The 72,089-nt window shown below is 40.3% G+C and overlaps 1 protein-coding gene across 1 annotated transcript; it reads right to left on the bottom strand.

Moving 5' to 3' along the window:
• Positions 1-17,296: 17,296 nt before the first annotated feature.
• On the bottom strand, positions 17,297-41,223 carry GDA (guanine deaminase). The gene is made up of 13 exons (XM_082337424.1): positions 41,041-41,223; positions 35,695-35,783; positions 34,201-34,372; positions 31,541-31,628; positions 30,153-30,258; positions 27,296-27,323; positions 25,765-25,872; positions 24,603-24,710; positions 22,346-22,443; positions 21,686-21,753; positions 21,076-21,222; positions 18,515-18,633; positions 17,297-17,402 (listed from the first exon to the last, which is right to left on the bottom strand). Exons 1-13 carry the CDS (start codon positions 41,161-41,163, stop codon positions 17,364-17,366), a joined length of 1,293 nt encoding a protein of 430 aa, XP_082193550.1. The 5' UTR covers positions 41,164-41,223; the 3' UTR covers positions 17,297-17,363.
• Positions 41,224-72,089: the final 30,866 nt, after the last annotated feature.

A 72,089-nucleotide genomic window follows, 5' to 3' on the forward strand; every position in this document is an offset into this window, starting at 1 on the left:
TCGACCGTATCCTGCTGAGCACCAGAGCTCAGAGGGACCACAAGCAGTCCAAAAGGCTATCCAAAGGGCAGGGTTATTCCCAGTGCCCCAGGGGCTGTCTACGCCACACCATCACTGTGATGCTGGATGCAGAGTTTCACTGTGATGCTGGATGCAGAGTTTCAGCAGTGTGTGGATGCAGTCAGCTGCCAGGCCCTGCCTAGGCCAACCCAACCCCTGCCAGGTGCACCACGTAGGGGGCAAGTATTTATGCCCATCACACTGCCTCTGCTGATCCCCAGGATGCTGGGCCAAGCGACTAAAAGATGGGGAAAATGCTTGAAGTTGGCCAGTCGGAGCTGAGCCTGCACAGGGGCAGGACAGCATCCCCTCCACCAGCATTGCTTCAGCACAAGCAGTCTCATACTCACCACACTCACTGAAAGTGTGACGGAAGATTGAATTTCCCCAGGGATGCTGACCTCGCTTTTACCTGTGCTCAGAGGCAAGGCACAAATGTGCCACCAAAGCCCACACAAAGCCTTGCAAGCTGCCATGTGGATCGGTCCATGGAGGGAGTGTTGTGCCTTAGGTCCCTTTTTTGATTTCAAAGTGATGTTTTTCCTTTAAAAGCGATGAAGATGATAGAGTTTCTGCAATACGCTATTGTCCTTTATAGGGCCTCTGCATGAATTTTGCCCATATCTGACCTGACTTGTGAGATTTTACACCGAAGGTTTTCCTGGCTTCCCATGCAAAGTGCAAGGGGAACACCACAAAAAAAAAAATAAGGGAAAATGCAAAGGAAATTACTTCTTGGAAGGGAAAGGGGGGAGTACTTTTTTTCCTGTCTGTTTTATGATTTTATAGAGGTTTGCAACCAGGAATTTTATGTCCTGTTTAGGTGATCTGACATGCAAACAGCAATAAATAAGAACATGTGTTCTACTTTTATGATGATATGATAAAATTTTAAAATAGGAGTCTCAAAGTCCAGTGTACAAATATTTTAACGCCTGGTGTCAAGTTGAACTGTTATTTTAGAATTGAAAAGGCCATGGTTCCCTAAAGGTGATCACCCTCTGCACAGTAAGTGGACCAAAGAAAATGCAGAGGGGAGTGTAGGAGCTATTTATGCCAGTGAGAGACACCACACAAATCATGCTCTTACTTAATTTTGTCTGATTATTAGTATGCATTTGTGTGGGCAGTGGAGGAATCTGCTTATTAGATACCTCTGTGAAATCCATTAGCTCAGCCCCCGTATTTTGGAGTTAAACATGTACAGATTTAGTGAACTCAGTGAATCACCATCTCAGCAAATGCAAAAGACAGTTCAGTGCATTTAGCATTAGTATCACATACACAATTAACACTTCAGAAGCCTGGCTAAATAACAGAACTACCCAAAGCAATTATTTAGGCGATATTAGTAACGAGGGTGTAGCGTTCTTTGCTGAACAGGCAAGAGTCCCCTTTATAAGCATCTTCCCAGACTGGAAGTAGTTGGTAAAATTATGCCTGCAGAAAGGTTTAACTCTCCCAATGCAGCGCAAACATTACAGAGTAGAGCAATATGATGCAGTCTTTCACTGCCTGTCAGGGCAGTTTGCTTAGACCTTTGCAAGCAGTCAGCGATGGCTTTCTTTTCTCCAGATAGGGGCAGAGCTGGCAGGTGAATCCTCAAGGCCAAGGGAGATGCACATCATTATATCCCCTCTCTTGGCAAAGAAGCAGCAGTGTCCAGCTGGTCTTTCCTGGGCTCTCCCAAAGACAGAAAAAGCAATGGGGCCTTGCTGATTTTCTTGCCCTCTGGTGTAAAAGGCTGAGTGAGTCTTATTAAAGAGCTGTTGTGGTTATTACAAAGTAATTCTTGGTAATGTCTAGGACCTTGGTTTTGTAACCTTCTTCCACAGGAGAAGGCCAGCTGAAATTTTCATGATCTTTGTGTCTATGAGAATGTTGGGGTTGCATGGTAATTTTGCTTTTAGAAAACAAGTTACAAATACTTATCTTTGCTACATACTAATATCATGCAGTTCATCCATCCATCCCACATTTGTCACCACAGTATCTGAATGTTTACCTAATTGTACCAGGATGACAATTTAGAAAACAAAATTTAATTGTTCCAAGTGCTCATGGGAATAACAGGAGTATGAATAATGAGCCAAAGGGATATTTTGCACTTCATGTATCTATTTATGTGCATCATTTATGGCTGAACTCGGTGATCTTAAAGATCTTTTCCAACCTAAATAATTCTATGATTCTATGATTCTATTTGCAGTCAAGCTATTTTAACTGAATTTGCTGGGGTTGGAGTTCAAGTATGTCAGTAGTTTGATGCAGATTTTTAAACTTGCCCCAGAACATAAAGTTTTGGTAGTGCTCACAGACTGCACATCAGCAGGAACTCGCAAAACATCTCTGGAAGGAGCTGTGAAGGGTAACACCACTGCCAGCTATGGTGCCTGTTCCTCTTGTGTCCTTATTAGGAGGGTAAAATAACCATGCTCTTATTGTACTCCCTTTCTGTCGGAAAGGATCTCTTTTAAGAATTAGGGTTTACATAAATAAGGGCCAGTGGAGAGGAAGGAAATATTGTCCTCTTGCCTCTCTCCCCTCTTTCTATGCCCTGGCATACGGTTACTGTGCTCTTCTTCATAGCAGCTCTCATCCCACACACCACATTTGCACAGGCAGGAAGAAACTGTGGACACTTGACACTGTTAATCAGTCTTGGATCAAGATAAGGACGTTAGCTGCACAATATTTTTTCTAGTCTGGCCAACCCTGAATCTGATGCCATCCTTCAGCAATGCCCAACTCAACATGTTTATCAGCCTTGGCATGGAGACATCAGACATTTCCGTGGCAGCAGGAAAATCCCAAGCTGTTTGGCCCTTGCTCAACATGTACAAAATGTTCTGCTGCTTCCAGGTCTATGAAATGGTCTGTTTTGTTTGGGGGATAGGTAGGACTGCCTGTTACTCCATGCTTTCTGTGAAACCAGCCCAGCCTACTTCACGTGTAATTTGCTGTCCAGCCCTAAGCTTTCTCTGTTGAACCAAATTGCAAAATAAATACATGAAAACACCCTTTTGATAAATCCGAGCCAAAATGATAAGAAGCACAAAACATTCCTACTTTTCCTTCAAACCAATTTTAAGGACAGCAATGCTAATGGAAAAAAAGTGACACCGTATTATTCACTATAGGTTTCAGTCTGGGAAGCAGGGATGTGTTTAGGCAGCCAGTTTAAAACAAACAGAAGAAATGATTGTGCCACCCAACACATAATGAACAGGTATGACTCACAGTCACTGGGTGTTAGAAAGAGCAAAAATGTAAATGTTTCAGAAAGGCATTAGACAAACTAAGGAGCTAAACCAAACTTCCCTGCTGCAATGTTGGCTTTAAACGTCTTTGACTTGCTGGCTGAAAGCAGGGGAGGCTACGAGGGAAGGCTCGTGCTGTGTCCTGCTATCCTCCTGAATATCCATGTATATCAACCTTACTAGAAATAGGACAGTTGTGCTAGATAAACCTTTGGTCTGACCCAGCTCAGTCCCTTTTACATCCTTGTGTAAGGAAGAGCGCAGTTATTCCTGCAGGATGATGGATGCGGTGAGCAGTGGCTGGTGTGCCATTGAGGACATACATACCCGCTCTCCACATGAAGAACGTAACACTGTCAACAGTTCTGGGGTTCCTGAGCCCACTCCCTTTTGCTGTAGTTTTTTCCAAATCGATTATTTTAAACAAATGAGAAAGGGGTGGGGTTTTTTTGGTCTGAAGATGGAAGGGCCAGGCTCATCAGTGTGACAGCTGAAGTCCTCTGTGGATTCACAGAAGAGGTATTGTGTTGTTGTTCAAGCCACCTTGATGCCTAGTTAGTCCCACAACAGCCTAATATGCCCAGCAGGATTTACAGATAAGATTTGCCAGGAGAAAATCAATTCTATTTACAATGGGTGAAATTTTACTTTCTTTCTTTTTTTTTCTATATTTTTTCTTTTCATTCAGTTGCATTTCGGTTAGCAGAGGCCACTAAACAACCATTAGCTTGCAGCAACTTTCTGCTGCTGACAGCCTAAGCTGGATTTAGTGGATACCCTAGAAGTGACACTTCATGAACTAATTATAGGAGCAGCTGTTTTTCAGCACCCCAGAAAAATTATTCCAGACTAACACAGGGATACAGAAAACCACTGCTCCTGTGATCTCTCAGCTAAGCACTTACCTCACTTGGTTGCTCAGAGGTATGAACTATTTCACTTGAAGCCCATGCTGGACACATCTTGCCAGTTCCAAAAATTCCTATTGAACATTTTACCTAAATGATGGTTAAATTCCACTGGAATTGATGAAATATTGGAAATAACACTTTGTCAAAAGACATTTTTCCACCAGAAAATATTTCACATTGAATTTTACAAGCAGCTCGATGCTGAATGTTGCAAGCAGGACAATCGCTTGGCTCTTTTTGCAGTGAAAAGCTGAGCTGATATTGCTGACTGTGAGGAAGAATCATTTTGCATCATCGCTGTTTATATTTAGAGTAACTAGTGGTAGGTGGCCACATGTTTGGTGGGGAACTGATCAATTTCTGCAGTGCCATCTCCCCAGAGGGTGCACCCTCTGCAAATCCCCACCATCATTTCAGGTGACCCCACGCCCAGCATGTGCCCAGGCGAGGAGAGGGAAGGGTGCCCTAGACCCCACTGTCCCAGTGGTTTACATGCTGCCTTCATGGCCTCCATACCTGAAATCACCCATCAGTTTAACGAGGTGATGTGATAATGAGGTGATGCCATTTACTTTCCTGTGTTTCACAAAGTTTTGGTTTTTACTGTATCAATAGCGTGTCTCGCTCTTTCTGCACAGTCAGTTGTGCCTGAATACTTGCATCTCTTATTACAGTTTACCATCCTGCCTAGAAACAAAAGCCACCCCTGCCAGCATTAACAACAGATGTTTTTTACTCAAGCGGGGATTAAAAATGCTCCTAAAAGCATATATAAAATAAGTTCTATTGCAATCCATTCTTCCTGTTTGACTTTGTCTTTCTTGTTTGGGGATAAAATGGAGCAAAAAAGCCAGAACATTGCTATAAAAATAGCCCTTCTTGGACACCACAGTTGCACTGAATAAAAGGACTAGAAGAGCTGGCTGACCTTTCCTCCAATGAGGAAAACTAGCGTTTGTACTGGCTTTGGTTTTCTTCCTTTAACTTCCCCTTTACAGAGGGAGAAAGCAGTGCATTCCTCGCAGAGGGCACACCGTTGTCCCCTGGGCAGTGACTGGCCCCGCCGAGGCTCTCCTGCCAGCCTCAGAGAGGCAGACACAGCAGGAGGGCTGCCGGCGCGTGGGACTGGGCAGGCACCGGCCCACCAGGGATGTCTCGTCAAAAGAGGTTTTTCTACCTGGTCGTGTTTCCACACTCTTAGCAGCTTTCACTGAAGCTGACTCTTGGTTTTCCTCTTAGAAATCCACTACATATTAACTTTTCTGAAAGAGACTAATTTGGGAGGGAATTATCTCTATCAGCCTGGTGCTGCTGTGACCCTGTAACGGAGTTCTTGAGCTCACAGGCCATCATTAAGCAGTCTTTCAAGGGAAGAATAATCTAGAATAAGATTCCCTGAGGCTGCATTAAAGGTGAACTGCACTTATGATGTGTACAGGTGGGGAACAGGAGGAGGCAGAAAGGTAGAAGGGGGCTTTACCATTCCTTCTCCCATCCCGCAGCTCTTACTGCATGCTGCTTTTTTCATCACCTTAAGGTTGCATCTGCTTTGTTCTCACCAAGCAGCATCTCTCTTTCTGTGAAAAGGTTACCAAACCAATTCCAGCCACTTGAAATTAAATCACATTTTTGCAGGAAAGGCCTAGAAAATCATAAAAAGGGTCAGCTCCAAGCACAAGCACACCAGAGCCTACTGCTACATGTCCTATAGGGGAGCTCAACCACAACGCCTGGCACAGATCCTGAAGCCACACGCATATGATGGTGTTGGTGACTCTCACACTCATGGGTTCAGCACATGTTTTGTGCTTTCATAGGCTGTAGCCTTCAGCATTGCAGCCCATGTAGCATCTGCTCTTTGGACAATAACCGTCAGGTAACTCCACAGATCTTAGAGGGTCCACATTACTGGGTTTTTGTTGTTGCTGCAGTTGTTTTAATTTAAATGCAATTTTCATGGCCAAAACACCAAAAAACCGAGTGTTCCCTTGGGCAGGTTGTGTCCTCTTCTCCAGTGCAGATCTCAACACTGCAAGAAGACTGGAGGACTGTTCAAAGAAGTATGACACATCAGATGGTGCAGCACCTAAGACTCTCACACCTTTGTCTACCCTGGATTTCAGCTATTACTCCAACTATCTGTATGGGTCAGAGTTTTTTAATGGAAGGTTTATATATCACTGGAGTCAAAAGTATGAAATGACAGTAAGCATGTAGGGCAATGGCTCCATGTTGCTTGCAAGCAGTTTCTTCTCTAGATGATGCAGTGTACTTCGAAGGTGTGGAGATGCTCATGAAAGGTGATGGCACATGGTACTGTGAGAGGGCTGTGGCTTGTCAGGGGGTCTGGAAAATTGTAGATGCCCTGGCAGCCCAGCCTTCAGAAAACATGCTTCAGGAGAAGAGGCAGAGGGGCTGTGTGGGGATAGGGGGAGAGCAGCACAGGTAGGTACGACTTGTTTCTTCCATTTTTTCCCCTCCCGCTCTTCCTTTCATTATTTCTTTTGTTCTTGCTTTCCTTTTTCTCTCATTTTCTTCCTTTTCCCTTTCCCCTGCAACTCCTCAAAGGGTTTTACAAAGCAGGGGTAATATTACCAACCACTGTTCTTTTTAAAGAGAGAAAAAACCTGAAGTGGAGGGGTTTATGAAGGTTGCTCATGCCATGTCCCACCTCACAGTGCCTCACCTTGTCTCAGTCCCACATCAGCAACTACATCCAGCTGTGGCAGCTACTACGGGGCAGCAGCAGCTCCCAAACCAGGCAGAGGTGCGGCCGAGAGCTGTCTGAGCACATGAACTGCTTTGAGATGGCTTTTGTATCAAAAGAAGTGCAAGTATAACAATCTTAATTTAATTTTATTCTTGACAATTTGAGATGGAGTTGAGGTGAGGATGCCCTAGTGATGGGAGCACCAGCCCAGGAGTGCAGGAAACTGTGCTCAGCTCCCTGCTGTCCAACAGGCCTCCAGTGAGAGTTTGGGCTCCTTGCGTAGGCTGGCTCAGTGATGGGGTGTCCAAGCGACCTCCCAAACTGTTAGCACAGAGTTCAGCACAGCACCGTGCTTGAGGGAACAAGCCCCTGTAATAAGATGAGATGATAAGCGTTTATCATGTGCATGGTGTGATGCTACTCTTACCTACTGTGCCTGGTTACTGTGCTGCTCTACCCGTAGTCACTCCAACCTGCTCTGTGCGTGTACTGGCTTTCACTGAGACTTTCACATGATGAAGACATGGCCTCAGGGGATGCCTCAGCTACCCCTCTCTCAGGGCCTGGAGAGGTCAGAGCAGAGGATTGCAACAGTTCATTTCTTTATTGGTTTAGGCTTAAAAACCTGTGAATCTCTCATTCTGTAATAGCATATTCTGCACACAGTTCAAACTCTTTTCTTTTTCCCTCAATTACCCCCTTGGAGCATGTGAATCTTCCTACAACAACGCTGGAAATGCCCCGAACATATGCAGCCCCTCAGCTGGGGTAGGAGGATTGCTCAGCACTGGCTGGCATGTGCTGCAAGACATCACTGTTCTCATTTGGCACATATGTTTGCTGTTTCACAAGCCATAATAATACAATGATGGTGACTCCTCCTCAAAAATAAAAGCTCAGGGAAGAATTTTTACAGCACTGAGTTAATACAAGCGTTAGCACTGCCCACAGCTAGTTGGAATTGATATTCTGTATGCATTAACAGAGGAGTTGGGTTTCTTACAGCTATGAACCTTCACCACTGTGCTGGGAGGTTGAGATTTGTTTAAGGTAGGGGCTGAGATTAAACTTTAGCTACCATTTTAATACTTCCAGATTCTAAGAAGCAAAATACCTTTTATATTTTGAGATGGTATGTCTAGGACAAAATATGAAAGGAAGAGGTATCACTCATATTTCCTCTGGATTTCATGGCATTTCTGGCCATATTTTTAGGTTAATTCCTAAAGGACAGTTTTAATCAGAATTAACGCAAGAACGTAGTCACAAACTCATTACTTTGGAAGGAAGACAGCTAATTACAGAGCACAAGCATAGGGCAAGCAACCTTCGTTTTGCATTTTAACTATGCTCTTAGCTCATGAACTATAAACCTATAAGCTCAGTTATAAATGACTCAGTATTTGATCCCAAACTAAGAAGAATCTTTGTATTCTTCTTAATAGCCATGGGAGAAGACTGATGAAAATTACCCTGGTAATATGTTCATGATTATTCAATGGCTTTTTTTTTAAGCTTGGAAATTCTGCGTTCACTTGTGCAACACTGTGCTTGCACCAACTCATTGTAGTGAAAAAGGTAACTGTAGCCAGGGATTTACTGACAACATACCCAAAGGCTTTCAAATTTTCAAATGGGCTCACAAACCCTCTATACCATAACCACTGTGTTCACATCTGGGGTTTAGACTGCTTTAAATAGTTAAGTGTCAACATAGTACTCTAGCAAAATGTCACAAAAGCATTTCTTACTGCTATTTTTCAAAATAAAACATTAAGTAGCAGAATTCCTATGCTGAAACCCTAAATGGACCTTTCTACTAGAACAGTAATCTATAATGAAGTTTTCTTTCATTTCTTTTCTCAGTAGTTTGCACGACTTCTGCTGATAAGTTGGTTGATGAAAATACAGAACAGCTTTATTTTTTTGTGCACAGTTCTGCATAAGTTGATAACAACTTGCACATAATTCTGAAAATTTCAGCATACAGTTCCAGTGTGTAATTAGTCGTTCTCCTATGGTAGTTTTTGTTTTAAGAAAATCCACTTCTGGTGAGTTTCAGAGCTGCTTAGACTGGGTATATTTTAATGCCTAAGCTTTGAAAAGTAAGAAAGTGAAGAAAATCATATTAAAGGAGATGTGACTCTGTATGCTTGCTGCCAAGCACAAGAAGAAAGCATTTCAGGATAGTCTACTTAGACACAAAATAATAAAAATGTTAGTGAAGCACTGGCTTTGATTTATCAAGCCAACAAACCTGGTAATGAAGATACATCAAAAGCTGTAAGAGTTTTGAATCTGGAAAAAGATCCCCTAAAATAATGTTATGCATACTAAGCAGAGTTTGCAAACCCCTATGATGGGTGTGCCCGAGTTCCCCAGGTAACAGGTAAGTTCCGTGCGTCTCCAACACTTTGCTGCGTATTATGGTCTTCACTGCAAATTTTCATTAGTCAGCTTGCCACCTTTCTCTCTCTCCTTCGAAGTCATGTACAGAAAGAAATGAGGGTTGGTGTAAAGACAAGGCCTCTTTATTTTGTTTCAACAGTACATGACTTCCCATTGATCAAAACCAAGCAGAACAGTGGAAATCGCATATACCATTTTTCCCAATACATTGCTCATCCTTGAAGCTATGCAAGTACAACAGGAAGGATAAATTCAACAACATTAACTCCAGTTAGGCATTTTTCACAAATGAAAGAACCAGAGCCTAAGCATGACAGGCAATGAGCAAACAAAACCAAGAACCAGAATCAGAAAAGCTTACTCCAGTGAGATGTGAACTCTCCTTTAGGAAAAGAAGGTTTGTCTTGGAGCAAGGGCTGCAAACTTCCTCAGCTAAGGAGTTTGTGCAACTGCTTTTTAAAAGCTTCATCAGCAAAAGCTGTTAAAGAAACACACAACGCAGCTCTGAAGTCAGAAGGCCAGATAGGACACAGAGATCAAAGTCTTCAGTTGTCACTAACCCTGGTCCCTTCTACTGAAGGCTTATCTCCAGAGAGGTTTTGTACCTAAATGCACATAGGAGCACGTGGCTAAGTGAAGCCTTTGGTGACTTAAGTGCAGGTCAAGGTAAAACATTTTTATGTTTTTATATTTTTGTCAGCTGCTCACAGTTTACGTCCTGGTCTTGGCTGGGTTTAATTGTTACCAGCTGACTCCCAAATCACTGAGTCTAAGAGCTGTGCAAACATAGTAACATGTACCTGATGGGACAGATCTTTTGAGTTGAAGCATTAGGTGGGTGAGTGTAAGATTGCCTTTTAGCCTTATCCTTCTCCCAACTCCGCTCATTCAGCATTAGTTATTTTCAAACTAAAACCAAGTGTATGAGAAACCACAAACTAAAGCCAGAATAAAAGCAAATACACATTTCTGAGTCCTGACCGGGGGAGGAAGTGTGAGTCTAGGCATGACTATTGCCTTCACTTCTACAGAAGTGACTGCTTCTGCAGAAGCCACAGGGGACCTCACTGGTTGGAGCACACTCTGATTCAGGGCATTTTCCAAGAAAGAATTTCCACTGAAATTTCCAGGAAACTGCCCTCCAAAAACATTGTTCAGCCTTTCGAGAAAAACTAACAGTTCTATTAACTTTACACAACAGATTGTTGTTGATGTTGCCGATGTCCTTTTGGCTTCCCAAGAATTGGTTTTGTTGCTGTTCTCGTTGTTATTTGTACACAGTGCCTTGCAGATGTCATTTGCTGGCTTCTCTGTTGAGAGAAGCACGAGTTGTTGCACATATAGTATGAGGGCTTAAAAAAACCCCAACCTTAAACCAAAGTTCCTAGTACCTAGAAGTTCACTATTAGGTATATGCTCATGTAATTTAAAACGTGCTGTGCTCTCTGCAGTGCGCTTAACTTCAAAACAATCTGACTTTTAAAACAGCTTATTTTCAGTTACTCTAGTCACATCAGATGCTTGTCTTCCTGTGTTGGACTCAGTCATCACTGTGCCACCAGGCACATGACAGGGGATGACATCTGGGGTATGTAGGAGCAGAGATTCTTCCCCGGGACCAGACTAGTTCAGTCTCTGACCTGGCCAATGCCAAATGTTTCATAGGACACGTGGAGATAAAGCATAACGTGCCCTTGCATTACATTTCTTCTGGATTTGTTGCAGGTAATTTTGATTTAAATCTTGAGAGGTTGAAAAGTGTTATATAATTATGCTATGATTAGCTACAATTATTTGGGGTGTATTATTAAGCATGTAAGTAACTGCTTTGGAAATCTGCTCAGTTGTCGGGCCTCAATGACTCTCAGAAGGAATGAGGTCTGGGATTTAACAGAAAATTGCCTGAAAACGTATCTTCTTTTCTGAGCGTTTCCCACCTAAAACTTCGCTGACATGTCGTCTTGTTTTTATGAGTTCCTCTGATCTGGCTTCTTTCTACTTTGCATTATTTTGTATTCTGCTACTACCCTTTTCAAATCTCTTCTCAGATTCATTTTTTTCTCCCAGTCCTTTCTCAAATTTTCAAAATCTCTCGGCTTTTTTTTTTAAATACCTTCTATTTGTACACTATCATTTTAGAGATGTGTTGACCACTGCTACACACAGGGCTGCAGATAAGGCAGCACCATTAAAAGCTGTCCACCTTATCATCTGTTATGGATTGTTCCTGGAAATGCTTAAAACAATATTTTTAAACAGCTTGTCTGAGCAATGTTGTTAATATCTTTTCCTTTTAAAACTGGGATGTTCTTTGATAGAATTGCTTATTCTTTTTATGAAAGAAAGAATTTTTTTATTATGAAAGAGTTGCTTATTCTTTTTAAATGTATAGTCTAGAATAGTTAAATTCTCTTTTGCTCAGTAGAACAGCAGACATTTAGCAAGAATTATTACCTTTTGCTAATCTGCATTGCATAATCGTGATTAAAATAAAAAAATCTATTTCTCTGTAAATATTTTTAAATGAAAACATTACGATTCATGTCAGCTTTCATAAAACCATTATAATTTTTTCATTCATGAGTGTATAATCAGGCACAGACTTTTAAACAGGGTCATTTTAATGTTTCTTTCTTTAACAGGAAGTCCACTTACCATACTGAAAATGTTCGGTACAGTGAACAAGCACACTTTTTTTTTCTCCTACAAAGCTTTCTGATTGCACAAAAAACACAGAATAAATATAAACATTAGGCCAAGGCAACATTTTAAAGTGCAGAACTCCACTTGCCACACATGAATAATTCAAATAATGCTGCATAATGCATAGGCGATACTTAGTAGCATTTCATTAATAATCAAAACCTAAAGTGACACAATGAGATCAACATATATCAGTAATTCAAATACATTCCATTTATAATAAATAAGTGCTCATCTGAACATAGAACACATTAAGTATATTGTCCCAACAAGCAAGCTTTCCACAAACTACCTTTTTTTTTTTTCTTCTCTTTGTCTGAATGGTGTGCTAACATTGAACACAAAGACACATTAGGAAACAAAGATCCATCCACAATCTGGCAAGACAGCTATTGGGGAGTGACATCTGGAAACAGTTGCATATACATTTTTCCAGAGGTTTTATCTTAAGTCAGTAGCACTGTGTCAATTTATACTGACTGAAAATTATCCCTTTCTTTTCTTCCACTTACTCATCTCCCCGTAGTGTTTGGTTGCCTTTTTTTTTGTTGTTGTTGTTGTTTTTGTTTTGTTTTTTGTTTTGTTTTGTTTGTTTTTTGGAAGAGGGAAGGAAGTTGCTTTAATTTGTTTTCAGCTGCTAAGTTCTGTAACAATGAGGATGGAGGGGAAATAGTCCAAGTCCTAGCCTCCATTAGCATTTTGGTTTGAGACAGTAGTGCTGTTCTGAAGTAAATTTCCAACCATACTCCCCTATTGAACCTTGGTTCAGTTTGCAGTGTGGTTTTGGCACACGAGGATTAAGTGTATTTTTGAGGAAACTACACTGGAGGCTCAGCTGCATGCCAAATATACTCCAGCCTCTAAAAGAGACATTAAGAGTCTGAACCAATTATTTGGCCTGCCTCAAAGTGCATATGCAGTGGGGACATATATCCAAGGAAACAGACTATATGTAGTCTTAAGCTGCATATAGTGTAGACATACAAGTCTCTGCAGTAACTGCTTTCATCTACTGATCCTCCCCTACTGCACCAAGCATCTTGGCAACCTACATATAGCCAGAGAGTCCCAAAGACCAAGACTCGACAGTGGGATCCTCAGTGACTTTCCCAAAATTGCTTCAGAGAGTTCTGGCTACTACATCCTATGTATCTCCTAAAACCTTAAAATTTCTGTACGTAAGCTATCTTCCACTGAACAAGCATTTGGGACTACCTCAGAGGACCCCACTTCAACTTTTTTTCCCTGGCATTACAGTCTTTCTCCATTCAATTCTATTTAAGATGCTGCTGTTGAAAGTTCCTCCCTGTTTATTTGTTATATTAATTCCTCCACTGGCTTTGTCTCACTTCAGATTCAAGCTTCTCTCCTTTACCCTTAAGCACCTCAGCATTTAGTGTAATGCTATCCATCTTGGTCCTCCCTGCTCCTGCTCTTGGGCATTGCAGGGTGGTGCAAGGCAGCCCACGGCACCACCTGCAGGCAGAGCTCCTCCTCCAGCTGAGATTCTTAAAAACGTGATTCTCCCTTTCTAAGTCTGGGTACTAGACACTAGTAAAGCTATAATCAAAAGGCTGAGTTCCTGCCTTGTGCCTGAATTTGACAAGAATCAAACTGCTTATGATTCAGCCAATATTCAGATACAAAGCTCATTGACAGCCGTTATCCTAGGGAGTCCCTTTGAAACTGGGTCAGCAGTATAGTGTTGAACTTGTTGAAGTTTTTCTGTATTCCCAGTTTGCAAATAAGCAAGCCCTCCTCCCTTGCAAATCTTTTAAGAAGAAATGCTGAATAAATTCTTAACAACACTACAAAATAGAGGGAAAACAATGAAGTCAGAGACAGTTAAGACTACCACTAAAATAAAAGCCTTCATTTAATTCACAGCTCTGGAAGCAAAGAAGTAGGGCACAAACATACATTGTACACAAGGCTGTGTAATCTTTCTCCGCCCCAGAAAACATTTTTGCAGGAAAGCCAAAGCTGAAAACCATGCAACTTGCTAAAAATAGTTTCAAACAGTAACTGGGAGGATTAAAACATGTGTCTCAAAGATCTTTGGTTTTGGAACGTGAAATTTGGTCAATTAAATTCATGTCAAAATTCATGAGGAAAAATGCTCCCTGAATCAGGAAACCAAGTTAAAGAGCTGAAAATTGTATTTGCCAAGCAAGTGTGCTACTGCGTAGGTGACTGGGACACGTGAAAAACAAAATGGGTAAGAAAACACCCTGATGTAATGTGGAAATCTTAATCCTTAAGTCTTGACTCCTAAAGCGTTAGGAATCATTGAACATAATGAATACGAAGGCTGTACCTCCACAAGCACATGGCATAGTGCAGTGCCCTGTGAAGATACCTGAGCTAGCTCTCAGTGAGCAAGCCACATTGCTGCAGTCGGGTGGTGTCTGCAAGCCAATATCCCCTGCTGTTCAGTAAGGCTACTCGGCTTCAGCAAAAAAAACACACTGAAAAGACGGTACTGCTTTAAGAGACCAAGCTAGCTTTTACAGTTCCACTTGACACTATACTGTCTCATGTAGACACAACCATAACAGTACATAAGCTCTGAAAATGCTTGTAAAATCAGAAAGTTATCAGTGGCATTGGGCCAAGCACTCTCTCAGAAGTAGTCATGAGGTGAGACTTTGGTGCAGTGACCTCCCTTGTTTTGTGAACACAGGGAAGTCTTGTGCCTTTATATCACCAGGCCGTGAGATAAAAGTGTGAAACAAAGCTTAGTGAAATCAAAGAAGCTTGAAGCAGGCCTTAAAACCATATTCAACACATGTTTAGAGTAACTCAATACAATATTGTCTCTATTGACACTGAAATTAAAGCTTACCTCCTTTGTGTTGCAAAAACATAATAAAAGAACCAAGAAGCAGCCCCCTCCTCAAACTAATACCGCAAAAATAAAAAAGTCTCTGATAAAAAGTAGGGAAATATACTTTTCGAGAAAGGAAGTCACACAGATTGCCAAAATGAAATGGGCATATTTTTTACCTGGAATTGTACAGGGCTGGAATTATGGTTGCCACATTGAAAGACACAAAAGAGCACGTTAAAGCTGAGCTGCTTTTTCCAGTGACGATTTCCACCTCAAGCCAAAGGTGATAATGGCCAGAAATAGCCCATTTCTCTTGGATTTTTTTTAAACCCACTCCCTTCCCTTACAGAAAGGAGAAGGGACATTGTATCATCCTGTTTGAACAGCCAGGAGCAAATGAGCTCAGGAAGGCTCTGCAGAAGGCTGAACTAGATGAAGCACTCCCTCTAGTCCAGAAAAAACTCTTTATTTGTTTGCCGTCGAGTAGCCTGCTCAGATATCTTAGTGCCTGCTTCTAATTTAACAAGTTTCATTCAGCTGTCGCTCAGCTGAAGGTAATTCAGTGGAGTGGGTGGAAGACCAGGCTGACCACTTCTAGGTTTAGGAACAAAATCTGCGGAAATGCAGTTTCAGCTGACAGCATCACAGAACAATACAGCCCTTCCGCTCTCCCAGCCCCTCTCCCTGTGACTAATGCCCTGTTAATTATTTCTGGTTCTTACACCAGTTCTCTTCTGTCTGGCTACGAATGACAAATCTGAACTCTTTGATAATAAGGACCCTTATTTATTTATAAATACACACTTCTTATCTAATTTGTCTTAAAAAACTAATGTTTTAAATTAAATAGTTACTTAAAAAAAAATAAGCTCCAAAAGAAAACTGAAAAACGTTCTAAATGCCCCGAAATGTCACTGATTTTTCCATACTTGGTGATAATACTACGGAAATTGCATTTTTCCATGATATTCATTATCTGCAAAACCAATTTACTAGCACTGACCTTTTTTTTTAATTCAGATGCATTACAGACAATGAGAGCCTCACTGCTCTTCGTAATGCTTCCTACGCTATCATTAAAAGGAACAGCAGGTGTCCTCTTTAATTAAGGTATTTACCAAATCCCTTATCAATGCACACATGCTATTTTTACAGAGAAATTTAAATATCCATTTCCTCTAGAACTGTGACAATTTTGGTAAAGTAATTCTTGAAAGGTCTAACAAAATTTCTAATGTTTGCAAGTTTTAAAACATTAAACAAAAACGAGGTGTCATTCCTGATGATCAGGCACTGTGTTTAATCAATCTTTTCCAAATCAGGTGCAGAATGACCAGCAGAGTATTATGCAAAAGGAAAATGAATTTATACTGAACTTGAAAAAGGAACCACTTGCTTTCCAGCCACATACACTTCAGAAATATTCCGATCATCACCTGAAATAACATGGTCAAAACAGAGATTTACACATAAATCTATGCACTGATTTAATTAATGAAAATAATGCAATCCACAAAATCAGTTTTGGAATACATCATTTGCAGTGACCGTTTCCTAGGACTGAGAACGTTTATTTGGAGAGAAATAGTCAGGGCTACCACAAAGATCCATGGATGTTTAAACTACCCATGCTTTTTTCAAGAAATAAACATACCATTCAGCTGCTGCAGCGGTGTCATGGGTTTTCTATATATTTAGCAGGTTCAAACCCTGAATATATTGTATATCTGTACAGAAAATGCATTGGTGCACAGTATCTGAACTAACTCAGGTACCAGACAGCAGTAAAACTGGTTTGCCTCAGCCAGCTTCTCAAAAAGGCAAAAGCCTAATTAGAGAATGACAAAAACGTGGCCAGAGCTAACACCAGTTGCCTCTACATAACAACATAATGAGCAGTGCAGCTCTTGGTCCAGATGATCCCATATAAAGAATATCTGTTCTCTTAGGGGGGTGGGTGGGACTGTTTGGGTTGGGTTTTGTTTGTTTTAAAGGCCATCTTTTCTGTTTGGGAGTAAAAAAAACCATAATGGCAACTGGTCTACAGAAGTCCTTCTGAACTGAACTGGTTCTGAACTCGTGATTAGCATGTCAGTGTTACTTTACTGTGAAATATGATTTAGCTCATACTGTAGATAAAGATAGGTGTGGTAATAAATCAACAAACTTGGTGCATCTGATCATGTTACATTGACTATTTAACTATGTCCCAAAGAACAAAAGTTAAACCACTTAATTCTTACTCAGTATTTATAAATAGATATTAAGAAATGTAAGTAAATATATCTTTAATTGATATAAAAAATAGCAATATTACTAGTGACATATTAATGTTTATATGCAATGTAAATAAATATATTTAATTGCTGTAAATGAATGTATATTTAATTATGTCTAAATAAGTTTATTATTAACCTCCACATTAATTTAGGCAATTTTTGATGCATAAAACAACAACAGAATTTTATGTGGGCTGAGAATCAGAACATACCCAGATACAGGAACTTCTGGAGAGTGTCCTATAAAAAATGGGAGAAAACCAAATTCAGAAAGCAGTATCTGCTATCCCAGATCATAATTATTTGAAGCTTGAAAGAACTGTTAAAAATAGTTTTCCCAAGTATTCCTACTAACAGTAAAATCAAAACTTAATTTGCACTTTTTCCCATAAGTAACTAGTAAGAAGGCTGTATGTCTCAGGAAGAAAATACTGCACAAGTTTGACGGTATAAACAAATATATGCCTAAAACACAATACTTCCCCTTCCTCTTTTTTAGAGTTCTCAAATTCATTTACTTATTGAAAAATAAAACAAAATTGTAAGCACTTTTAAAGTCCTGAGAACTCCTAACTTAGCTAAGAAGGTTTAGACTTAAGCTGGAAAATATTTTTTTTTTTTTCCAGAGTTGTTTGAATTATGAAGAAGATTTAAAATTTAAAGAATTAATCTAATACAGGTTATTGTGAATGAAACAGATTAAGGAACAATTACCTCACCACTTATGCTTGCATGTCTAAGTAACTGGTGACATTCAGAATAGAGACAGTGATAGACAATCTGGCCACATCAGTAAATTCAAGTAACTGTTGTTCATTACCTTTTTTTTAATCATAAAATGGTTTTGTATGAGAAGGTGTGCCTATTGCATAATTGCTAATACTGCTTATATGTTTGCATAAAAACTGTGCTTTCAACTCAAATTAGCTGTCTTGAGTTCTTGCCTAAATTTACAATAGCAGTGCAGCCAAGGCAACCTAGCCTTTATCTGGGAACAGGCTGCCATTTTTGAGTTTGAACTCAAAGTGTTAACTACAACTGAATTGCTTTTTCTTGGCTGCCATTTGTCACTGCAAATAGCTAACTCTAATTGTCAGCTTGGGCTAATAAAACATGCATTAAAAAATGTTACATGCATTTTTGCTCATGGGCATATGGGACTGTCACTGAGGACAGCAAGGTTCTAAAAAAAACCCCAACCACTGAACCTCTTGGGCTGAAACACAGACAGCAGTGTCGTACCCAATTCCTGTTACTGGAATAACTCTCAAGAGACTTATTCTGGTTATATCATGGACCTTCCCTACATCATTTCCAGTAATTTTTTGGATCATTAATCCTGTTCTGATTACCTCAAAATTATCAGCAGAGAACAAGTCAAAAGGGCTGTCTGAAGGCTTCGTGTTGATTAGCAGTGCATCAAATTCTTTGCCGACCTCAAAGTTTCCAATCACGTCATCTAGTCCTAGGGCTGAGGAAGAAAATAAGCTCACAAACAGGTCTTTAACGCAACCCTCTTTCCACTATGTGGAAGCACCTGGCAACTTACTTGAGATGTTCATAAGGAAAACTACAAAAATTTAGATGATTACAAGGAAAAACATGAAAGCATATTCAACAAGGAGTATGTTAGCATTTGAGTTCTTAAGCAACTTCTCAGTAAAAACATGTATATTCTGATCAATTTCTAAAACCATCTGTTAAGGGTAAAAGAAATCTGAAAACAATTTGAACCCCTCTTTTGATTTTTGTTCTTTGAATGTTCTCCATTGATTTGGTGCCATTCCAGATCTGATGTATAGGCCACTAACTGTTTAAAGGGGAATAACAATTGTTTACATTGCAAAAACATTAAAGTTCCAAAACAGGCAACGAAATGAAGTCAGAGAAAGAGTAAAGTATATAATAATACTCACCTTGCTAAGGCAGTATTAGATTTAATTGTTTAAACAGTTTAAGCAACTTTGACAGGTTGTATAGACCTGTTACAATAGTAACATATAATAATATCATAATAAAAGAGGTGTGCAGAGAGGAAAACTAAGGGTAATTAGCAGGAACCAAGAACAATATAGTGTGGGAAAAAAAATTAGCTGGATCTAAATGTCTCATACCCACCTGTAAGGGTTGTCTTGTGGTCTATTATTTAGCTTTGTTATTTCAAGGCTTCACTACAACCTCTGGTTCTCAGGTCCACAAGCACTGAAAATCTACAGTTTCATCTTAGAATACCTAAAGAGAGACCTTTGTGTCTTCCTGGAAAAGGTTTAGGATAGTTTTAAGTTGTACAAAGTATCTGTGTATTAAATCAAATTTTCCAATACTCTGGATGTAAACTAAGTTGTCAAAGGGGATAATATCTGCAAATAATTTGTTAATTTGTCTTCAGGTTGCTCCTGTCCGATAAAGGAACTGGAGCCTTCAGTGAAGTTTATGTGTGGCAGGAACTTCGTAATAACCTTAAAGATGTTTAAACTCATCCAAATGGTGAAATATTTTGACTACCCACCAGTTTCAACTAAAATGATCTCATACTCCTTCAGGTTTGTGAGCAGAATGCAATTTTTAGATCAAACACAAGAGGGTGACAAGTGTTTAGGAGTCTCAGCAAAGCAAATTATTGCAACAAAGAATCACTATTTAAATTTCCACAAACTGTACTTGTCCAGGCTACTGGAAGGTTGTAAAAGTAATTTATATTCTACCCTTGAAAGTGATTCAGTAAGGATAAAACAGCTCAAAATCAATATATAAAATAAACACTTTACTAAGTAAACCTAAGAACCCAGATAGAACAAGCACAAGAGTAGCTGGGAAGGGAAACCATGTATGAGTTCGGAATTTTTATAATTTTTCCTTTTCGTATCTCAGCTAATTTTTTCTCTTTTATAAGAACAGTATATATTGTAGGAATATATAAATATATATTTACTTTTCTTTTATGAGAACAGTATATACTGTGGTAAAAAGATCTCTCCTTTTTTGTCCCCTACCCATTTTCTGTCTTCTCTATTTCCCCACTATACCCTCCAGAAATTCAAATATAGTCCTGGAAAACCTGTTTGATGACATTTTTCATTACATCTTTCAAACTTCCATTAATAGTTCCCAATGGTGTTTTCTGACAACTATAAAAATGTAACACTGAAAAGACTTGGGTCCAGTTCTTTAGCAGGTAGCAAGCTCGTTTCTGCTAACTGAAATAGTAATAAATTTTTACTTATGTGTGGATTTGCTCTCTGCTAAATCATACAAGTTCCGCTAAAACTTTGCTAATTGTATAAATCAGTATGTGCATACTGATCATGACAAAACATGTCAGCGAACCAGAATAACCAATATACTATATGACTATATTCTGCAGATGCAACCGTGTATTGAACAACCATGGTGCACATCCTGTTTAAACTTTGCGCTTTTCTCTGATTGAGGAGTGATTTGCATGATGTTTTGATTTGCTGGAAAGACAGTGACAAACTGCCTCACTGAGAGCTCAAAAAGCAGAAACAAAATTAGAAACTGATGACAAACAGGATGCATGATTTTATAGTAATTGCACAGCTCTTCCTCTAAGTGTTGGTTGCTGAGAAAAAGAAGTCTTTCCAATTGGTTTGATAAACACACAAGCACTAATGATTAAGAAGTCTGAGGATCTTTGCAAAGAAAATGTACAACCCCGAAAAATCATTAGGATTCTATTATTAAACTCTCAACGTCAATATAAATAATCTTCTGTAACGAGCCTAGTATGGGTATGAGAGACTGAAGGATATCTCTGCCCAGCAGATACCATTTTAGGCTTTACTCTGGCACCAGAAAACCTGTGAATTCAGCCACCTTTTAATGACAGGGCGACGTAATATCAAAAAGACCTGTAGTTCTCTGTGTACATCCTAAAGAAATTTCTTCTTACCTTGGCTTCCTCCTAGAGTGGCTAGTTGAAAAGCTTCTTCAAGGGTTAGTGCTGTTTCATTCACTTTATTGATCTGAAGGCTATTAGATGCCATCATTGTTTTCCTGATGGCATCAAGCATAGAAGCTGAATATCCACCGGCAACATCTAGAAGGGATCAGACTCTTAGAAACAAGCTTTGGGAATAATTCTATGGCTTAAATTTCTGTGAGCTTTAATTAAATTTTACAAAGTGGCAGATGTGGTAGACACAAAAAGTTTTACTGCTAAGCGCTGTCTCTGAATGTATAATTCCTAAGAAAGGTGCTCTCACGTATAAAGTCAAGTAAATAGAGCACAACACAAAATGACAGAAACCTGAAGAGTGGTTGTTCAAGCCCTGTTTACTCTCATGACAGGAACAAAACTTTTTTCATTCAGTTTTGGTTTTCTTTTTAAACATTTTTTGACCAGCTCTAGATTTCAGTACTCTAGACTTCATTACTCTAGAAGTACTGTGAAAAAAAAAGCAGGTCCATAAGTTGCTGACTTTTAAATATGAACAAGTAGACAAGTTTTTGTATCTCCCAATGGTTTCCAAAAGAAACTATTTTTACAGCAAACTACTAACCTGTGCCAAGGCCAAGCTTCACATTGTGTTTCAGGACCTTTTGCACATTTAAGACACCGCTGCGCAACCTGGATTGGAAGAAGAAATGTGTTCTGTGTGATAAATGGAGAGAAAGTTCAGGAAGAGTAGGGCTGCAGAGCTATTTCAAGACAAAGGCTCTCAGAAATTGTGCAATAGATTAGGTTTATTAAACTCGGATGGAGCATTTGCATTCATACATCTGAAAGATGGGGTTTAATCACAAAAAATAAAGGCAGTTTTTCTCAATTAAAAACTCCCACAGTTTTAAAGTTATCTGCTGAAAACGAGCTCTCAGTATACCTGTGAAAAATCCAAATATGATGTAAAGTATGTTCCAGGAGATGGGAGGTCATTTCATGAGCTCCAGTAAGTCATCACAAACAAGATATTGATTATGTTAAAGGCAAAATGACTGTTAACATGTAGTACAGTGCCCTGGCTGCATACCCTACAGTATCTCATTTCTGCTTAATAGAAAGAAGACTATATAGCGCATTCCCATTACCCCAAAACATATGCATGCTTTGGGGCGGAAGGGAGATGGCCTGAATCTGCCATTGATAGAAAAAACTACGAGAACAACAGCTTTGTTAATTGTATACCATGCTTTTTTTTCCTTTTTTTTTTTTTTTAACTTACGAAAAATTAGAATTGGGACAGTGTGAAATTGCAGCTCCACGAAGACTAAAAAGTTTCAGCTCTTCTTCAGAAAGATAACAGGCATGAGCCATCACTGTCTAAAGAAAAACAGAATCACAAGTTTACTCAATATTGCATTTACTTCAGTGTGTGTGATTTTTGCTGCACTGCTTTTGATAGCCAAAGGACACCTGTTACCATCAAGGGAAATTAATGCACTTCTTGAATGAAGCTCTTGAAATCAACAGGGGAGAAACTCTCATTAACTTCAGTATATCTGACATATCAGTCCCTCAGCTTTTTTTCATTTATTAATGTAAGAAGATAGGCTGCTGCTCTTGCAGTGACTGCTGTGACCTAAGAGCTTCAAGGAACAAAAGCAGGAATTCCCCAGTTGCCCTAGCACTGTAGTAACCTTATGATTTATATTTCATAGCTAACAGAGAGATTAAGTACTGGGGCTAGGAGTACATCAGATACAATGGAAGATGGTTGCGTACTCTTAGCATGTTTCTCATTGTCTCTCTAAAGGTTTGCACTAGGTAGATATATATATACCTGGAATATCCTTTAATTAAAATAATCTAATTTGTTATGCAACTGATTAATTAGTTTTCTTTCTTGGCCTACATAGCTGACTTTAAAAATAAGTTCACAAGCAGTATACAGAAAACATAGAAGTATAGCATAGTATCATTTAATATGACAAAAACCAATTATTCCCAGACAAACCTACTTGGAATTACCTCATATGCCAAATGCCCACTCAAAGAGAAGAGCAAGAGCTCTGTCAGGCCTTGCAATCTGCTGATAAAAATGAGAATGGCACAGGGACTGTTTCCACTGAGCATCTCTTAATAGCACTGTACCCTTGCCATCTCTATTCATCAAGCTCAAATGTAAGTGAAAATGCAATGAGAATAGCCACATCTTAAGTTAAGGACATACATGGTAGCTGCTGAACCATATCTCTGCTGATCTGTACTTCTTTTTAAAAAGAAGGAAATATTTCAGCCACACCTTGGAAAAATATACTTTTAAAACATTAGAAAAAAATTAATTTGGTGTCTTTGTTTTGGTGGTTAAGGAGGGGGCAATGTCTGCAGTTTTGTTATGCTTGTGTTCAACAGAATGCTTCCCCAAACAACGAGGAGCCTGGCACCAGAAAGCACCAGCAACCCTGATTTTCAGTGATCATTTTCAGTGCTGTGCCTATAAAAGCCTGGCAGAATTAAGACCTGTGTTTTTGCAGCACTAATATTCTCTTTAGTACACTGACACAACAAATCAGCGTGCATAGGGAAGAGAGAGAAACAGTTAATACTGTGTACATACTTAAGTAGTCCATATTGATTTCTCAGGTAAAAAGGACTGTTAATAATTAATTTACTGAGGTACATTTTCTACGACAGAAATGGGAGTTCAATAGCTAATTCCCAAGGAGTTCCCAGCTGCCCTTCGTGCCTCTGAAAATTCTTTCCTAAAATTTTAGATCAATTTACTAATGTTTAAGCACTCTGACTGGAGTTAGGTTGTTCATATTCACTCATGCATGGGCTCTCCACTATCTAATAAGGTGTGCCCTAGCACTCTAATCTGTACTTGGGGTGGGCTGCTATCAGACCTGCTTACATTTCTCTCGCCAGCATAAAGCTTTACTGAATTTCAACTCTTCAGGCCACTGTGCCTCTCAATAATTGGTAAAATCAGCTAATGAGATGAGAGTGCTTTTGGATAGTCAGAACAGTAAAGTGTACCTGTCTGTATGTCAGGTTCACACACAGAATACAAAAGGACAAGCTGCTTTTCTGGAGTAAACTACCAAAAAATGAAGTTGGTCCTACCATAACACCATAGAACAAATCTTCAGGCAAAACCACTGTGCAAGAGCATTGTAATATAAGGATAAGTGGGTACTGCCCAAGAATTACCAGCTCCTACAATTACCAGCTTTACCTAGTCTCCTTCTGATCCCCCTGCCTCAATTCTCTTTGGAGCCCTTGGAAAATGGATCAGGGAGCATAAGATACCTTTATTGTTCATCTCCACTAAAATGCTCTAGGAAAAGTGTGGGTTTGTCTAAAGTTTCAATACCTTGACCAACACCTGTGCAACGGAAAACATAAAACCAGTTTACTTCCCCCAGATGTCACTAACTTTGACAAAACAATAAAACTTTTCAAGTAACAACAGTTAATCATCATATTCTCTACATGGATAAATCTAAGCTATGCTGTGGAAGTTTTTATGCAGCTACCTTGCTGGTAAGCAGCTTGTTCTTATCATAAAGTTCAGTGTAATTCTGGTAGGTAGGAAACATGTTCTCCACAAGTTTGAGTTCTTCTTCATTCTCACTTATGTGACTCTGCAATAAGAAAATATACAGCAATGAGTGCTTTAAATAGCATTAAACCTGACATTACAACCTTCTGAGCAACCTACTAGTGCTAAACATATAATGACAGCAACTAGTATTTGTAAAGCCTATAGTTAGGTATAATTCTTGGGGTACTCTTTTCATCAGAGAGGTCCCTGGGACCCAAAAGAGTAGCTCCATTTGTTCCTTTAAAAGTGATATGAGATGGTATGCCTGGATAGTCCATCCCAGTAGTTTGGTGACATAACGGCCCACTTGGTATTTGGCAAATGTTAAAATAATAAATTAATATATATGACAGCAAGGTAACAGAGAGAACCAGCCTACCACAGAGTGGACCCTGGAATCAGGGCAACACATAGGTAGCTGCTCCATGTGTCTTCAAATGGGCTGATTAATTCCTGGTCTCAGATAAAGATCTGATCCTTCTGTACTCCCATTGGAGCATATATTTTTAAAATGCCCACTTCGTAATGACAAAAAATCCTAATGTAGGATAGCTTTAAAACAGTATATGCTTAGAGCTGTGTAACCAAAAAAGAAACATCCTGAAGTTTCAACAGATCTGTAAGCTTTAAAATATGCCTTTTTTAAACATGGAAACTCCATCATGCTGGAAATCCTACAGCTATGTTAACAATGTTAAATAAGACACAAAGACGAGTAATTCTTTTATCTACTGAAATCTGCTCTGTACAGAAACAGCAGAAGGCAGAGAGACAGACATAACAACTTTGGACTAGGGAGAGCAACCTTTAGCAACCCAAGGGCTGCTCTAACCTATGATACTGAGTGCCAGTCTCTTAGTGACCATGCGCTGGGGCTTGCTGAATTGTGCATCCTTCCAGCTATGAGCCTTCTCATTTCCTCTGCAGGTCACAGTGTTCTTGCAGAGTACCATCAATAATTTCAGAGGCATTTAAAAGACAGTCTCCAAGTTAAGAATGTGGTCTAAGCATTTTGCTGAAATTATGAAGACTCCCTGGTCTGTATGCTATCTATCCAAACTATGTAAATTGTATACAGAGCTCTCAGAACTTACCTGCACATGGAGATCACGAGCCTGTGCTAAATCGCCAAGCGCACACAGCAAATCCTCTGTGCAGGAAGGGCCAAAGCGGGGGGTTATTACAGGCTGTACCCTTGGATACTGAAAATATTAAAAAGACATGCTTGGGATTCTACATCTATATATCAGTAACCATAATTAAGACAAGCATTTACACTGCAATTACATTTTGTCTCCATCGCTTATTGCTTACTTAATCCTTGCCAGCACAAATTAAGCCATATAGTCATTTCCTTATTTTTATTAGAAATTTCACCACAGAAATAGAAAAACTAAGTTTTTTGTGAGAACAGTTTTAATGAACCTTAGTAAAGAAGTTATTTTTATTAGAACTCAGTCATCAAGTCACTGAGATTTTACCAGACTTCAGGAGAAGCACTGGATGCTTTTTCATATTTGCTGACAGTCCAGTATGCATTACCAGAAATAAGTCAGATGGATAACCAGACATTTTTCTGAGTACCACTTCCATGAATACCAAAGACGTCATGACGCAAAACTGCAGAGTTCTGTAAAACCAAAACCTTTTCCTTGTTCGATCTTCTCCACTCATGATAGCAACAAAGTGTCCCTATAGTCCCTGGACAGGAAGATTAGTGGTAGCACCTGATATGCTACGCAGTAGGAAAGAGTGCAGAAGACACCAACACTAGAGCTACAGATGTTTACTTTACACCTTGCACTTCTGGATTAAAATTTTCAGAAAAAATAGACAATGGCATTACAACTCTGCCTTCAGTCACAGGCAATAGTTGTGCATGTGGCCCCACTAGAAGACACTATATGATAACCTGGTTTGCAGTTTCTTAAACCATCTCCCAGATACAAGGAGCTCAGGGCTTCTGCAGATTAGCCGACTTACACTACTAATACATATGATTTAGGTATTAAACTCTGGGCATCTGTTCTTGAATATTTTGAGATACAAATGTCAACAAATTAAGCCATTGAAAACAAAAGGCTGATAAGAAGAGTATCCCTGCTTGTAATATTGGAGTGTAAACCTCTGTCTTTAACTCAGGAGTGTAAACCTGAATTTCTTTAGAAACACACTGGAAGACATGTGCTGACGCAAAACACTAATCTGGTAATGGATTTGTAACTGTAGTGTAAAAACACTGATTTCTGCTGGTGAGAACTTCTTTTACTTGTCTATTTATATACCGCAGAGTGATCAACTGACTTGCGCCTTTCTTTCTTTAACAGAAAATTGTCCTTTCTAGGAAGCCGAATATTTTAAAGTCAACAGAGAACACGCACAGAACATTACTCTGCTGTGCTCTGACCACACGAAACTGAATTTACACTGCTACAAGTCCATTTCCCAACAACAGGGCTAGCAAAACATTTCTCACACTGATGATATCTGTTGACTACACAGAAAGATGTATATTTATTGGTTTGTCACTAAGGCAGCAGAGTTTGTCAGTGGGATTAACTATTTCATACATTCACACAGCATCTTCTGAATAAAAATGTGAATACAAAGTAGAACTCTACTTACTTTCTTTTCCAGTAGTTCTTTAACAAACCTGAAAAAGGGTAGAAAAAAAACCTGATATAAATCTGTCATCTGTGTTATAAATTATGAAAAATATAGAAAATATTTACTTAGGTACCCTGTTAAACATTTAAGACATAGATCAATTTTTTACAGAAAGGTGGGCCAGATTCTTGGATGAAATAAAAAGAAGAAACACAATGAAGTCAGGATAGTTACACCAAATTATGCTAGTTGTGAATTTGACCCTGAATATGCAGAATTTTTTTCATTTGCAATAATTAGCATTAGACACATGGTAATTACTCTGAGTTCTCACTGAAAACCGAATCCATGTTACATTAAATTAATTGAAAACATAATTATAAGCTACAGCTGCAACATTAGATAAAAAAAAACACTTAAATTTGTCTGTCCATGAATTTAAATTACAGCATTAAATATATTCTATTATTTAAAATCCTATCTTTAAAAGATGCTGTAATATTTCATACCTCACTTACAGTAGTTGCATATGTCCTCATTCACTTAATGGACCCTTGATTTTCTGGAAGTGCTTATATTAATGTTATCGTATAGATTATCTACCTTATGGAAAATACATAGATTTACTTACTTTGTTAAATAAAAGAAGCTACCTCAGGGACGTCTATAAAAAACCCCAAGCAGTCAATATGGAAAATGCAGATGAGCAAATAAAACTTCCTCTGACTTTGCAGGGAAGAAATTCTTTGAAAACTCATATACATGTTGTATGAAAATAATTTTGAAAAGCCAGTTTGAGATGGGTTCTGGACAGGATCTCTGTGAATTTTTATGTGATAGTTTATATTCAGAAAAACCCATAATTTTGGTCACAACAAACAGTCAATCAAATTTGTCAAATATCTTCAGATGGAAAAGCAAATAATGCCAGAGGCTAGATTCACAACACTGAAGCTGGTGCTAGATCACCAGCTGGAAGTGAGAGACCTAAGCTAAACTTCTGCAATGACCAAAGGAGTTTGAGCCCACCATTGTCTAACTTTGAGAGCCAAAAGCATTGTGAATTAGGTATCATCTGTCTATCTCTCCTCTTACTGATTCATCTGATATAATAGTAAAATATTCACTGGAGCAGAAACTGTAACACAAGTATAACTCTCAGGTGATAATCCAAAACCTTCAGATGGCTGTTTTCATTCTTTTTCACATTCTTTGAATAGTGTCAGCATTGTTTCAAAACTGAAATGCCTTTCTCAAAACACCCTATACTTTGTTGGCTTACGTACTTCCCTATGAGGAAAGAAGCTCAGGTTCAAACCACTGTCTTCTGTAACAGAAGAACAGATTTGAACATGGCTCCTCCTCTTTCCAGATGACTACAAACATTAGTAGCATATAACATATTCTAGATTTCAGCTCCCTAACTTTTTATTCAATCCTTTGTGCAGGAGAGGGGTAGATTCAAATTCTTGACTTGAATTTAGATTTAATATATGAAGCACTTGGAATTGTATATTATTTCCATGCACACAATATAAATATTTCCAGAGGTTAACTGTAAAGAACTGAAATCAGTGTAATACATTTTCTGACAGTGTGACAGATCACATTTCTTAGGTTCTTTAAAAAAAACAAAAGTTGCCCTCTTAAAGAAGAGCTTTTTCATCCTTCTGCTATTGTATTGCTGCAATTCAGGCCTGATGAGGTAAGCACTCCTGATCCATGCCAACAAGAACACAGCTCTTGTCTCTGGACAGCTCCAGAGTACTTGTGGCACACTCTCATCCAAAGCTGAGAGACGTTTGTTATTAACACAATCACAAGAGAACAGAGTTGGGGGCACAAGATAGGTATTTAAAAGAAAGCTATTTAGATCATTCTGAAGCTTTAAAAAATATCAGAACTGGAAGTTCTGTCACTTTCAGGCCCATTCAGCAGGACTCACACTGTATTACAAAAACTGGTGATTTACGTGAAGGAAAACAAATGTTAGTAGAGTGCGAATGACTGTTACTACGTTTTAAAAATGTTTTTAAATATAAACACCATTAGAAATCCATGACAATTTCTAACTTTTACTGCCATTCTGCTAGCATGATCATGATTGCAAAAATAAAGTAGCAACTTCACACAAGTGCCATAACATGTTTATATTACTATTAGGTATTTTCTCTTTCAGCATGATATTTGAAACATTTATACAAGTAAATAAATAGTTCCATGAGAAAAGCTGTATGTCTGCTTAAGCATTTTCTGAGCATGGATGCGAAAGACAAGGGAAACCTAAGACAGCAGGCTGCCATACTCCAGTCTTGGGTGCTCTCCACTACATATGTTGCCTTGATTTGATTCTCCTTCATTCTCTCAGCTGCAGATTAGAGTAATTTCACTGGTGCTATGCTGGAAGAGAGGAGAACCACAGCATGTTTAAAACGGGGTATATGAAAGCTGGCTCCTACAACTTGAATAGAGCTGTATCCTAAATGGGAGTTGGAAATAGCTCAGAAGTTAATGGGGGCGAAGGAACTGATTGCCACCCGACCATCCCATGTCAGGTCACATCACCTCCACACACAGAGCTGTGAAGGGAAAAGAGGAGGCAGAAAACAAACAGCAACATACACATAATCTCTCCAAACCCTAGAGCTGTAGCTTCTCCCTTTCTTTGGAACAGCCGGAAAGAAACCACTTGGGCTGTGCAGCAACTGAGTATGCAGGAATTGCCAGAACTGTAGGAAACAATACTGTCAGAACAAAAAAAACCTGTTCCTAATAAATTTACACCTGTAAGTTCTCGGTCAGCTTCATATTCACTTTTCAGATGTATGAAAAAGTCTTATTTCTAAAGGTCCTGCCACCAATTTAACCACCTTACCTTTCTGTCTCTTGGACAGAGTCAGCAGTACTCTCTTTGTATTGTGGCACACTGTCATTCATATCCATGCAGACTTTTCCGACAAATGCTCGTTGACCAAATTTATCTGTTGAGATGCATAAGAATATAAAACTCAGAATCACTGGTTCTCAAAAACTGCTATCAGAGCCTGCACTGCAATCAAAATAGCAAATTCTACCCCAACCAGCTTCATTTAAGATGAACAGAATTTATGCTCTTTTCTTAAGTTGGGACCATCAATGTGACTTTTAAGGCTAAAAAGGAAAGAGAAAAAAACCCCCAAACATTTAAATAGGCGTTCTCCTCTTCCACATTAGTACCCAACTTTATAAATGTTGTAATTGAGGAATAGATTACTGTAGTTTAATCACAACCAGAATTCATAATGGTAGTATATGAAGAAGACCGCTGTGAAGTAGAGGACGAGAAACACAAGCATCAAAGTACAGTAGCTGTAGTAGATGATTACCCTGAGATGAGAAAAGGTACAAAGATCTCAGCAAACCATCTCTCCTTAAGAGAAAAGAATGACATTCCTAACACGCCTCCCATGTGCAGTTGGATGGAGAAAATTACCAGAGCTACTTCTAGCCTCTTTCTTGAGATTTATCCATGCTAGGACTCAGAACTCATGTGTAAGACTTAAAAGGAATGCATATAATATTAAATTCTAAGCTTTTAAACGTGTTTCTAAATTAGATCTCTTTTGTCCACTTTTACTATCTGAGTTGTTGAATACCACAGCTTCAAAGTTTTAGGTTTTCCTGCAAAATCAGAAAGAGTAGAGAATTTTTGATGGAAACTGAGGTTCTCATTAAATTGCTCTGCTTTGGGAGCTGGCTGAGCCTTGAGAAATCCTGCAAGAATCACAATACTTTCAAACAGCAGGCATTTGCAACGGTGAACAGGAGGGAGGGATAAGATCCTGATGCAACTGCCACTATTCTGGTTTCAGCGGGTGTGATGAGATTTTTTATGTTGATTCTCAACTAAAACTTCAGAGTATCAGGAAATTAGTGCGCTGACTGCACTTCTTGTCATTCAGCCCTTTAATCCTCAAATAGCAAAAGGCAGAGCAGAAAGAGCAGAGAACTGCAGCTGAAGAGCAACTCCAGCAGACCTAATTCAAGCTCAGCCAGCAGCTGATTTGGGAATGAAGAGACTAGCAGAAACAACAGTAGGGAAGAGGCGGTTAAGTGAACAAGGGTAACTAGGGTGGATTTTGGGGACACAGTATGACTGATACAATGAATAAAAAACAAATTAGTAGAAAGACAGTTCCCTAGCTAGTCTAAAACTCCTAAGCTCTGTTCCCGTCAACTAATGCAGTCTGTGCAACATCCTTCAAAACTCACTGTTAGTCTTACCTATAATTTCAGCAAGAAGAAGAGAAGTATCTGTGTAAATTGTTGCAAAGTAGCAAGCTGTAGTTGTGCCATTCTTTAGAGTTCGTCTCTATAAAAAGAAATCAGTTTCAACTGTCTCAAAAAAAAAAATAGTCAAGCTGCCAAAATGCAGAACAGGCAGTCTGATTTCAAACTGCGAGAACATTTAGTGATTGTGAAATTGTGCAGTGAAGTGGGAAGGTAAAATATAGATTTTTAATTTTATAATAACTTTTCTAAATCTGAGTGCTAATAAACACACAAATTCTTCTTCCAAATCCATACAGGATTTTAACAATGGCTGAACTCATAGAAACCAGTCTGTATTTCCTTCACTCAAACTGGAAATAAATTCTGACTTATATTTAGAAATACAAACAACCAGTCATTTATGTTATTTCCTAGTTTTGAAAGGCTCTCCAATTTTCACAGTGAAGCACTGTTTACCTAACGTTAGCAAAGCAAGGCTTTTGGGAAAAAGTAGTGGTTTCCATTTGGCCACCTGATGTGGCTGTGTAGCCAGGCTTTCATGTACAAAAACCCTTTGTTATCCCTGAATAGAAAGTAACAAACTTCAAGGTAAAAGTAAACTGAGAACAACTGTTCAGAATGTAATTTAATTATTTATTTAATTATACCATTTGAAAAGAGAAGGTGGTTGATACCTGTTCATATTACTCTTGGAGGTCATAACAGTAAATGAAGAGCCATTTAAAGTTACATTAAGTCACAATGAAATTTATAGCTTCATTTGATCTTGGGACTAGTGCATACTACCTTGACTACCCATCCAACATACAGGTTTAAATTATATTTTTGGATTCTGGCTATAATGTAATTTGAGAATTTTATTTTATTTTTTTAATGAGGTAGAAAGTGGGACACCCAGCGCAACTTTTGAGAATGGATAGAGCTAATTATTTGACAAACATGAAGCCAAGCTCTGTCTTTTCCATACAATATTCCAGTTAAAGCCAATAATTTAAAATAAGTCTTTAAGAGTTCCTAAAATGAGGCTCAAAAATAACAATGTCATGACTGAGAGAAATTACTTTTTTCTTTCTTAGCTTTTAAAACCCAGAATTCTCTACTTCTGGATTCCTAATATCATTGTTAAATGAAATCTAAAAACATTCTGTTTCCAAAATATCAGCATGAAGAACTGGCTTTCCTAACATTTGAGGGACCAGAGGAGGTTCCAGCTCAAATCTGGCAAATTTCACCTGATTTGTTTCTTTTAGCAATTATAGAAAGTGTTTATTGGAAACAGAAATTTGATTTGAAAAAATTCAGTATGTTTTTGTTACAACTCCAAAAGTACAAAGATACATGTGAAACAATATCTGCTTCCTGCAGGTTTAGTCCTGTTTCTAACAGTTGAAGGTTATTATCAGCCCCATCAAACATTGCAGAGCAACTAGTATTCTGCAGCTTTTGGGGATGAAGACATTTTCCTGATCTTGTCCTATTTGATATGCATGGACAGAGCCTAACCATTGTGTTGAAGCTGCTAAAACTAACTTCCATCTCTGGCTGGCAGTTCTTTTCCAGGTGATGTTATCCAACACCTTACACAATGAACTCTTTAGCTGTGCTGATGTCACCCAATCTGAACTGATGGAAAGAGTAACAGTACGTTGAGGCACACAGCTGGAAGCTGAGATCACCTCTATGTTTCAAGTAGCTGAAGGCATGTGTGCTTGTCACTAGAGTTTAAGACCAAGCTTCTCCTACATGTTTTTATTATGGCAGATGGCAGAAAGTAATTTTTTTAAAAATTTGTGTGGCAAGGACAGTATAACTATTTATTTCAGATTCACTGTGTTATTATTTTGACAACACATGTTGTCACAGTATTAGACAAATGCAAGGCAACTTATGCTGGCCAAATCATTTAATCTGTTGAAGATATTTCAGTCCACATATTAAAGGACACATTTAAGTTCTAGGATAGAATCAGTACTCTGCAATGTGACCTAGCTGCTTATTGTTCATTAAGTGGAATTTGACCTTAAAGCCTTTATATTTCTCAGAACCAGTCTAGCTCAAACACAGTCTCTCTCTTTGTGCGACAATAACATTGACAGGCTTCATCCATAGCCCTGCAGTGAAAGATATTCCTGCTACAAGGACTTCAGCTGTAGAAACTTCGTCATTAATTACTCCAAAACATCCCAGATTTGTTGTCTGTGAGAAGCACCTTCTCTTCAATGTAGTCTTTGCAGAAGATGATTTCATAATTGAGGCTTTTTGTGCAGAAAAGGAAATATCCTCTGAATTTTTTTTTTTTTACCATGCTTGGTTATTTCTGCATTGAGGTTGTCAGTACCTGCTGGCTATACTAGCTCTGAGAGTACTCATAAATGTTGGTCATTGTACTCAGTTATCAGAAAAGACGATAAACAAGCTCATTGTTAACCATGTGATCAAATGAACTGTCTTATCAGCAACTACAGAACAAGACTGAAACTAGCAGGGGACAACCTTGGCTGGCAATTAGAACAGTGGCTATACTGTTGGTTTTATCTGGTCTTCATGACATTAAAACATACTCTATTATTTCTGCTGACCTTCTGAAAACATACATATATTTCACAAATATGAATGTCATCAAGTAGGTAAATGACATTTGCAGTACTTACAACAACCCTGGTGTACACTTCTTCTGCAAAATCACTGTCTTTGTATTGGGCTTCTGTTGGGAATGTGTAGGTAGTCAACCACTGCAAAAGAGGTAGATCTACTCTTGTACCAGTAAATGAATACTGAGGGGCATGAATGTGTGTATCAACCATTCCTGGCATGAAGAATTCACTAGGGAAAGAAAAGAAAATTGTAATAATCTGAAATGTCACAAATTTTTCCACAGTAAGTGGTTTTGCTTGCTTCCTAGTATGGATATATTTGGAATGCCTCCAGCTACCAGACCATTACATTTACAAAACTGTAACTTTCTATATCCCAGTTTTCCTCTACATTATATATGTCTATAGATATATATCCAATCAATTAATTTCAAGGTTTAATGGAAGAACAGCCACTGTGTCTATAAATGCAAACACAGACACTGGTGAAAAAAAACTCTGCTCAATATCTTGACAGGAAAGGCATATTTACAATGGAACTGTAATATTGTTTGTTGTCATGTAGTGTTCATGCAATAACAGGGATGAATATACCAACATTACCAGGAAGTTGCTATAATTATTTTTTTTTGTGCTGGAACTCCATACAGCATGAAATTTCTCTCACTCCTCTTCCCTTCTCCCTGACTACTGAATGAACACTGATTTTGTCTCTTTGTAGTTCCCCTTCTTCCTGTTTTCCTGCACGCTAGAAATGCTGAAAGATCTTTCTCAATCTGATCCATATTCCCAGCACCTTCCATTTTCCGCAGGCTATTTCAAGTGATTCAAGTGACAGATTTTTTAACAACTGAACACTAAAACTATGCTGCAGGTCTAGATTCTAAGCCAGAAGTTGTTCACAGTTGTGCTACTACATGCAAAGCATAGTAGGTGCAATCCAAAACCATTTCACTTCATCAGAAAGGTGGGGAATTTCACTGGCTGAAGTAAAAAAAACTCTCTAGCTGCAATACAGTTAGAAATCCAAGGCTCTGTGTTTAGAAGATTTAAATCTTCTAATTTTATTAGCTTTTATTAGGAAGTGTGTCAAAGCCCAAGCAATTGAGTTTTATATCTGTAGTGTTAGTGTTACCTACATTTACCAAGTCTGGAGTTTCGAGCTAGTTAGGCACAGCCTGCTGCTAACAAAATGCATATAAAATGTAATCTCAAGAAAGAATGTCATTTACTTCTGTAAGCACAGAAGAGGTCATATATGAAAGCTAAATATGGCATTTTGTTCTGTGCGGTGTAAAAGCCAGCACAATTCAGCCATGGTTGCAGTCCCAAACCAAGGAATGCAAAAAGCACACGGACCGTCCACCCTCCAAGTCCCATCCAGGACGCAGGCACCTCTTGGGTTAAGAGCTCTCACAGAGCTGAAAGGGAGTTTTGCCCATGAGAATGGATTTAATGTGCTCCTTGCCAATATGTATTCACTGAGACTCGCATTACTTCACTCAGAGAATAAACCGTATTTGCTGAAACTAGTCTAAACAAAACACATACTGGTTACTCAGTTCTCTTATGTCAGATGTTTTGAAGCCCCACTTCTTAGCCAGCTGTTCTTGCTGATCAGTTCGTTCCAAAAACACAATCTAAAAGAAAGAAAACATGGTTAGGTACTTTAAAACTGTATTCCACAACAGCTTTACATGAAAGCAAAGAGAGTCATATCTTAAAACAGATTTTACACACTTACTACAAAGGTGATGAGAGGTTTGCACTGAAATACTTGTTCTTCCTGACTATCAAGCATGATTTTGAAATACCGACTCACAATCTAGTGAATAACCGCACCCGCTTTGTAACTTGTAAGAGAACAATTCATTCATTCTCAAGTAATACACGGGCAGAAGAGCACAGAGTTCAGTGTCCACTGGCATTCCTGCAACATACCACCATGCTAGCAGTATGGTCGTTCATTGTGGAGGTGTGCAGCAGTCTTACGGGAATGCAATTATGAATGAATATCGTATCTGGTATTCAAAACCAGAGGGGTGAAATTAACTGCTTTGTCTAGGACTGACTGGCACTGAGCTAAGTATTTTCTAATTTTCTGCTTGTGTCGTTAATTTGTGTTTTTTTATTATTATTTTTAAATGCCTAGGAAGAGAAAAGAAATCCAAGGGAAAAAATGCAGACAATCCTTTCATTTTCCAGAACAGACTAAAAGCATGCCTAAAATCTTTGTTTATTTAAAAAACCCTACAATCTGGAGCCTAACTCAGCCCCATTTGACTCCTAGAGGACATCGACTCTACTGATGCTGAGTTTTTGTTACCAAGTCAGAATTTTAGCACACTTTCTGTTTATTTCTAAATTCCATGGTATTTTAATCTACAACATGACTCTTGGCAGCTGAATTCTCAAGTCTTTAAATCTTTGGTCTGGCAATAATAGGCATGACAACTCTCCAAGAAACAAAGAGCGAAGAGTCTAGGAACTGCAATGCCCGGTACAGGCTCCAGGCAGGATCCCCGTTTCCACAACACTTGACAGAGTAGAGGACCCTGCCACCTACCCCAGCCAAAGACTGTCTATCCTGGGCTTTCAGGAATTCTTGCCTAACCACAGCTTCTGCCAGAAACCAATTCATGGTCTTCTAACTCCAATGGTATAAGAGCTTGTTCTTCTAAATTCAAGGGTGTAATCTTGCTGCTATAGGCATCCTTCTGCTGCTGTGAAGATTCCCACACTGAGGGCCTGCATCACCCTCATGACAGCAGTTTCTAAGGCAGCAATTAAAAAAACATGTAAAGGCAAGATCAAAGAGTTATAAAAAGGCAATAGGCAGGAACTTAGAAGGAAGATCAAGAGGACCAAAAGAGCACTGTTTAGCAGTTATTTGCGCACCCAGTTTTTATGTGTATGACATTACCTTTTTCATTTTCTATTTTTTGTATAGAGAAAAATAAGCAAAGGCTGCTAGACTGTAGATAGGAAGTTTTTGGCTGCCTAGTCTTTTAAATGCACGTAAGGCTTATATGATTTACACTGTCTAAAGAGCAGATGTTTTAAATTTTTAGTCAGAAAAAAACCCTACTAAAATCATAGCATATCAATAAATACCACACTAGCAAAAATTGCAATAATATTGTAGTCCATTAATACTTCACATGAAGCAGCATCTCTCACCTTCTAAAGAGGAATATAGTCAGCTTAATTAGCTATATATCTGCAGATATATACTTGCAGAGGGCTTAGAATACAGACCTACTGAAATTTCTGATGAGCAATAAAGAAAATGTCACTCAGGTGCTGAAGTCAAAATGGATGCAGAATGAGTAATGTTAGAGCTGCTAAAAAAAAGAAAAAAAAAAGGAAAAAAAAGGGGGGAAAAAAGGGAAAGAGAGAGAAACATGAAACACCAGATGGCAAATTCTGGAAACAGGCGTTGCCATGGAAAAGAAGTGACTATTATATACTCTAAGGGTGCAGATAAATAAAACACTTAAATAATGGAAGAATGAAGAAAATATGTTTCAAGGGAGCTGGACATATGAAATCAACCCCAAACCTGACACCTGGTCCATTATTGTCGAATGTGGCTATGGATTAATCAGCAAGACATCTATACTCTTTTCAAGCAAACTTCCCAGCAGAACTCCTTGGTCACCCAAAAGATGTTCCCCATTGCTTTAGGATACATATGCTCTGGCCACCTTTCTAACACTGAATGCTTTAAGGTCTTTGAGGTCCCAGGCTTGGACATTTGCTTGAGTATTTGCTTGTATATCAGCCTGGTCCACTAGTCCTTTAAATTTATTCTGGACCTTAACACTGTAAAAGCAAGAAAAACTCTATGGCAGAGTCACTACAGAGTCAAGAGGCACAGGCAAGACTAAGACCTTCAGCTTGTAAAGAAGGAAGTCAAGGAAAATAACCAGCACTTTGGGAAAGGTGTATCACAAAAAGCAGGATCAACAGCTGCGAACACCAGTGCCCAAACCCTTTCATCGGTTCTGATGTGTCATCCATGTGATGGGGCTAAAGGACCCCAAGATGAGGAGCTGAGACCTCCCTACCCTGGTGCCTAGCACAGGCCTTTTTTATTCCAAGAGATGCCCAAAGCTCCTCCATCAACGCATAGCTGGTCCACTAAACTATGCGTCAACCCTGATGCAGTAAACTCTGACTGCCGCCAAGCACCACAGTACAAATAACTTTGCTACCAAAAGAATGGAAAGTGAACGATATGGGCTGAAGGAACTCGGGGTTTTTTGATCCAACAGTGCCTGTGTTACTTTGTTTCTGGCTACAACATTCATAGATGAACACGAGTAAGGGGTCCATCCTTCTTTCCCCTCCCACATGCTCCCACAATGATTAGCTCACTTTTGCAATTAGAGACATGATGCCTATTGCTTGCCTAGTTCCCAAAACTGGAATGTGAGGCTGGATGAGAGACAGGAGCACGTATAAGACCCAGCACCTGAACGAACAGCCCAACCTGCTGAGAAAGGCTAAGCAACAAACTCCAGATGGATGTTGGTGCCTTGGTACCTTCCTCCTTGTACAGCTAACATATATCACTTGGTATCCCAGCTGGCTTAAATCAAACACCTATTTTTGGCAGTACTTAACAATATTAACTCTTATTCCACAACTCTTGCTCTTTTCATGCCTTCAATAGGAGCTTTTAGCTTAGCACTTGTTCCATTTACTTAGTAGTCTACTCAGCTAAGTTAGTTACACCAACATTTCAATGATAACTCACATTTTGCACCCGTCCCTGTTTTCTTTACCCTGAGGAATACTACTCTTTCTATTTGTCGTTCCTCAAGAGCAGCACCACACTGCTCTGCAAACTGGTCAGTTAAACACAGTCCTTATTTTGCTGACTTAACAATAACTTGTGCCTTCATACCTGACAGCAGTGTTTTCCTTCCCCTTTCATCTACAAGCAAAGCACAAAGAGCTGACATTTCACCTGTTGCCTTTACCAGCCAAGTATCCCCACGTGCTGTGGGGGTCTGGGCAGTGCTTCTGTGGCACTGGTTGTATGCTCCTCTCATTGGAAGACAGGCAGGGACTCACACTGGAGAACAGGACCTGGCTGTTCACAAAAGCTGATCTGTTCACCCTGTTGGAGACCATGAACGATTTTTCCATGATGGAGTCAGTAACATGAGGCAAAAGAACGATACCTATTTAGTTAAACTTAGTCTTTGGGAGTAATTCTGAAACAGTTTTGGTGTAAATTTGGGCAATAAAGGTAAGCAATTTTCTAACCATCATGTCCTTCTTGAAAAGCCAGCTCTTCCGTGATTCCAGTGGAAGTTCTGCATGAGGTTACATTATAGGCTAAAGGGTACCAAAACTCACTGTATCAGACCCTTGAATAGTAAAATGCCAAGAATTTATATTAAAAAGAAGAAAATGAAAGTCCTTGTTACTGTATGCAAGTGGGAATTTTATTTTTGGACAACAGTGTTTTACTGGATTTTTTTTTTTAAACAACTGCATGCAAATGTGCCAATTTATGCAAGCAAAACAATATCCAGTGAATCCTTGTTCACTAGGAGAAGGAAGAGAGTGACTGAGAGCACAGACCCCTCAGTACAGCTTACTAAGGTACCCGTTTTTCGAGAAAATCACTTAAAGGTCTTGATTTCCTAAGGATGCTGAGTAGGGACCCTTTTCCAGAAATTGCCATTAGACAGAGCAGGATGGGGTATGAGCTTCTGCCTCCTGCACCCGAGTTACACAAACCAACCCCTTTTTTCATTGAGCTCTACTGCTTTTAGTTGACACCAGCCAATACATAGTTATGTAAGTTTTTATTCCCCTCTCATTCATCAAAATACAGCTTCTCATAGACTTTGCTATGCCTTGCACCAGACTCCTCAAGAGCTATAAGAAGGCTGTCTTGAAACAGGCCCTCGTGGATGTGCATGAACAGAAAAAATAAACACTGTAAAGGGCTCAAAGTGTGCTTTGCACAGATTTCAAATGCTACTGAAGCCTGACATGCTGAAGCCTGTTACTGAGGCACAAGAAAAAAAATGACCTTTTTTTATTCTATATAGGGTACCTATATATGTTATTGACTCTGTAAATAATTACCAGTCTACCTACACAACGTGCACTGTGAAACTGAGTTTCACTTGTGACATTGTTGAGGGAATGATGCAGCTTCCCTGCCAAATCGATCCTGCATTATCAGTAAGTGCAATGCTTGTTTTAAACTTGGCTTTTACCACTAACATGCCCAATGTCATCATCTTCCTAACTCTTTATGGGTATATGCCATGGTTTTTCTTGTAACAAAAAAAAATATCCTTGCTCAGAAGGCTGTGCATGAGTACACGGGGTACACTGCAATTACTCACAATCATCATCTTGATACTTAGAGAATGTAAAACCTGCTTGTGAAACTGAAAGGAAACTGAGAGAATCTGAAAGAATGACGGGTCCAGGCGTGCTTCTGCTTTGGAAACATTTAGCACGCTTCAAACGCTGACTTAGACCACCTGCAGACTCGTGCCAAGGAGATAACGCACCATCCCAGTTATCTCCAGCCCCTGCGAGCACGAAATCCCTTCTCGGCGGCTCTTTTCTGCTGCCGACAGACTCCGAGTGCGAAAATTTTCCACTTTCTCCCTACAGACCGGCGGAGGCGGCCCTGCCCCTCACCACCCCCGGACCGGGACCCGGGACCGCAAAAAGGGTCATTTTCACCCCGAGCCAGGGGGACACTGGGGGAGTGCGGGACGGCTGGAGACCACCGCCCCGGCGGAGCTGCGCGGCGCGGCGCGGCTCAGGACGGCGGCTCGGGCATCGCCCCACGCCTCCCCGGCCGCCCGCGGCAGCCGCCCCCGCGACACCCCTTCCCTCGCCCGCCGCGCTCACCGTCCCGCTATCGTCCACCCCAAGCAGGTGTCCGTGGAGGATCTCCATGGGCGCGGAGGGGCTGGAGTGCACGAAGGTCCCCCTGAAGACGTGGGCGAGCGGCGGGCGCTGCGGAGAGCCCATGGCGGAGGCCGGCGGGGCTGGCTTCGCCGCGGCGGAGGCGGCTGGGAGCTGCCACCCAGCGGGCTGCCGCCCCTCCGTGCCTCCTGGTGCCGCCGGCGGCTTCCTGGAGCTGTCACCATTTCCCCACCCCCTGGTGACTTTCTCTTCAGGGAGTGGTTTCGGCGGGGGGAGGGCGGGAGGCCGGGCCTCCCCCGTCCCGGACGCCGCCGGGCGGGAGGCGCCCGTCGGGGCCGGGACGCTGCCGGGAGGTGCGCCGGGTGCCCCCCGCCCCAAATCGTCAGCCACCCCCACCGCCGGAGCCCCCGTCCCCGCAGGGATGGGTCCTCCTCTTGCCTGGAGCAATGCCCGGTGGGGTTTGGGGTCCCAGTTGCTCCCTGGGAAGCTGTGAGAGATCCGACAAGGTGTCTGGCAGTGCTGTACGAGCGTCTGGCAGCTAACTTTTGCAACCAACCTGGAAGTTGCAACCACTTTTGAAAGTGTCATTTACAAAAGGCTGAGTTTGTAAGCTTACTTTGCCACAAGCTGCCAGCAGCTTGTAACCTGTCACTCTGTGCCTGGAGCACTAGGACATTTATTGGACGTTTTCAGAAGAATAGACCTAATTTTAAAATACTGTAAACTTTAAACACGTATCTTGAGGTGGCTGTTACTGCTTTGTTTCACTTGTTCTGTTGTACTCAGTGCTCCAAGATTGATCTTGCAGACTGTCTCCATGGTCCTCGGCCCCTGTACTGCACGTTAGTAGGGTGTAGGAGTAGAAAATAGATGCCAGCTGAGGTACCAGAACTACCAGAATTAGGCAGCCAAATGCCTCATTCAGTGGAGATGGTCTATGGAACAAGAGAATACAGCCTCAGAAAAACAAAAGGCAGAGAAAAATGAAGTTTGTTAACCCAGAGAACTGCACTTCCAGAACCACATTTGCTCCAACAACCTAAGTCAAAGTACATCATGAACACGTGCTAAGAGGATCAATATTCAGAATATTGGGATAAGACTTCATTGGGCCAGAACAATGTACATGAAGGACAACACCATGAGTGTCCTCTGAATTCCCGTTTGAAGACACCTTTCTTCATCTGGTTGTAAAGTGGTGAATGAACTTGGCACCAAGGGCACTGAGGCTATCATTGTCAAAGCTGGATTACAAAGTTTGTCGTTACATAGTTTATCATTAAAAAACCTTTGCACTTCCCACTGTGCTGACACTATACAAATGCATAGCAGATTATCTTTCCTACAAGCTCTCCAGATCAATGGTGCGAGGAGAGAAAGACACAGTGGGAAAGCACAGAATGAACTTAAGTTTGGTCTGCTGTGGGTATGTCATCAGCCTTTATCTTGCCTTCTTTGCATAAGAATGCTTTAGGTTACTGTGAAGCAAGTTTAAAAGATAGTGGACTTACTCACTCCAACAGAAAAGTCTTACCCTGACTTTGCTATCAGATTAGTCAGGCCATAAAGAGTGTCCAAAATAAAATGGACACATGAAAGTGACTCTTACATGCTGATATTGGCAATTTCTTGTGAGAGGTCTTGTAGTTTAAGAAGACTCTCAATGAGATAAAATGGATTTTTTAAGACACGGGGTGGGGTTTTATTGTATTTCTAATCTCTTTCACGTGAAAAGCTAGCAAACAAAACAAACCACAAATTGGTCTTGAAGGTTAATCTAGTTTGGAGAAGAAACTGGCATGAGAATCTTGCATGCAATTCAGTTTGCTTACAGCACTGTAGTACTTCCTGCTTCCTTGAGCAGCAGAGTAATAAATTCTACGAAATAGCACCAAAAGTCTTCTAAATTACCACTTACAAAAGCCCTTTTACAAAGATGTTTCTGAGGGTGATACTGCTGTGTTTATTAAGGCTGCAGCTGAATTGAGCTGTATTCCAAGCAGTAACCTCAGGCGAGGAAAATTGTCTTCTGCTGTAGGAAGGAGTGAGAGAGAGGCTGATTTTGCTACTGGATAACAAAAGGTGGAGGGGGTAGAGCTGAGACACAGGGTGAACAGAGAGCAAGCCCTGCAGAGGTAAGCTCATTTGCTCCTCCTGTGAACAGAAGAGTGAAAACAGCTTTCCCCAGCAATAGCTACTGATCCATACAACTTGCCTCTGCCCTCGTGGCAGCAGCTAGCCGGATTTTTCAAGGTAGCTGGGTCCCTACAGAGGACCGTATGCTGTCCTCTCCAGCATGCTGCCCTAGGTTTCTGTGTGCTTCACTTAGCTCACATCAGGCTACATGTGGCTTTTGGCTTCAAAATCTCAGGGATTTCCTCCAGCTACCTTACATAAAGGGTGATACTTACTCCACTGATTTCAGTGAGATATAATCCAGCCAGTATTTATGCATGAGATGAAAACAAAAAACATTGACAGTTTCTTCCTTTAGCACTTTTAGGGAGAAATGTCAATAACAAACACTGTTAATGACAAATTTATTGCCCTAAGTGGGTTCCAAACACTCTGATGTTTCATAATTTCACTGTTAAGAGAATGACAGGTCTCTTCTGCTTTTTCCAGCTGTCACGTGCGAGAGCATGGGAGCCCCTGAAGAGGGTTGGTGGAAGAATGGTTAACACCCTTCCCTTCTCCCAGACTTTTTTTGGTTATTAGTTTGCAAGTTACACATGCGTGCTCTAGATATTGACATGGCTCCAGATGAGACCTCAGCCAGCTGTGAAAAACTGAGTCATCCTTCCAAGATATTATAAGAGGATTACACTGATGTATGCGTAGTTTCGCTGGGATACGCTGGGCTAAGAACTTTACCTCCTTGGATAGAAATGTAATGCTCTGTTGTGACTGTTACATACTAATTCATTTAAAGAGTGACTGAAATAACTTGCTCTTTTTTTGCACAATGGTTTGTTTGAATAGCATTTTAAAATAAATCTCAGCTTTAGAGACTCCTTGAAATCATCATACCTGGATTAACACGTTTATGTTAAAGTACATAATCACTGTACTTTGATCTACTGCTCTTAAAAAAAAAAAGTCTGTCTCACCATTCAGTAACTTTTCAGACTCTCTTTGTCTTATTAATCATTGTCTTCTAATCAATTATAGAAATGAGTCTTTAGGCTGAGTCCTGAAGCCAAACAATTTCAGGACTATAAGAATAATCCGTCAATGTACTTCTAGGAGCACAGGGACAGATTTCAGAAGGATTACAGTGTCTTTGTTCTCATTAACACTTTCACTTTCTGATCTTTTTTTTCACTTGGTACACTATCCAAAGCAAGAATTCAATGCCTTGTTTCAAAGTTTCAGAGCACCTAAGCTGATCCTGCAATATCTGAGAAATATAAGAAAAAGGAACTTATTTGTCTCCCCTGCTTTCAAAAAATAGTTGATGGGGTACATGCCATGGAACAAAAGCTCCTATCATCAGGACTTTGCTGAGGTAAGTGCCTGCAGAGCCTTAGCATCAGGGTACAATAATTATTGTTCTGATATAGAGGTTAATGTTCTTATTGCATTTTATTGTCAAAATATACCTTGCATATCATTTGTAACATAGCAACTAACTCAATGGAGAGACAAAATATAACTGATTTATCTGCTATTGAGTGATTTTTGTCTGTAAAAGAAAGAGCTGAGTATGAAGCAAATATTTGGGATTATTCAGAGAAAGAAAGTGAAGCATGATAAATATCTACTCTCAAGTGTAAAATTAAGTTGGGAGCTAGGGTTAATCCAGCACAGGCTGCTTCAAGCATTTTATTTTCCCTGAAACGTTTGTATCATCCACATCTGTTTACAATACTTTATTTTTCCAACTCCACCTAAAACTGAGAATTACCCCACCCAAAAAGGGTAAGAAGCAATGACCATACATACAAGCTCAATTTCGTTTACTGCCATGGGCATTCACTCTGCAGGTCCTGGACAGAGCTTTCAGCCTTTGATTCCCAAGTCTACAAAGGCTTGAGAAGGGAAGGCTCAGACACCTCCAAGGGAAGCTGGAGTTACCTTCTGACATTTTCCACATCCAAAAGGGGCCAGTACTGGCATAGTACTGCCATCAAATACACCATCGTTACAATTTTTGAATAGTATGTCTTACTTGTTCACTGATACATAATTACCTGAAGTGCAGATCGGCTGATGGTAGTTGTAACACTGATAAACGTTTTCTGGTTTAGTGCCTTGTTCCTAAGAGGAACTGTAGTAACTAAGTCAGAGGTGTTCTTAAGAAGAACCAGGAAGTACTACACAAATATCAGTAAAACTCATCTTTCACTAGAAGTACAAGCATGAATAGGTGAAACGTGACAAAAGATTTTCTTGGCAAATGCATTTTCGGTTTCCACAAGACACACAGGATGAATCAATACACTTACTAGACTTTACCTCTGATTGTGCTATGAACAGAACTTGGGTTGTCTGCTGTTGTTAACAGAGGTTTACGGGGAACAAATTGGACCACCACTTGGTGTAGTTGCCTGAGCCCTTTCCCTGAGAAAACTTGATCTGTGGAATTATGCTACATGGTGCATTTGTGTTTTTCTCAGTCCTCCCAGTAATGGGGGGAGACTTCGAAAGAAACAGGCAAGCCCAGGATATCAATACCTGGCTCCAGGACTGGTGCCTCTGCCAAAACTTTGGGGTTTTAAACCATGGAAGAGCCTTTGAGAGACAAGGTATGCTGGGCCCTGATGGGATCCACCTGTCCCGATGGGGAAACCAAGTCTTTGGTCATAAGCTGGTGGGACTGATCAAGAGAGCTTTAAACTACAATTGATAGGGGAAGGGGATACCAACAGGATTGCAGTAGGTAAGCCACAGGTTGGCATGGCATCGCCTGAGGGTGGCAATGCTGATGGGAACATTTACACTGCTTCTGGGACCACGGAGGGCTCAGGAGCGTATCTGAAATGCTTCTTCACCAGTTGTCCTGGTTTCAGCTGGGATAGAGTTAATTTTCTTCTTAGTAGCTGGTAGAGTGCTGTGTTTTGGATTTAGTTTGAGAATAGTGTTGATAACACACTGATGTTTTGGTCCTTGCTGAGCAGAGTTTACACTAGTCAAGGACTTTTCAGCTTCTTGTGCTCTGCCAGGTACATAAGAAGCTGGGAGGGAGCACAGCCAGGACAGCTGACTCAGACTGGCCAAAGGGCTATTCCATACCATATGACATCATGCTCAGTATATAAGCTGGGGGAAGAAGGAGGAAGGGGGGGACATGGGGCGTGATGGCGTTTGTCTTCCCAAGTAACCGTTACGCCTGATGGAGCCCTGCTTTCCTGGAGGTGGCTGAACACCTGCCTGCCGATGGGAAGTAGCGAATGAATTCCTTGCTTTGCTTTGCTTGTGCGCGTGGCTTTTGCTTTACCCATTAAACTGTCTTTATCTCAACCCATGAGTTTTCTCACTTTTACTCTTCCGATTCTCTCCCCGATCCCACCAGGGAGGAGTGAGCGAGCGGCTGTGTGGTGCTTAGTTGCTGGCTGGGGTTAAACCATGACACCAATGCACACAGCATGAGAAAAAAACAGGATGAGCTGAAAGCATTGGTCAGCTCCCAGAGCTACAATATCACTGGTATTAGTGAGACTTGATGGAATGAGTCCCACGATTGGAGTGTTGGAATGGAAGTCTACAGGCTGCTCAGGAGGGATAGGCAGGACAGGCGAGGTGGAGGTGTTGCACTATACGTAAGGGAGAGGTTTGATTGTACAGCCTTTACAGTTAGTGATGATGTGGTTGAGAACCTCTGGGTGAGGATTAGGGGGATGGAAAACAACGGAGATGTTGTAGTGGGTGTCTACTACTGATCACCTGGCCAGGGTGTAAGCACTGATGAGTTATTCTATAGGCAATTAGGAGAAATTTCTGGATTGGTAGCCCTGGTCCTTATGGGAGATTTCAACTTCCCAGACATCAACTGGGAATATCATACTGCTGTGATGAGCAGGTCTTGGAAATTCTTGGAGTTTGTAGGAGATAACTTCTTGTCACAGATACTCAGTGAGCCAACTAGGAAAGATGCCCTCCTAGACTTGTTACTTGTGAATAGAGAAGGACTCGTGGGGGATGTGATGGTAGGTGGCTGTCTTGGCCACAGTAATCATGAAACAGTTGAGTTTAAAATTTTCAGTGTAATGAGAAAAAAGGACAGCAGAGTTGCTACCCTGGAATTAGAGCAAACTTTAAGCTATTCAGGGAGCTATTTAGCAATGTACCCTGGGAATCTGCTTTTGAGGGCTTAGGAGTCCACGAGTGCTGGTCAGTGTTTAGGAACGACCTTTTAGAAGCACAGGAGTAGGCAATCCCACTGTGTCATAAGCCAAGCAAGCAGGGCAGAAGACCAGCTTGGCTGAACAGGGAACTCCTCATGGAGCTCAAGAGGAAAAAGAAGTTGTATGATCTCTGGAAGCAAGGTCAGGCTTCACAGGAAGAGTACAGAGCTGTGGTTCATATATTCAGGGAGAAGACACAAAAGGCCAAAGCTCAATTAGAGTTGAAACTGGCCAGTGTTGTTTCAGATAACAAGAAGGGTGGCGGATGTAGTTTTTCTGGATTTTAGTAAGGCTTTTGATACTGTCCCTCACAGGATCCTTCTGGACAAGTTGTCCAGCTGTGGGATGAGCAGCTTCACAATGCGCTAGGTGAAGAACTGGCTAAATGGCAGGGCTCAAAGGATTGTAGTGAATGGGGCTGCATCTGACTGGCGACCAGTCACCAGTGGTGTTCCTCAGGGCTCAATTCTAGGGCCAGAATAGGGTTCAATATATTTATCAGTGATCTGGTTGCAGGAGTTGAATACACCGTCAACAAGTTTGCTGATGATACCAACTGAGAGGTGCTGTTGGCTCTCTTGAGGGACAAGAGGCCTTGCAGAGGGGTCTAGATAGATTGGCACATTGGGCCAATCCCATGATTAATGGGATGAAATTTAACAAGTCCAAATGCCGGATTCTGCACCTAGGATGAAGCAATGCCAAGCACAAGCACAAACTGGGAGAGGAGTGGCTGGAGAGCAGCCCTGCAGAAAAGGATCTGGGGGTGCTGGTTGACAGCAGGCTCAATATGAGTCATCAGCATGCCCTGGCAGCCAAGAGGGCAACCCACATCCTGGGGTGCATCAAACACAGCATAACCAGCCGGTCAAAAGAGGTGATTATCCTGCTGTATTCAACGTTGGTGCGGCCTCACCTTGAATACTGTGTGCAGTTCTGGGCCCCACAATTTAAGAAGAATGTGAAAGTCCTTGAATATGTCCAGAGCATGGCAACAAAGCTGGTGAAAGGGCTGGAAGGAATGTCCTATGAGAACCAATGAAGGACTTTGGGCTTGTCTAGTTTGGAGAAAAGGATGCTGAGGGGTGACCTCATTGCTCTCTACAGCTTCCTGAGGAGGAAAAGGGGAGAGGGAGGTGCTGATCTCTTTTCCTTGGGATCCAGTGATAGGATGCATGGGAATCGTTCAAAGCTGCACCAGGGCGGGGTTAGACTGGACATTAGGAAGCGTTTCTTTAGCAAGAGGGTGGTCAAACACTGCAACAGGCTTCCTAGAGAGGTGGTCGATGCCCCCAGCCTGTCAGTGTTTAAGAGGCATTTGGACAGTATCCTTAACAATTTGCTTTAACTTTTGGTCAGTCCTGAATTGGTTAGGCAGTTGGACTAGATGATTGTTGTAGATCCCTTCCAACTGAAATAGCCTAGTCTAGTCTATTCTAGTAATAGAACAGGATCAGTTGATTTCTAGTCATGACATCATCATAAACCACTGTACTTAACCATTATAAAAAACTGTCTTGCTAGTCTCACTTTCATGCTCAAAATCCATAAAACCAAATAATATACTTCAATATATTACCAGTGACTAGACATTTACCTAATTTTGCATTGCTAGCAGAAGATAAAACCCCTAATACATGTAGACAAGAATAAAATCTCATAAGGAATTGAAGTGAGCAGTTACTGTTGATTTCCTCTTTGCCTGACAGTGGTGACTGATAATCCTGATGAACTCTGTTGTCCAATGTGCTTCCACTTAACACTGGAATTCATTTGCTTCTTGAGAGATTTGCCAACTCTGAACCACAATGAGTAATCTAACTTACAAACGTAATTAATAATGCATGCATCCAAACCTACTCCTGTAAAACAGCTTAATAATTGCAATATATTAACCAGCAGTTGCATTTCTAAGCTGTATGAAGGAACTTTTCATGTGTGCTAGTGTTCAGTCAAGTAGTAAAATCATCGTGAGAGGTTTTTTGATCAGGTTGGAGGAAGTCTACTAGAAATATAAAAATAATATCACGGTATTATTATTTCATCACTTTGTTCCAGAAGGTATTAAAACATAAGTATATGTACTGTAAGAATTAAAAAAAATCAAACACTTACTGAATTCCAATGGTAATAGTGATGTGTGAACTAACTTATTTATTCACAGGTACATAGTTTTATGGATTACCAGCTCTGGAATTGAAAAGGAATTTATTTCTATGACCTGTTGACAACAAGTCCTCTTTCCCTCCAAAACAGCATTTCTAAGCCTTCTAAAAGCAGCAGTCTCTTATTTGAGGTATGCAACATTTTCAACTTCGCAATAGTTCCTCTCAGAGAACAAGAGGGAGAGGGAAGCAAGGGAAGGAGGAAGAGGGGGGAGAGGAAGAAACTTGCCGATGATGACCATTATGTAGATATGTATGTTGGTATTATTTAACCAAGTTCATTTTCAGAAGCTGATAAAAGCCCCCTTACCTCCCAAAAAGGCAAATAGGTAAAACGAGTAGGAAAAAGTGGAATTTTTGTCACTTAAAGGTTGATCAAAATATTCATTGTTTCACAAACACTTCCCAACCTCACCCCTTTCCTAACACGCTTTTATGGGATGCTGCCTGCTGGCTAAGAAGCCCTATAATGTAGAGTACTGACCAGTATCCTCTGTACGGACCATGTGGACACATCAAAAAATATGATTTCCTAAGGCTGCAAAAGAACAGATATTGACGGGCCTTAATCTTTCCTGTATCAATTTCCTTAGTCCTAGTTTTTTTTCTACATTTTGCTTGTGTTTTCCAGAGGGTTTTCAGTAATGTGAGTCTTCCTCATAAAATTACTGTTTTACCTTGCTTGCTGACTTTTAAGCACTCAGTGGTATAAATTCAAAGTACTACGTGTGTGTGCCATGTTGGCACCCAATAAACACATTTATGTTAGCAATTTACTGTGCTGGACATGCAAATTTCCTAGACAGAACTTTTTGGTTTTGTTTTTGAGTGCAGATTTGTCTTGTGTCTGCATTTAGAGTCATGCAGTGTCCACTTGTGTGCACCACTTGTGTACTTGGCATGGTTCCTCTCTTGGTCAGAGAGAACCCATGATGACATTGCATACAGGAAACCACATAGAGCTCCCCACCTGCAATGTGTCTACAAGGTCCTTCAGTAGTTTGCTCTTTATATATGCACAGGTTTCTGTTAGTAAAGATTAGGCAGTCTGGGATGTTTCTACAGAAATCTGGTTTCACTTATCATCTATAGACATATTCATCTGGGAATCACTTTTTAGGTGTGGACACATGGTGAATACTAAAGACCAGCAACTAGCATGAACTCTGTTGCTGGTAAACACAACTTGGGCATACAATCCTAGAACCACAACAGATAGCATCAAATCAAACCTCTCTCCCTTTGAATCACACCAGTAAGTAAGGTGGCACCCTATTGTCCAAGAACATTGTTTCATCATCCTTGCCATTCTTTATTTCTTCATCTCAATTTATTGACTAACATTGTAATTAACAGCTCTTTTTCAGTTCTGTTTTTACGTGACTCCTATTTGAGACTCCTATTTCTGCTGCTTATGAATACTATCACATTTAAGTTTGTTTTCAGATGTGTTTGTTGTGTCGCAGTATTCAAGGATTTTCCATGGTTTATACAATGGTTTCTTCATACTTCCTTAAAACTTCAAGTAAAATTCCCAATTTTTTTAATTTTTCAATTTTTCACATTAGTGACATTAAGAGATTTCCTTTTTCTTTCAGATTTTAAGTTGAAACACTATACTCGAGGTTATTGAACTGTGATGTGTTCCATAGCTGTCCCCTTTACCCATACACGCAGCTAAATTTATGTAAAGAGGAAAAGACAATTGTGATCCTGTAGTCTGATCATCCATGTAACATGCACCATCAGCAATGCCTGAGGTTATGCACATTTGGGTATACCTCTAGGAAGATCTTGATACAGAAGTTGCCAGTAATGGAGAATTCATTATGGCTTTTAATAAGATATGCCAAATTATTTTTATTTATAATTATCTTTCCTGGCAAAAAAGGAAGAAAGGCATCTTATTTATAATTTGAATTTGTTTACCTTCAATTTCCAGACACACAATATTTTTATATTGGGTAGAAAAAACACTTATGAAAGCTGCGCTTTCATTGTGATCAGGCAGATCCCTTCACTTTCTCTTTGACAAGCTAAATAGACTGTGCTTTTCGTCTTTCAGTGTATAGCTTGTTTTTCCAGCCTCAGATGTTCCTTATGGCTTTTTTATGCATCCTGTCTAATTTCAGTGTCTTTCATGGACATTGAGAACTGGATGCGATATGCCAGAAGCAATCATGCTAATGCCAAATGCAGAGGTTATGTAACATCCCTATTTATACATCTGAAACGAGCATATTTGCCATTTTGCTTGTGCTGCTGCATATTCACTTGATTATCAATCACAGTCAATCCTATGGCACAGTTAGCTGCCAAATAAATACACCCTATATTCTTTATTCCTAAGCATACATCTTATACTTGTTTTTGTTGAAATGCAAACTATTTCTTTGAGACAAGGCAGTTAAGCTGTCCAGATCACAGAACCGGACTCTCTGTTATTTACTACAGTCCCTACCTCCATGTCTTTTGCAAATTTTACCAATGACAATTTTGTATTTTCTTGCAAATGACTGGTAAAAATAGTGTAGAGCCAAGCAGTGGTATCTGCACATTTCTAGTAGAGACACACCATAATGTACTTCCATGTTTATAGTATCCCTAGAGATCTGTCTGCTTTCTCATATGAATTGGTGGGGTGGTCAAGAGCAGACTGTGTATCGTACCCCATCTTGTGTTTTATCTGATAAAATAGATTTGCTAAATATTCAGTGTCAAGTTTTTTCTGAATTTTCAATATTTTGAAAACAGACTTGCTTTTTTTTTTTTTGCATTTTATCACTTCACTGTAACAGAAAATTCTTATTTCAAAAAAAAAAAAAAGCAATCAAAAACATTGGGGTAGTTGCTTTCTGTGCTTTTTTTTTTCAACACTTCTTTCAATACTTGTGGAAAAGAGCAGTGGGATCTCCACTCCACTCCAAAGCATCTGCGTGCATCAGCTGGCACACATTAGTAAATGTCAGCTCTGAAATACTTTCAGAATCAGTTAAAAAACGTATGAAGCAACCTGTCAAACTGTCACAGATGAGGCAGATTGAATGACAACCATCAAGGATCTGGGTACTGGGGTTTGTTTAAGAGCCAATGGGATTAAGTCTTCTTCACACACTCACTCCCTTGCTTCCCCCAACATTAGGTTCCTAAGCTCTCGACCTCCGTCCCCAGCAGGGACATCACTGCTGATCCAGTATGGTTGGGCAGAAAGTGATGTAGACTCCTGCTGTGATGCTGCTGGCAGTTGCCTCTCTTGAGTGTTACTGACTAAGGATGCTGGGCATACCCTGGCATTCATCTCCACTCAGCTGTCTGATCTCCAGGATATTCCCCCACTTCCAGGATATTTCCTTCAGCCAGGATCTTCACCTGCTCCTTTTCAGGCTCCAGCTTTCCCAACCTGAATAGTCTGTGTCCAGAAGCGTGTGTGATCAGCCTCTTAAGTGGTGTCTCATGTCCCTTCATCAATTGGAGGATTCAGGACATGCCACCTGTGTTTAGATGAGGTGTTACGAACATTTACAACTGTCCCCCATGTCAGTTGCAACTAGCAAGTAGCAGGCTTCTGCTTGGGAGTGTAAAAGTTCCATTTCGGACATCTACTCACATACACGCATGCATCTAATTATCTGCCACCTGCTAGCATTCACAACTAAGCTATATTTTCATCCATGGCACAAGCAAGATTGTTTTTGTGATTCAGAAGTACTGCCGTGACTCATAGGCCCTTTTGATATGCAAGTACGATGCTTTAAATAGTACACTGTGACAGAAAGACAGAGCAGGCAAAGTGGCTTGTGTCCTTTGGGGATCTTGGTCCCTGGTAAATCACACTCATTCACACATTTTAAGTGTTAAACTGCTGTATTTTTCTAGTTTTTTTTATTAGATACAACAGAGAGAAAAAAAATCTAAGCCTTTGTAAAAGGCAATTAGTTTATGCAAATCAAATCATCTCCTGTTTCTCAGTCCTCCACACAGTCAGAGTTGCAAAAAAACAGCCAAGGCACCTCCAACAGATTCTCAGTGCGTGCTTCATCATCTTGGGAAAGAGGAGTTTTATCCTACTGCCTTGTCAGTGCGAGAGAAATGGATGTCTGGAATAATAGGCAAGTACCAGCCAAAAGTACTGTTTCTGCTCTGGCTGTGTCATTTGAGAGAGAGGACTTCTACTCTTTGACTTTACAGCCACACTAGTTTTGATGTGTCCCTACTCTACAGCTCCCAAGGCAGATACTGGCAGAAAGACCTGCTGGGCTGAAGGAGAAGAAAAGAAATTCTGATACATTCCCAGGAGAAGTTCTGTAACTCCCACAGTATCAGCACTAATTTCTAGTTTTGTTCTCAAAATAGATGTTAGAGAAAATGTTTCACTCTACTTTTTGCTTTTTAACTGTTTTTTTCAAGAGATCTAGGTAAAACATTACTTGCTAAAAACTAGGAGGATGACATGAAGAGCTCATAGCTGTTCTTGCAGCAACTATATACATCCCAAGGAGCCTCCCAAGGCTGCTAGATCAGGGGCCATGTATGTGTCTCGTTCTTCAGTGAAGGCTCTGGGTAGATGGATTACAGGATAAAGTCAGAGAGATTCTGAAACTGTAATATAACTGGACTCTAGTATTGCAGCAATGGTTCACGAGAAGGAGGGCCATCTTCACCATGCAGAAGTGGGTTGCCAATATCCAGGAGAATCCCAAGTAGCTACTGATCAACAAGTTGGTGGTCTGGAATCAAGAGATGTGTGGTAAATTCTGGTTTTCTAGGCAACACATAGTATGTTTCAGAGGCATTTGCACAGCACAACCAGTGTGCCAAGGGACACTGAGAGACTGAAGAAGTTAGATGTGGCTGCGCTATTCCAGAGCCATGTGCTAGCAAGCCCTAGAGTGTTTTAAACAGGAATTACCATGCTCCAGTGATGCCAGATTTGGTGTGTGACACCAGAGGAATTGTACAGAAATGTAAAATATCCAAGAAAGTTTCTGACAAGGGTTTCATAAACCTCTCAGCTACCCCTATTCATCACTTGATATGAGTGGTGATCCTCCCCAGACTCTGACCTCCTGGAGCATGCTGGAGCTGGCTGAACTGAAATAATGGGTAGTGATTTTGGAATGATTACTGTTAAACCTCCTGATTTTACCTTAGCTATGTAACCACAAAATTGATTTTTAAAAAAGTAACAACTTATAACAAAGGTTGACCTGCACAGGGAGCCTAATTTGCATCATTCACTGCACAGCTGAACAGTCAAGTTTGAACTGAAAAAGCCAGGCTACATTGCCGCAGGCAAACTACAAAAGAAGTGATCTGTTGACCATGTTTTTCATCATAAAACAAAATTGGAGGTTATATTTGTCTATATTTTTGGCAGTAGAGTAGAAATACAAGATTAAGATTTTGTGTGTATTAAACCTTTCTTTTATTACTGATAGGGACACATTTATTTCTTCAGGGAGAAGATTCATAAGGAATGTTTATATTGTGAAACAACTTTGTGCAGTGAAGGAGTTAACTAGAAGAGCCAACTTGTACTTCACTTTCTAGGCAACTTAATTTAACTAGTTTTGAGATTGAGCAGATACCTTTGTTAATAACTTGTAATCGTTAAAGATTAAGCAACCGATCTGTTGAAGATTGTATTAACACTAACAGCAACCGCAGTTCACCTGCCTTAAATAAAAATAGCAACATCCACAAATATTCGTTAACTCCTTACCATCAAATACTTTCATTCACTTCCCACATGTAGCCACCCACTCTGTTCATAACTCATTCCTTTAAATCATGCTCAGATGCACCAGATTAGATACAGTATTTTTAAGTTTTTTTTAAGAGTGATAATGCATTATATACTTTCACAGTGAAAGTCTGTCTGCTAACAAAATATCTAATTTCATAGGGGGTGTAGATAAGCTTCCACATGCAAGTCTAATTAGTGCTTTTGGGCCTGCTTTTTTTCCTATTTTCTGATCTAAAATTCTGAAATTACGTGTTTCACTTAGCAGCAATTCTTTTTGTTGTCCCTGTCCAATCTCCATTGGGTGCTTGCTTTCATCTCCAAAAAAAGAAAGAGTTTTAATAGCTTTCTGCTTAACAGACTGCCAGCTGAGGTATAAAAAGTTACAGAGAGGTGGTTTGAATGTGGAGGATGTGAAACATCTTACTATACTAGCCCTGTGACTCCTGCCACTAAAGTGTTTTGTTAAAGGGCTTATGAGATTTCTGCTTAAGAATTGGAAAGTTTAGTTTTAGCTCAGCAAGAGAGTTCAAGGACTGTGTAGGGAAAAAAACCTGAGGTCACCCTGCCCTTATAAAGGAGTGGCCTCCACAATTAGTTGTTCTTTCAGATAATAAGTTGTTTCATAATCATTGTTTCCTCGGACTCAAAAGCTACAGCAATTTCTGCCATGTCGAGATCTGGCTTCAGATCATATGCCTGTTCCCTAAGCCATTTCAAGGCCCTAATTACAAAAATCTATGGTTGGATGAACTTTAGATTAAGATTCTAGGTTTTCAATAACTTGAGGACAAGAAGATAGGGAGAAGAGAAAAAGCTATTCACCTCTTTCACATGCAATCTAAATGTCTTATTTCCCTCTAGAAGTTCCATAAGCAAAGGTTGTAATGCAACTCTCACCTGCTATGCACCCGAATCATAAATCTCTGCAGCCACAATAATTCGTGTTTGATTACGACTGCATTTATAAGATTTGTGTCTAGTACAATGAATAGCACAACAAAAAAGGACAAAATAAACAAGTTGGCTGTATTTTTCTGGAAAAATCAGCCCAGTGTCCTTGAAGAAAGGCAAGGGAAGTTTTCCTTAATATAATTCCCTTCTTTCTCTCTTGGGACCCTGGATAAAACTGCTTCTTCATTCTTCCCCATGTCACTTCTATAGATGCATAGGTAGATACTTGAACAACTGGCTGATTTTATATTTGAAAGACAGTGCTTGAAAGATTAGGGACTGCTTTTTGCAATAGGGAATCTCCCTATAATTATTAAGTCATGCGTGTTTCCCTACCATTCTTCTACTTCACAGTAACATCATTTTCAGTGTGTTTTTTGTTTAGCTAACTATTTGGGAAGTATGACTAAATTTTAATTTCTGTTCTTAATAATGGGGAAGGCTAGGCTTTCTCTTGTGTCTTATATCAGCTCATAAAAAGATATAATTTTCATGGCTATACTGAATTTCCCTTCCAAAGACCCTCAGTGTTGCATGTATACTAGGCTGACACTCACAGGCCACCTTGCCTCATAGATTGCTGCTTAATGGAGCTTAGCTGACTCTCACTAGTTGAAAATGAGGCCTTGTCTTTCCAATCAGTCATCCTGAAGACTCACTGAACACTAAAAGTTGCATACATATTCAAGACGCTAAAATATCTTACAGTTCTTTCTTTTTGGATCTTTGTCTTCCTTAAACCAATGTGTTTTATTGAATCATGGCTTTGCAGCTCTTATTCAACATAAAAAAAAGAATGGGAAAACACTTCGCCTTTTACTGTCTCTAACTATATGGAAATGAGAGTGGCTAGTGCTGCTACTAGGATGGTACATACTGACTGTTTCATAGAATGCTAATTTATTGTATCCAGGGAAACTCAGCAGAAAGTAGCAAAAGAGACATTCTGCATAATATGAACCCTAAGGATTCATACATTATGCAAGTGTTTCAGCAGCCCACATAGCACAGCTTGCATACAAAAGCATAAAAAGCAGCAAACCAACATTTCTGTTGAATAAAAAAAGAGTCAGGTGATATTCCATCTAGTCTTGGGGGCTACAAGAAATTGGCATTAGCTCATACTTTCCAACCATCAAACCTCAAAAGATTAAGCATTTCACAGCACAAGTAAACATTATATAGCTCAATATGTGTTTACTTCAGTAGAATGCCTTATTTATTTCTGGTCAACATAAATTTCTTGGATTAAGAGTTTTACTGAGAATCTTTCTCCTGCAGCAACAAATTCAATCTAGGAGAGACGCTATAAGGCAATAAAAGTGTTTGGTATTGGCATGAAATCAGTTCAGTGCAGTGTTTACTGGTGCTCAGGCAGTGGGCATTTCAATGGAGCCATGACTAGTTAATACCAATGGCTTACTCCTCTCTTCTTCCCATCTTCAATAATATTGCTTGCTTCAATTGCTTGGACACAACTTCAGGACAGCTCCAGAACCCGCTCCCTTCATTAGCATCAACTGTACTGAGGCTTGCAGGCAGAAGAGCTCCAGGACCCTTGCTGCAAAGAAGGCACAAAAGAGGGGTGAACATTGATATTTCACCAAATTAAGGGTTTCCCTTCTTGCATCAGAGCCCATGTGAACTAACCTGTTCTACACCACTGTTTTTGAGATTTTCACCTACTGAATTACTTTGAAAAGCAGAGCTGACTCTGCTGTGTGTTTGCAGGGCTGACTTAGGTGTATTTTGGTAACTGTTTAAGCCAGTAGGACTTGATATGTGAAAGTTATGACCCTTTCAATCATTGCTCCCACCAAGGCATATTTCAGTTATTACACTGTGTTTGAAGTAGCACAATTCATGTCATTATTAAGGAACAGATGGAAGGATTAACTCATAAAGTTAGGAGCCTTGTCATACTGCACAGTCAATGAAAAATCCCAGTTAAGTGCTTAAAGACAGATAGTTCCCATTGTGTGTTACATCCTAGAGTACCTTTGTACTTACTTTAAACTAGAAACAGTAAGCTCTTCCTAGTATATCTACAGTTAATATCATCCCAGACTGAATTGTATAATAATTTAAATATTTATTATATTTATGGTAATATAGCAGCAGGAAGGACCTCCTCAGTCACTGAGATCAGCCATCTGATACCATTTCATATAGTCCAATGAATCCATGTAATATCAATTTCCACCTTAAAGCTAGCTAGAATTTCTGTCCTGACTCTTGTGAAGTGGCAGATACTAATTTCTCAAATGGAAAGGATTTTTCTTCTGATTTCTAAATAGCCTAAATGTATTCACGGACGTCTTGTAGATCAGATGAGCAAGGTCTCTTAGTTTATGGATTAAGTAAAATTCTTTAGATACAGATATATTCTTTCCATGCACCAGCAGGTTTGATTCCTGTTAATGATCAATTATAAATTATTTATCTTTTTTTTTTTCTTTCTATTCATCACTAAAACTGTAGTTAGGTGTCCCAGCTATTATTACTGCTTGCTTTCTACAGGCTTCCAAATTTAAACATTTCTATCAAAACTCACACACTTTTTGTTTGCTTTAATTTTTACAAAGGAAACAGTAACAGAGATATGAATGCTTCCAAAACATGTTATCAGAATACAGACCCACTGTAATTCTAGACTCTGGATAGCATGTGTTACTCCCTGAAGGAAGCATAGTGTAGAGTAGGAAGGGGATTTTTGGCCTCAGTCTCCATGATTATGGATGCCTGTCCTGGTTTCAGCTGGGATAGAGTTAATTTTCGTCTTGGTAGCCGGTATGGGGCTGTGTTTTGGGTTTAGGATGAGAACAATGTCGAGGATACACTGACGTTTTGTTCTTGCTAAGTAGTTGCTAAGTGGCGCTCACAGTGGTAAAGGACTTTTCAACTGCCCATGCTCTGCCGGGTGCACAAGAAGCTGGGAGGGGGCACAGCCGGGGGGAGGGCTGGCCCAGACTGGCCCAAGGGCTATTCCATACCATATGACGTCATGCTCAGTATATAAGCTGGGGGAAGAAGAAGGAAGGGGGGACATTGGGAATGATGGCGTTTGTCTTCCCAAGTAACCGTTACGCGTGATGGAGCCCTGCTTTCCTGGGGATGGCTGAACACCTGCCTGCCGATGGGAAGTAGTGAATGAATTCCTTGTTTTGTTTTGTTTGCGTGCACGGTTTTTGCTTTGCCTGTTTAACTGTTCTAATTTATTTTACTTCAATTATTAAACTGTTCTTATCTCAACCCACGAGTTTTCTCCCTTTTGCCCTTCTGATTCCCTCCCCCATCCCACTGGGGGGGAGTGAGCGAGCGGCTGCGTGGTGCTGAGTTGCTGGCTGGGGTTGAACCACGACAATGCCATATACTGTCAGCACTTGAGAGGCTACAGTAAAGGGCAGAGTAGGGGAACTTTCATTGCTATTGGTCCTGTGGTCAAGAAATAGATTAATGAATTGTAAAATAACAGTGCCAGGTCTGCACTGCCTATGTGCATGGTGTATTTAATTATCTTAGCTTTTGTTCGTAGGTAATATGTATTTTCTTAAAACTTTATTAAATAAATAACTTCTACATGCTGGAAGAAAAAATATTTCACTATTTTTTTTCTAAATTTGTTATTTACTAAAGCACTAAGAGGCTAGATGAAAGCAGGTAAGGCTTGTAAGCATAAAAAGGGCATACTTTCAGATCATGCTTTCAGAGACTGCACTGAGTCTGTTATATGCTGCTGCCCTCAGAGGCACAGTGCTGCAGCTGCAGATGTGCAATGGGCTTTCCATCTGTTTTATCCTTCTGGTTTGTTCGGGGCTGAAGGCACATAACCAGGTCCTCCTTTTATTTGTTTAACAAGGACAAACAGTTACAACTGCTAACGTAATAAACAAACACAGAGTCAGAGTGGACATAACGGCATTTTGTTTGACTATCAGTATGTGCCTCCGTGACAATAATGACTGAATAAAAACTGAGATTAACTAGTCAGATTTAAATAAATAGTTCTCACAAGGACTTATCTAAATAATCCCCTAAGGAAAAGTTACTAATGCTCGCAAAAGATTTCCATTTTCTGGATATGCACAAATCCACCATTTTGGATTCAGGCAGTTCAAACACAGGTTGTGGTCTGAAGAGCTGTTCAGGGCTCCGGCTTTGCAGTTGATAACTTTCAGGGTCATAGCAGCAATGCCCTTCTGTCAATATGTAGCAATGGTTATCAGTCCGTAACAAAGGATTTCACAGTTTATTCTTCTTATTTATACATCACGTTAATTGGATCCTTGAATAAAGAGAAGTGGGAAAGGGGATGAGAAAGGAGATTATGGACCGAATGTAGTTGAAATCCCCTTTATAAATGTAATGGCTGGGCCCATGCTAATCAGTAGAGACAGTTTCCTCCCATGGTGGTTCTGCTGGGTAGACTTCCATCCTGCTCCAGCTGCCAGGATCCCGAGAGTGGTCTGAGGCTCATACAGCACAGCTATACTGTAAGCCCAATGTCAAATTCTGCCCTGGCTGTGGTTGCAATGGTAGCCCAGTTTTGTAAATACTCAGCATGCAGTGTAGCTTTTCATGAAATATGCAGCTCAGTCTGCTTCACCAGCCTTGAAATTATTACGCCTGTCCATCTCATATGTAGGATGATGCCTTTAGCACTGCTGTTTGTTTTGGCTGTCCTGTGCCTGTGCTCCTTTTGATCCAAGCGTCAACCAGTTTTTTTGCCAGTTCCAAGCTGAACATGGATGCCTGAGTTTCTTCTCAGATATTTTTTAACTGCTGTACTGGTCATTTGAAACAGAAGATGATGACAGGACATATGGAAGAATGGTGAAAAAGTAGGCAACTCTTACTTGCAGGACTGAGTACTTTCACTCCTGTGGGAAAGACTGCAGTTTAATGACTGGGGCTCTTGCACTAACATCGTATTTAAAATACTAACCATGGGAACAGGCGTTTCTCAGAAAATAGAAGTTGCAGACAACCTGTTAGGATGATGGGATCTTGGGAAATTCAGGTTGGAAGGGTCCTCAGGAGTGCCCAACTGCCTGCTCAAAGCAGGGATGCAGTGAGATCAGATTTTATCAGGGCTTCACCCAGCTGGGGCATGAAACCGCCTTCTAGGCTGGAGACCAACCAACCTCCCTGGGCCCTGGCTCCACTGCTGGGCCAGCCCTGGTCCCACAGACTCTCCTTGTAGGGGAAGAGCTCCAGCCCCATCATCTCAGTGGCCTCCCCTCTCTTCCCACCAGTTTGTCAGTGTCATTCCTGGTTTAGGGACCCAAACTGGAGGCAGTACCCAGGTGGGGTTTGGCAGGTGCTGAGCAGAGGGGACAGTTCCTGCCTTCACCTGGCTCTCAAGGCAGTGTCCTGCTCACACCAGCCTCCAGGCAGTGTCCAACCCACCAACAACCACCCTGTGAGCCCACCACCCAAGCAGGTCCTCACCTGCCAATGTGTCCTCCCTCCCAGACCATACCTCCCTCACAGTCCAGGTACAAGAATACTGGGGGAGATGGTGCTGACAGCCTGGCTAGGGCGGAGGTAGATGGCATCCGCTCTTCTCCTCTCGTCCTCATGATTTTGTTGCACAAGGCAGTCAGGTGGGTCAGGCATGATTTACCCTTGGTAAGTCCTTGCCAACTGCTCTCTGTTGCTGTCTTCTCCCTGCTGTGCTCAGACATGGGCTGCAGGAGGTCTCACTCCTTGATTTTACCTGGGACTGATGGGAGGCCGGCCAGCCTGTGGTTCCTCAAGGTGGCTTTTGCCCTTTTTTGAAGGCAGGTGTGACATTTGCCTTTCTCCAGTTGTTGGATACCTCCCTGATCTCCACGACCTTTGAGAGCTGATGCAGAGCAACTGCACAAGGGCATCAGCCACCTCCCTCAGCACCCTGGGGTGCAGCCTGATGAGTCCCAGACAAGTGTGTGGGGCGAGTGCTCCTGCATGATCCCTGACTCGACCATCATCCCCAGCTGGTGGCTCATCTCCTCCTTGAGCCCCATCACTAAGCACAGAGTCCTGGCAGACCTTGCTGGTGCCAGCAAAGAAGGCGGTGTGGACCTGCTTTATCTGTGTCTGCTATGACTAAATCACCCACCCCATCCTGCGATGTACCCACATTTTCCTTGATCAGTTTTTTGTGACTAATGTCGCCGTAGAAGCTCTTGCTGCCCTTGACATTCTTTGCAAATCTCAGTTCCAGCTGAATTTTGGCTTCCCTGACACTGCCTCTACATGCCTGGGCAGTGTTTCTTCATTCCTCCTTTGTATCCTCTCCTTGTCCCTCACCAGTACACTGCCTTTTTGTGTTGGAGCAGTGCCATGACTTTTTTGCTTTGCCAAGCTGGCCTCCTGATATATCTCATTGTTCTCCTGATGATTGACCATTCTTGCACTTGGACAATGCTGTCCTTAAAGGCCAGCCAGCTTTACTGGGGTCCTTTGCCTTCAGAGCTGCCTCCTGTGGGGTCCCACCTACAAGTCCTCTGAATAAGGCAAAGTTTTTGTCCTTGAAGTCCAGTGTCTGTGCTCTGATGATCACCTTATATGGAAAAAATGCACTGTTCATGTTAGACACATGTTTGAGCCCATTTTAAAGGCTGGACCAGCGATTGTAACTCCAAAAGATTGCCATCTTCAAAACACTTAGCTGTGAATTTTTCTGTTCCTGGAAGGAAAGAAGAACATGCTCTGTTTCTAGAGAATTGTTATTTGTTTGTTCATTTTTCCTATAAAATGACTCCCATTTTCAATGACAAGCATGAGAAAGAGGAACAGCTATGCAGAACATTAAACATAATCACTACCTAAACTCAAACTGGAAAATATATGTTCAAGCATTTGTCCTCCACCAAGAACTTTCTGTGAAACAAACAACCAACTAATTTCCTATTATTATCTTGACTAAGTTTGTCTAGGAAATAAATCTGTGCTTCACACTTTTGCAGGGTTTGAAGTGATATAGCAGTTGCTTAGATAATACTGATTTCCCAGAACTGAATAAGACACATTGAATACACATAATTCGTCAACTTGACATTTCTGACATTATTCTTCCTCACTTTATTTTAACACAAAAGAGGGTTGCATTTTCTACTTTATTGCTGACCATACAAAAGTAGCCATTTGATAGTTTTATTTGTTCATTTATATGTACATGATAGGAGTTGCCCATCACATGGCGTTTATTAGACTTACAGTAGTTTAAAAAGACAGTCATGTGAAAAGGGGTATTTCCCTAGAACATTTCTTCACTGAGCCTGATTTTCTTCACTTTACTTGATTTAAGGTAGAGCAGGCAAACTCTTGTACCTCATGACTTTTATATAAACTTAATTTGGAATCACTCTGAAAATTTTGCAAAAGGCTGAGAATTCAAATCACATACATTTTGGATTTCATTTTTGGGGTTTGTGTGGTTGTGGGATTTTTTACAGGGACAGGCCATGCACAATGCATGTTTTATACTTGTAATTGTGAAGCCATACATGCCAAAGATCCATCCATCCATCATCCATCCATCCATCCATCCATCTCATCATCTCAGATTCTTTTTCTGTTCCTTGATCCAGACCTGGCATGTCCAGATAGCCATAGGCTGCTCCTGCTTCTTGGAAACCAAGCAAAAGGTCATTTTTCTCCAGTTCTGGAGTTTTAGGAATGAGAATGCTCTTACAACAATTGGCATTTGGCTTGTCTAGGGTAGAGATGGCAGAAATGGGGTCTTCTCACAGTGGCTCAGAGCAGCTAACAGGGTTGCAGAGTTGTCACACCACATAGTCCTGCAACACAGTATTGCCATTGCTAGTTACAGGCCTTACGCTTTGTACTAAATTTGCAAGGCATCAGGGTTGAGGCTTGTCAGACTTGTGTTGTTTGAACTTTTTTTGACCTGCAGCTTTGTTTTATTTGGCTTAGCTGTGAAAGCAATTTCTCTAACTGACATGGTACTGACTACCAATCTGTTTTACTTGTGCATAGTGCAACCATATTTTTATACAGATAGCAGTATCAAGCAGTTATTCTATGCAGAATGGGATATATACACCCCTGACACAACGATACAGTGCAGAGAAACCCAAGTCTGGTGCAATAGCAGAGGCCTCAAGCAGCAGAGACACACAATTTGGTGCAGAGGAGTACAGGCATGGGGTGATAAGAGATGGGGTACAGGCTTGGCACTGGAGAGAGACCCTGTGGCCAGAAACAACTATCCTGTAATCAATAAAAGAAATGCAGACCCAGAGCTGGCCAGAACTGGGTTTAGAGATAATGAAGAGAGCAAATAAGTGGCAACTAACATGTAGAGGGCACCATATGTAGTAAATTTGGATGTAGCGTGGTGCTACAGACCACTGAAGAAAGAGGAAGATATAAAGAAAAGCACGTGAGAAAATGTATACAAGTGATCTCAAGTGGATCCTGGAGCGAGAAAGAAGAAACCAGCAACATCAACATCATTTTCCTCCCAAAGGGCTCAGGGGGCCTGACAACTTCTGGTATTGTCCTCTCTTGGAGTCCAAAGCTATTGACTTTAAGATTCAGAAAAGCAGTGGAAAGGTGAGCATAACACAAGAAAAAAGGGGATAGAAACTACAGAATGTGTGTGTTTCAATTTTGATTTTATTATTACTGAGACTTTTCCATACAGAGGTAATCTAACTGCAATGTTATTCTTTCATTTTCTGTAATAATTAGATCTAGATGACTAAAGATTCTTGAATTAGACTTTTAACATTTCCTTCATCCTAAAAAGAAATTTCTGGCTTTACTTGTATATCAGATATAATTCCTCTTTGCCCTAAACAAGATTTTGAGCATAGTGCTGTACCAGCTCCCAGGCTGCAGATAATGGAGGTATCTCAGAGGGACACAGTGCTGGTTGCAGCAGGGGTGCAGAAGGGTCTGGGGTCTTTGCTGAAGGCTGTGCTGTGGTGGTGGTGACGGAGTCCATGGCAAGGTCCCTGACAGGGGCCAGAGTGACAAGCCACCACACATCAGCAACCTCCAGCCAGTCATAAGGTAACTTTTGACACTTTTTCACTTTTTGGAAGAACAGTCATAGCATCATAAAATCATAGAATTGTTTAGATTGGAAAAGACCTTTGAGATCATCAAGCCCAACCATTAACGTAGCACTGCCAAGTCCACCACTAAACCATGTCCCTAAGGACCACATCTATAAGTTTCTTAAATACCTCCAGGGATGAGGACTCAACCACTTCCCTGGGCAGCCTGTTGCAGTGCCTGACTACCCTTTCAGTGAAGAAATTTTTCCTAATATCCAATCTAAACCTCCGCTGGTGCAATTTGAGGCCGTTTCCTCTTGTCCTATCGCTTGTTACTTGGGAGAAGAGAGCGACCTCCGCCTCACTACAACCTCCTTTCAGGTAGTTGTAGAGAGCAATAAGGTCTCCCCTCAGCCTTCTTTTTTCCAGGCTAAACAACCCCACTCCCTTCAGCTGCTCCTCAGTCAGAGCAAGTTAGTCCTAATAAATCAGAAGGTTTGCTGTACAAGGCTGAGTCGCAGGTATAGTCTTATTATTCAGAAAAAGCTACAGTTAGACCAACTGGACTGATTACCAGCACTTCTGATACCACCATTTTTGAAAGTCATCTGCAAGGTTAAATTGTAATAACAATGTAACCATGGTAATCATGATAGTGTTTATATTCTGTTAGTTCTGTGAAAGATTTTAATATTAGTGTGCATAACACTGGAAAATAAATATGTAAGGGCAGCTAAAACAAGTTGTAAAAGGCATCATTTGTGGGAGGAAGGTTTGTTCCTCAGATAGTCCCCTGCAATAATGCTTATCTTGGGTTCCTGGTATATTAAAGCATAAAGAATGTTGTGGGGACACGAATAATGGGCTGATACAGCAGTTAACCACCTGTCGTGTAATTTGCATTTTGGTGGTGTTGCAATTGTTATTACTAAGTGTCTGTGGACTGCCGTGATGGGAGCAGGCAAATCTCAAAACTTCCAACATGTTTTTATTTATGTTCAATGACTAGCCAATCTGTTAGCAGGTAAAAATGAATCATTAATCAAATCTATTAGTCAGGCCTCACATATACCGTACCACATGTCTGATGCTCCTTTTCTGGCTCTGATATTCACAGTCTTGGCTGGCTTTAGCTCTCTGAAGCCAGGGTGGCCAGGCTCAAGACCTCTTTCATGAAAGAAGAGATAAACAAAGTTGGCTGGTTTGGCCCAGAGAATTATTTCCTCCTTTGGTAGACCAAAATCAGTCCATTCTGGCTCTTCCAGACATGTGTTATTGGTTTGCCAGAAGGGTGTTACCTGTTGTTAGGTGGCCGTTATCTCATTCCTTCTAATAGTTGTATGCTGGATTTCATTGCCTTAGTTCTACTGTTTTTATGCAACTATACCAAACAAACAAACCTTACAAAATCTATAACTTCTTGCCCTGCATCAGTCAGTCTTTGACAGTGAGGCTGTAACCAAAAAGAATTTCAAAAGAGTCCAGATCCAACCTCAGAAAAAATATGGCTCTGTCTAATTTGGAGCTTATTTGATGGTCAAAAGATTCCACAGAAAGGGAAAGAATAAAAGGCCTCCCTCCAACCAAATGCGTCCCCCTGAAATCTCTCACATCCTAGATTCAGAAGAGTTTGATGAAACATTAGGTGGAACAGAAACACGAAGAGTGTGCTCAGAATCTAGCACACATTTTCTGTGTTCACATCCTTTTTCTCTGATTCATCCCTTTAAGTCTCTTTTCATTAACCAGCCATGCATGGTTAGTAGAGAAAAAAGTACCCTTATTAATTCAAAGAAAGACTCGTGTAATTAAAAAAAAAAAAAAGAAATTAATATCAATTTTCTTCTTTGTAGCTCAGGGAGTGTGGTAAAAAAAAAAAAGTTTCCACTTAGAAAAAGGTGTTATTACACTTCTCAAAAATTACTTCAGCTTTGTTCAAATGGAACAGGAAGGCTTCAGTCAAACACATATTTGTTTTCCACACAAAAGGAGTGGAACACCTACAGGCTAGGGGATTTAAAATGTTAAGCACTTTAAGAGTATTTTAAATTACAGGAATTGGTTTAGATGTCTTTTGACAGGTAGCATAGGACAGAAACACTAAATGGTATGCATATCATTTATTACATTGCATTTGTGAAATGCAAGGAATAAAACAGCATTGTCATCTCCAAAGCAGTTTGCATTATAAATCAAAACAAGGAATTGGCTTTTCAGACAGATGGCCTCTCTCACCTGGTAACTTATATTCTGTTAAAGCTTGGTGATGGGTGCTTCAGGAGAAGGCTTAGCCAAAGTCAAGAAGTGAACCATCAGGCAACAGCAAGGATTTGGAGAGATTATTCTCAGCTTGGGGTTGGTAGGGTTTGGCATACTCCCAAAAGAATGAGAGCTCAGTTTATATCCTTTATTTTTATCCCAGCTTGTGCATCTCCAGTTTTACTCCACAGCAGTTTTGGGCATAGGCAAGGGGAGGTGGCCACCTAGCCTGACCCACTTCTGCTGCTTGCCCACCAGCGTCTCCCCCAAAACCAGCACTGTGTTCACAAACACATCAGGAAGCAAGGAGAAGTCTTCTCCTTCTTTATCCTGACTGGACCCCAAAAGCCTCCTTGTGCCCCTAAAACCACAGTGACCTCCACACCATCCTTTTTTCCACTGATACAAAATTCAATTTACATTGGCCAACAATGAAGGAAGGATAATTTACTGTGTTCCTGTTACTTAGAACAAGAAAATACAATTTTTATCTACGTTCCAGATGATAACCCCTGTGATTCTGCAAGCATTGTGTGGCGTTTACAGCTCCTTCAAGAAAAGATCTTGCAGCTAGTAGCACCGTTCCTCTGTTCCTCATCCTCCACCAAAATGCATTAATATGTCATTCTGTCCACCTCTGGTGTTAATCCAGTCACAGCCCTACAGAGATGAACTGCTTCAGTCTTAAAATCAAATCTGGATTACAGCAACAGGCAGCCTCAATTTCCATTTTGGAGTCACAGTCCAACAGATATTTAAAATGCAATCTCCCTCCTTGTCTGAGACTTTGTTCAATGAAGGATAGTCAAGTGAATTTTTGTTGTTTTTAAAAAAGGCTGTACTCAAACTGCTTGAAGAAATGTGTTGTATATATATACAACAAAATCACTATGGGACCTCTGTTATAACCTCATTCTCTAGGTTTTTTTCTTATCTTTCAGAATAATTGTATAACAAATGTTGTCAAAGACTTGGAGGTTTCTTTGCAAAATGATTTTGGAAAATGATGTCATGGTTATCTTGATAATTCAGTTTCTTCTTTCCGAGAAGGCTTTTTAAGATAAGAGAGATTTTCAGATTAGCCAACTGCAACTGAAAAAATAAGAGTATGTTTGGTGTTGAATCTAAAGGCAATTTTATGCAAAAGTCCTTTTTTACACTTCCAAGAGGTATGCAATTCATAGAAGCAAGATAAAGAAAAGGAAAATACTTTCCCACCAGCTGACCTCAGCCATCATAATGATCCTAGACCAGCTAACCAAGTAGAACAGTTGCTGCTCCAATTTCATAAGACAGAGCACATGAAGTGATAGATCTCAATGCATTTCCTGTAAACAGAGCATTTCACTAGCAGATGTCCGTTTATTGTAAGAACCATTTACAGACATATGTATTAAAGGTAATAAAGGTCATCTATAGATGAGATATCCCACTCTTTATGCTTTTATAATGGGGCAAAAGATGTGGAGATCAGTCCGTGATCTTTCACAGAGTGAACATGCATAGTCCATGCTGAAATACATACTGTAAACATCATAAGTACAGAAAAACAACTTTTGGGGGGTTAATTGTCCGTGTTAGGCATGATTCCTCACTGGATGAGAAAACCCAATATGCATCTCCAAATGAAGCGAGATGGTGCCCCTTGCTGGGGAGAGGCTGCTGGGGGTGGCTGGGGGTGGTGGCAGCACTGTGACTCGACCAGGCTGGGGGGCAAGGGGCTCCTTCTGCTTCTTGTCCCACCTCCATCTGGGCATTGCCTCTCTCCTGGCCTTCCCAAGCTGGACTTCCTAGCACACTGGTGATCCTGGAGACACTTCTCAGGTCAGGTACAAACCTGCTGAGCACCGGCCAACCCCATGTTTCAGAAGTGAGCTGGACAGCTTGAATGGGCACACCAGTGAGCTTCACACGTGGAGCCAGAACACCCCAGGCTCCCCAGTCATATGAGTGTTTTTGAAAGTCTTATCTTGCATATGGAGAACATCCTTTGGACTTGTTTGGTCAGCTTTTCTCCAGTTTGCCATCAGAATGGCCATGTAGCTAGGAGATTGAAGATAATCTGCTGCATGATACAATGACTGCAGTTTGAAGTGAGGATGAATTATAAGAAGCTTTGCTACATTAGCATCATGTTATGGAGCAGCAGAGTTATTTTGGCAAGGTAATTCTTTTTCAGTGGTTAAGGAGGGAGTAAAGCTGTGAGAGATGACAATCTCAGAGTCTGTGCAGAAGTTAAGCTTTTGCAGTCACCATGGTTACTTACTTCTAAGCCAGAAACAGGGAGGGAACATATAAGTTATTTCTTGAAACTGGCCTGCCCCACTGAAACAATATTGTCTTCTGGGTTGGCCCCACTTCAGTAAAACTTTTCAAAGGAATGGGCCTGTGTTAGATGTGAAACACCACAAGTATTAATCATAAAAGAAAGGAACTAGTAACAGGAGCAAAAGAAAATTAACTAAGTCAAGGCTTTTTTTTTTAAGGTGACACAAAAATATATTTAATTTTTTTCAGAAGGTGAAGTTAGACTCCAGTTGATTTTCTGCACAAGGCCAAGAGGACTATTTAGGCTTTTAAAGCAAGTTGTTTGTGGTGCATGGAACGTTTTCTATGCCTTCTGCATTGATGTGTTTTTTCTTATAGCTGTCATCCATATCAGGAAAAAAATTGCTAGTAAGGAAGTTAGTGTCTGAAAATTATGATTAAGAGAATATTAATGAAAACAGTATTTCTGTTCATTAATTTCTATCTACCAACCAAAGAAAGGACTTTCTTTCTCTCTTCTTGTCCACTTGCTCAAATTCTTGTCAACTCACTCCTAATTAGGAAGGAAAAGAGCTGATAGTTCTGGGAGAGGATTTTTCTTCCACCTTTATTCTGCTTGAACTTAGGAAATTCTTCAACTCCAATTCTTCAGTAGCTGCTTACTTAACTGGGAAATACCTATCTAAAAATTAATCTTCACTGAAAGTTTCAACCAACTCATGCAAGCAGCAATAATTCCCTCTTGTAGTTCCATCACCAGCCTATGAACATGCCGTTTGGGTACCTTGTCATTATAAATGTGGCACCTACTTACCTATTACTAAACAACATTGTCACCTTGCTATATACTTTCTTACTTAAGTAAGAAACAATCTAGAGAGGAGAACACAGTTTTCTGTTACTATTTCCTATCTGATCAACTATGTTAGACAATGATCTAATGCTAGACCACATCGGCAATAGGCAGGATATGGCTGCTCAGAATGATGTAAGACTGAAAATGTAAGTCCAGGTCTGTAGGGAGGTGTATTATCTTTTATTAGATAAAAATTCAGCAAATGACCAACACAAAAGTCTGCCATTTGATAAGAAAAAGTCATCCTGTTACATGTTATTTTATGTAAACCAGCAAGAACTTGCAGAGAAAAAATATTTTCCTATGTTACATCCAATTCCTAAAAAGTTATTTTACATCTCTTTACAAAACATGACTTGCTCCATCTTCATGCACTTAAGGTAATAATATTTTGTTCCACACACAGTTTACTTAGGTGATGGCCTGTGCCGTTTACTGCCACGCAATTTGCAACACAATGTGCATCAAATTAAAATATTCCTTGAAAAAAATCTGCTTTCAACATTTAGTAGAGACCTAGCCACTGCCTTATCCATTTTAAAAAGAACTAGGAATATGCCTACTTAGAATATCTGATAAGGCAGCATTAGATTTATTCTGTGATAACAAATATTAGTTTTACATCTTTTTAATATTAATTTTATTTGTACATTTGATATTAATACTAACACTAAATCAGAACTGCATACTGAAAGCCGTAGCTTTCATACAAATTTTCATTTCATGCTTTTGATTTGCTCTTTAATTATAAGTGCTTGCATCGTAATTCATGGTACAAACATGGTGACATCATCAGTTATGATTGTGACCAGACATTTGATTTTGACACTTTTATGATTTCCATTATGTAAAGGAAGAGTTCGTGACAGCTGAACGTTGCTGGTGTAGCTAATCCAGTCACCACATTTACTGCAGTCAAGGCAAGTGATTCATGAGCTAAACTGTGAACAAAAATGAACTCCTTGTCTGCTGTATCTTCCCTACAAAGTCAAACAATAAAAAATGTATAATTTGCTTTAAGCAAGTCTTAGACTTTACCTATAATGGTTCAATTGCAATTACCTTTCAACAAAGAAAAGTACTGATGCCCATCTCCAATGTGATGTTTTTAGTATAGAAATACTGTTCTGCTGTTACCATAGAAATCATTTAAGATCACAACAAAAAAATATGGGGGAATTTAGGGAAGATTTAACTGATGGTGTTAAATCTCATCTATTTTTCTTTCAGTGCACAAAATACCCCCAGAGGCAAAACACAGTCAAGACTCTGTTCATTGAGAGTGTCCTAACAGGGGACATTGTTGTGACAATGTAAAGTTGTGTGGATCATGGCCATTGGATAGAACATGAGGGTGTGGGGAAGTCTGATCAGCAACAAGAGGGATGTCCTCCCTGTTGGGAATCTGCCACCCCCCTGAGAAAG

The sequence above is a fragment of the Platalea leucorodia genome, assembly GCF_965183815.1.
Source record: "Platalea leucorodia genome assembly, chromosome: Z".
NCBI lineage: Eukaryota > Metazoa > Chordata > Aves > Pelecaniformes > Threskiornithidae > Platalea > Platalea leucorodia.

Coding starts and splice junctions, on each gene's coding strand:
- GDA (XM_082337424.1), bottom strand. CDS start 41,163: ATGGGCTCTCCGCAGCGCCCGCCGCTCGCCCACGTCTTCAGGGGGACC. Junction 35,784..41,040: donor GGGTGGACGATAGCGGGACG/GTGAGCGCGGCG, acceptor TCTTTCTTTTAG/ATTGTGTTTTTGGAACGAAC. Junction 17,403..18,514: donor TCTCTGCTGATAATTTTGAG/GTAATCAGAACA, acceptor CATTTTTTATAG/GACACTCTCCAGAAGTTCCT.